The sequence below is a fragment of the Passer domesticus genome, chromosome 2 (assembly GCF_036417665.1).
Source record: "Passer domesticus isolate bPasDom1 chromosome 2, bPasDom1.hap1, whole genome shotgun sequence".
In the NCBI taxonomy this organism is placed as follows: domain Eukaryota; kingdom Metazoa; phylum Chordata; class Aves; order Passeriformes; family Passeridae; genus Passer; species Passer domesticus.
Genome location: NC_087475.1, coordinates 723,065 through 792,242, shown reverse-complemented (window position 1 = coordinate 792,242; position 69,178 = coordinate 723,065). Strand labels below are relative to the sequence as shown.

At 51.6% G+C, this 69,178-nt stretch overlaps 3 protein-coding genes across 6 annotated transcripts in view; all 3 read right to left on the bottom strand.

Moving 5' to 3' along the window:
* Nucleotides 1-6,823, bottom strand: part of LOC135290685 (interferon alpha/beta receptor 1-like) — an 8,687-nt gene extending 1,864 nt beyond the window's left edge. The window contains exons 1-2 of the mRNA XM_064404610.1: nt 6,602-6,823; nt 2,454-2,574 (exon numbers count right to left, since the gene is read on the bottom strand). Of these exons, the coding sequence (XP_064260680.1) occupies nt 2,454-2,574; nt 6,602-6,794 (314 nt within the window). The 5' untranslated portion in view covers nt 6,795-6,823. The remainder of the gene's footprint in view (nt 1-2,453; nt 2,575-6,601) is intronic.
* Nucleotides 6,824-14,566: 7,743 nt separating this feature from the next.
* Nucleotides 14,567-26,155, bottom strand: LOC135291143 (interleukin-10 receptor subunit beta-like). The gene is made up of 7 exons (XM_064405144.1): nt 25,948-26,155; nt 23,781-23,904; nt 22,295-22,464; nt 20,406-20,593; nt 17,825-17,975; nt 17,428-17,585; nt 14,567-15,463 (listed from the first exon to the last, which is right to left on the bottom strand). Exons 1-7 carry the CDS (start codon nt 25,994-25,996, stop codon nt 15,269-15,271), a joined length of 1,035 nt encoding a protein of 344 aa, XP_064261214.1. The 5' UTR covers nt 25,997-26,155; the 3' UTR covers nt 14,567-15,268.
* Nucleotides 26,156-26,721: 566 nt separating this feature from the next.
* On the bottom strand, nt 26,722-38,999 carry IFNAR2 (interferon alpha and beta receptor subunit 2). Of its 4 annotated transcripts, XM_064405126.1 has the most exons (10): nt 38,857-38,999; nt 36,820-37,120; nt 35,605-35,701; nt 33,159-33,200; nt 32,741-32,870; nt 32,155-32,324; nt 30,716-30,888; nt 30,296-30,458; nt 29,524-29,642; nt 26,722-28,167 (listed from the first exon to the last, which is right to left on the bottom strand). In XM_064405126.1, exons 3-10 carry the CDS (start codon nt 35,633-35,635, stop codon nt 27,484-27,486), a joined length of 1,512 nt encoding a protein of 503 aa, XP_064261196.1. In that variant the 5' UTR covers nt 35,636-35,701; nt 36,820-37,120; nt 38,857-38,999; the 3' UTR covers nt 26,722-27,483. The 4 variants fall into 4 exon arrangements, with proteins under 4 accessions (XP_064261196.1, XP_064261200.1, XP_064261198.1 ...); XM_064405130.1 differs by lacking the exon at nt 33,159-33,200; XM_064405128.1 differs by lacking the exon at nt 36,820-37,120.
* Nucleotides 39,000-69,178: the final 30,179 nt, after the last annotated feature.

Below are 69,178 nucleotides of genomic sequence, written 5' to 3'. Positions count from 1 at the left end.
GAGTTTTGTATTTTATTTCACAGATAGGACTTTGAGAGTTTTGTATTTTATTTCCTCACAGATGGGATTTTGAGTTTTGTGTTTTATTTCACAGATGGGATTTTGAGAGTTTTGTGTTTTATTTCCTCACGAGGCCCCCTGGTCTGTGCTTTGATAGCCCAAGGGGCAGTGGTGGATTTTTCTTTGCTCTTTTGGTGTTATTTGCATGGTTCTTTTCAAAATTATCTTGTCATACAGACATTTTAGCCATTTTTACAAGTACTTTCAACCAATATTAGGTATTTCACTCTTGAATAGATATTGGTTAGATATTTTACTCTTGAATAGATATTTCACTATTGTCAGTTAAAAAATAAAGGCATTAGTTATTATTTCACAACTACAATTATTATTTTATTAATTTAATCTTTATTTTAGTTTAGTTTTAATTATTATTAATTATCAATGTTAATAGTTATTATTACAAATTAATAAGTTATTGTTAGTGTTATTAACTACTACAATTACTTCTGCAGAAGTTAATGTTATAATACACAGCATAATCTTTTGCAAAAGCCTAAACTATAATATATATTTATCACACTAAGATATACAATCCACACAGAGATTAGAGTATTCACTATAAAAGGCTGACAAATTATACTATATCAAAAGCAGTTAAAAAGAGATTACAAACTGTAGTCTATCAAAATAATTTACAAAAGCCAATAATAGCAACATACAATAACTACCTAGTTATTTATAATGCATCCCAGGATAAATACCCTGGATAAATCCAACCCACAACCACTGAAATTATTCTTATTTTCTTCTTAACTTTAATAAACATCACCCATTTTCATGCTGCTTTATCACCAGTGTAATCAGTGTTATCTCCTTATAAATTATCCTACAACTGCCAGAACACAGAATTGCATCCTCAGGATTATTATCTTTCCTAGCCTGGCAAAGGTTTTATAATTCATGGGAAGAAATTTTTAAAGTCTTGACAAAAGTGGTTAAAGGAGCACAAAACCAGCAGAACTCCACTAATCATAACATGAGCCAGGAATGGAAATTAAGGGAAAATAAAAACCACACAGGTGAAAAGTGGAGTTCAGCAATAATCAGGTTTTCAGCAGCTCTTTTTTAATCAACACACGTTCCACACCTCAGTAAATAAAGAGATTTATAGAGACATTTAAAATGTCCTGGCCAAAAAAAGGAGGCACAGACTTGAAGCAGTAATTGTTTATCCTCAACTCCTACCTTGTGTTTCAGAGCAGTCTGATATTTTTTTAAATAAATCTATTTTCAAAGCAGCTGTTCTTATCTACATATTGGAAAATAAGAGCTATTTTTTAAAAATCCAAAATCCCAGAATGGTTTGGGGTGGGAGGGACCTTAAAGCCCATCCTGTTCCACCCTGCCATGGGCAGGGAACCTTCCATAATCCCAGGCTGCTCTGAATTTCAGTAATTTTATCTAGAAATGTTTTCCAAGATTTACTTGTCAAGAAAGTGCCACAAAATGCCTGTGCTAATGTGCACAAAAGAACTGGGATATGGAACAACTGAAGGAAACCAAGGAAATATTTAAGAACAAACCTTAAATTGTTTTGTCTGGGCATTAAACTGGCAGCTGAGAAATGTGGGTTAATGAACTCTGAGAAATTAGCTGAAAGTTATACTGACAATTCCCTCAAATCCTCTGTGTGGGGCCACAGCTGCAGAAACCAAACAAACCAGAGACTGAATTTAGGAAGGACCTGGGGACACTGAGCACGGCCAGAGGGACAGCGAGGCTGGAGAGGGGCTGGGAACACAAACCCTGAGAGGAGCCCTGAGGGAGCTGGGGGGGCTCCCCTGCAGAAAAGGAGACTCAGGGGTGCCCTCCTCACCCTGCCCAGCTCCTGGAAGGTGCCTGTGCTCAGCTGGGGCTGGGCTCTGTCTGCAGCAGCACTGGCACAGCCAGAGCTCACAGCCTGCACTGCACCCAGGGAATCCAGGCTGGGAGCAGCAAAGAGTTTTTCCAGCAAGGGGATAAAGCTCTGGAATGGCTGCCCGGGGAGGGGGTGCAGTCCCCATCCCTGGGGGTGTTTAACAAAGCCTGGATGTGGCACTGGGGGCCAGGGCTCAGCTGAGCTGCTGGGGCTGGGCTGGGCTCCATGGGCTGGAAGGGCTCTCCCAACCTGGGCATTCTGGGATTCTGGGAATAATCCTAAATTCCACTTCTAAGTGTGCCAGCAAATCTCCTGCAAGAGCCCTGCTGGTGGCTCAGCATTAGCAGCAAGCTCTGTGTGACAAAAAACCTGATTGTCCCCAGCAATGAGACAAAGCTGGGCCAGCAGCAGGAGCAGCCAGGGCTGGCACCAGGGCTGGCACCACTGGAACTGTGTGACAATGTCACCCCAGGCTCAGTGCCCTGTAACCCCAGTGCCAGCAGCCAGGGCTGGCTCCAGGGCTGGCACTCACCACTGGAACTGTGCTGAGAACGTCACCCCGGGCTCAGTGCCCTGGAAATGCCAGCTCAGGGTGAAGTTGGTGTTCACCACGTGCACCCGAACGTCCTCTGGGCTCGGCAGGCTGCTCTGGCCTAGGGGAAACCAGCAGGCACAGAAAGCAAATGTTACAATCAGAAGAAAAGAAAATATAAAGATAAAATGAAAATAAAATGTTAAAACCAGCAGGCACAGAAATCAAATGTTACAATCAGAAGAAAAGAAAATATAAAGAAAAAATTAAAATAAAATGTTAGAATAAAGTATTATGCCAAAAATCAAATAAAATATTAGGATAAAATTAAAATAAATAAAGTATTACAAAAAAGGCAAAATGAAGATAAAGTATTACAATAAAACAAAAAATAAAGTATTAAGATAAAATGAAAATAAAATGTTAAAATAAAATAAAGTATTACAAGAAAAAGCAAATAAAATATTAGGATGAAATTAAGATAAAATATTACAAGAAAAAGCAAAGAAAATATTAAAATAAAATGAAAATAAAATGTTAAAATAAAACAAAGTATGATAAAAAGCAAATAAAACATTAGGATAAAATTAAAATAAAATATTAAAATAAAGTTTTATGCTAAAAAGTAAATAAAATATTACGATAAAATTAAAATGAAATACTAAACTATAAAGCAAATAAAATATTAAGATAAAATTAAAGGAAGATATTACAATAAAATATAAAATAAATAAAATATCATAATAATTGTAGTAAATACAATAAAAATAAAGTAGAATAAAAAATAAAATGAACAAAATAAAAAGTAAAAAGTAAAAAATAAAATAGATATAAAATGAGAATAGAAAACAAAACAAATTGAATAAAAATTGTAAAATATATAAAATAAGTATAACACAATAAAAACCAATAAAATATTAAAATAAAAATTTTATACAGAATAAAAATTAAATCAAAATACAATCAAATTTAAATAACATAAAATAAAAATAAATAAAAATTTAAACAAAATAAAAGAAAATAAATAAAATACACCTCTTGGCCTAGACATTCCATTTTATCTGTTTCTATTTTATCTGAAGTAATCTAGCAATGCCTTCCCAAGGGTTACAATTTCTGCTGTTTGGGATCAGTCTGAGATTTGATTGTACGAGGAACCCAGAACAAGAAATCCCATTTCTGTTGGGACTCTCTGGACAGGGATGGCTCATCCTGACCCTGGCTTTGGGACAGGCTCCTCATTACAAATGCAATTTATTTGTCCACACAATTTATTTTTCCCTGTCTGTGAAGGCAATGTTTGGAAAAACAAAATGACTGAATTCTACAAAATCCTTTTGGAGAATTAAGTGGGACCCAGAGGCTGCAGGTTTTGGGAAATAACTCCTGCAAGCACAAACACATGAAAGCCAAATCATCCAATCAACCCTCGTGGCTCCCACTGCAGAATTTATTCCCACAAGGAGGAATTTGCTGCTCTTCTGACAGAGTAAGACAAACCCAGGGAATGCCAAAGGAGGCTTGCTCAGAAAATAAGAAAACAAAGGAAAAACCAGATTTTTTTTCCATATATTTATCCAACAGATGGCTACAATTCAACCAAAATCCTTGTGACAACAAGGGCCCCACAGACTCCAAGTGATAAACCCACTACTACATTCCAATTATTAGAGTATTTTTGTTTGCCTTGGGCAGAAATTCAACCATTTCGTGTGTTTTTCCCATTTTTTCATGTCCTTATTTTACAGAGCACGAGGCTTTCCAGGAGTCCCTGTTAGAGCTCAGAGGGCACAAAGGAGCAGTGGGAGCAGCAGGGAGATGCTGCTGTGTTCTGAGCAGAGATTTTCTGGGGTTTAACCCAGCCTGTGTTTTGGACAGCTGGGAAATATCCTGTGCTGGCATTTCCAACACAGCTCCCAAGCAAGAGAAAGCTGAATGGCAGCAGCAGTTCCTTAAGTTTTCATTTTAATCCAAATTTCTGCTTCCTGAAGGAATTTTATTGTTCTCTTTTGTACTCATTCCAAATGGTTCAACTTGCTTGAAGCAGTGTAAAAAAAAATCACACTAAATGGCTGAGATTAATGAAAGGAGGTCTAAGTTATGAGACATGACCTAATCTTTTCCTTCTAAGTGGCACTGCTGTGCCCTGATACTTTTGGGGTTTCTGAAAACACCCAACAAAACAACGCTGTAATTTATGGGTGGAAGTTTGGGGTTTTGCTGCAGGTCTGATATTTGAACCCTCCTCTCTTTGCCCTGCACCTTTTCCTGTTCAACACCACTGGAGTACTGATCCAGCTTCTCGGGATACCTCTGGATCCTCCACCTAGAGACAGGAATATGTGATCCAGCCATCCACCCTCTCACATATTTCACCTTTTCCAATGAGTTTCGTGCTTGCTTCCCTAAATTAATTCCACAAATCATTAATTTCACAATGAATAGCTAAGCAGCAAGGAAGGAGCAAACTCAGTGATGTTCAATCAGCAGGGAAATTTTGTGATTTAGGTAGGAGCTTGATATGCAAAGAAAAGCCTAAAAATCAACACCTCTTCCTGGCTGATTTTATCAATGACTAAAAGGCAGACATTTAAAACTAATTCCTGTTTGTCCACCTGAGCATGATGACACTTTGGTTCTGAGAAACCATTACAAGGGATTAGACTTTTGTGGAAAGAAGAGATTAAAAAGCAGAAATGCCTTTAGCACATCAGCCTGTCTCCCTCCCCTGTCAAACTCCAATAAATTAAACCAGCCCAAACTGTTCTAATACAGAAAAATCACTGTATTAGTAACACAGTAATTCGTTCATGAGATGCTCAGCAATGTTGACAGCTGAAAACAATAATGATTACATAACAAAATCTACTCAGAAACAGAAGAAAGCAAGAAATGGCAACCCAGCAAAGCCCTGGCCAGGGGAAATCCCAGGAGGAGCACATGATGCTCGGTGCTTACGACACCCGGGGTGCAGGAGCCAGCGGAAAATTTCACTCAACATTTCAGCAGAAGAAGGAAGAGGAGGCCCCTTACATGTGACACCAGGAAAGGCTCTGAAGGACCTTGATATGCAAAGAAACTCAGAGCCAGAGTTTGAGCAGCAGCACAGGGAGCAGCTGGGCTCGGCTCAGGGGAAGGGAGAGCTGAAGCAGAGCTGTTGGAATTCCCAGAGTTAGAATCAGCCACTGGTTGGGATCTCAGAGCCCACCCACACCCAGGCTGCTCCAGCCCCAGTGCCCAGCCTGGCCTTGGGCACTGCCAGGGATCCACGGGCAGCCCCAGCTGCTCTGGGAATTCCATCCCAGCCCTGCCCACCCTGCCAGGGAACAATTCCTCACTGCCAAGATCCCATCCAGCCCTGCCCTCTGGCAGTCTAAAACCATTGTCCCTGCTCCTGTCACCCTCTGTACAAACAGTCTCTCTGCCCTCCTTTGTAATGCTTCGCAATCCTTCCTCTTCCAGCAACTGGTTTTGGGCAATAGTTGTTTTTTGCTGTGTAAGGACAAAAGACAAGGCACAACCTCCTGCCCTGCGAGCCAAGAGCCCCATCCTGCCATCTACCTCTCATTTCCTCATTCATCCTTTAGGCTCTGCCAGACTGTGACTTCCAAGCCAAACAACGGGAATCCGAAGCGGTGGGAATCCACCCACACCGCGGCTGCAGCCGCTGCAATCCCCAGGGATCGGGTGGGACTGGCGTGGAGGAGAGGGACAGTCCCCAGGGGCATGGGACAGCACCCAGGGAATGGCTGCCAGTGCCAGAGGGCAGCAATGGATGGGATCTTGGCCATGAGGAATTGTTCCCTGGCAGGGTGGGCAGGGCTGGCACAGGGTGCCCAGAGCAGCTGGGGCTGCCCCTGGATCCCTGGCAGTGCCCAAGGCCAGGCTGGGCACTGGGGCTGGAGCAGCCTGGCACAGGGGAAGGTGTCCCTGCCATGGCAGGGTGGCACTGGGTGGGATTTGGGGTCCCTCCCAACCCAAACCATTCCATGATTCCATCACAACCCTGCGAACACGACACATCCCCACCGACACCGTTATCCCGCCCGCATCCCCGCAGAGCTCCGGGACCGCGCGGGACCCGCTCGCCCTCGGCCCCGGGGAGAGGCCCCGCACGGGCCCCGCTCCCTGAGGGCCCCGGGACCCACCTGCGCCCGGCAGCGGGGCCAGCAGCAGCGGCAGCACGGCCGCCAGCCAGCGCCCGCCCGGCGCCCACAGCCGCCGCCGCTCCGCCGTCCATCCGCCCCACGGCTCCTCCGTCCGTCCATGCCCGGGCTCCTCCGGCTCCTCCGTCCGTCCCTCCCCGCGCCCCGCCGCCGCTCCAGCCCCGGGCTCCGCCATCCAGCGCAGCGCTGCCGGAAGCGCCGGCGGCCGCGCCTGCGCGGAGCGGCCCGGGCGCTGTGAGGGATGGAGGGCTGTGAGGGGCGGTGTTGGAGCTAGGAGGGCGGTCACGGCTGTGTGAGGGCGGTCAGGAGCGGTCAGGGCTATGAGGGCGGTGTCGGGGCTGTGAGGGGCGGTCAGGGCTGTGAGGGGGATGGAGGGCTGTGTGAGGGCGGTCAGGGCTGTGAGGGGCGGTCAGGGCTGTGAGGGGGATGGAGGGCTGTGTGAGGGCGGTCAGGGCTGTGTGAGGGCGGTCAGGAGCGGTCAGGGCTATGAGGGCGGTGTCGGGGCTGTGAGGGGCGGTCAGGGCTGTGAGGGGGATGGAGGGCTGTGTGAGGGCGGTCAGGAGCGGTCAGGGCTATGAGGGCGGTGTCGGGGCTGTGAGGGGCGGTCAGGGCTGTGTGAGGGCTGGAGGGCTGTGTGAGGGCGGTGTCGGGGCTGTGAGGGCAGTGTTGGAGCTGTGTCGGTGCGGTGTCGGGGCTCTGTGAGGGCTGCGTGAGGGCTGTGTCAGGGCTGTGAGGGCGGTGTCGGGGCTGTGAGGGACGGTCAGGGCTGTGTGAGGACGGTGTTGGAGCTGTATCGGAGCTGTGTCAGTGCAGTGTCGGGGCTGTGTCAGTGCAGTGTCGGGGCTGTGTCGGGCTGGTGTCGGGGCTGTGTGAAGGCTCTCTGAGGCCGGTCAGGGCGCTCTGAGCGCGGTGTCGGGACCCGCCGCCCCTCCCGGAGCTCGCCGTGCCGCCCCAGGCCCGGCCGGTGTCACCGAGGCTCAGCCCGGGCTGGAGGCACGCGCGGCCATCGCCGGCCCCGCACAGCCCTGGCACAAACCCAGGGTCACGGAGCTGCGCCAGGGCTGGAGCCAGGCTGGGAGAGCTGGGGGGGCTCACCTGGAGAGGAGCAGCTCCAGGAGAGCTCAGAGCCCCTGGCAGGGCCTGAAGGGGCTCCAGGAGAGCTGCAGAGGGACTGGGGACAAGGGCTGCAGGGACAGCACCCAGGGAATGGCTGCCAGTGCCAGAGGGCAGCAATGGATGGGATCTTGGCAGTGAGGAATTGTTCCTGGCAGGGTGGGCAGGGCTGGCACAGGGTGCCCAGAGCAGCTGGGGCTGCCCCTGGATCCCTGGCAGTGCCCAAGGCCAGGCTGGGCACTGGGGCTGGAGCAGCCTGGCACAGGGGAAGGTGTCCCTGCCATGGCAGGGTGGCACTGGGTGGGCTCTGAGGCTCCTCCAACCCAAACCATTCCATGGTCCTGTGATTGTCTGGGAAGGGAGGAATCTCTCTTTACCTGCAGTTTGTCCATTTCTCAAAGGTCCAATTGAATGCTGCAGTGAACATTAAATGTGAGTGTTACAGCTCCTGAGCTGGGGCTTGGGCTCAGCTCCCTTTTGCCAGCCACAAGTTCTGACCACAAGATCAGAGAGCTCCTCTTCTCTTTTTTGTGTCCTGTTTACCCTGGGCCAGCTGCAGGCTTGGGGAGGCACAGTCAGGTGTTCACCTTTCACTTCCCACCCCCCAAACAAACACAGACCCCTCAGCGGGCAGAGCAGTGTTCTCAGAGAGGATTTGAAACTCTGGGGGGCAAAGGTCTGTGCCCTCAGCATCCTGGCTGTTATAATCAGGACAGGCTTTGCTTCTTGGGGGGAACACAGACTGACTTTTGGATTTAAATGTTCCTTAAATGTTCCATAAAAATGCCTGTTGTGCCACGGGGTGCTGCATGTCTGCTGATCTCAGATCCCGGAATCCCAGGATGGGTGAGGTTCCTCCCTGCTCCAGCAGGGCCATCCCAGAGCCAGGGCACAGGGCTGGCTCCAGGAGGCTCTGGGATGTCCCAGGGAGGAGCCTGCAGCCCCTGGGTGGGCTCTGCTCCAGCTCGGCCCCTGCCCAGGGCAGAAGTTGTGCCTCCTGGGAGGGGAATTGCTGGGCTCAGGCCCTGCCCGTGGCTCTGGGGCCATTGCTGGGCCTGGGGCAGAGCCTGGGCCTGCTCTGACCTCTGCACAGGGACAGACACGGGGACAGACACAGGGACACCAGGGACAGACACAGGGACAGACAGGGACAGACACAGGGACAGACACAGGGACACCAGGGACAGACACAGGGACAGACACGGGGACAGACACAGGGACAGACACAGGGACAGACACAGGGACACCAGGGACAGACACAGGGCCAGCCAGGGACAGACACAGGGACAGACACAGGGACAGACACAGGGACAGCCACAGGGACAGACACAGGGCCAGCCAGGGACAGACACAGGGACAGACACAGGGACACCAGGGACAGACACAGGGACAGACACAGGGACACCAGGGCCAGACACAGAGACAGACACAGGGCCAGACACAGGGACAGACACAGGGACAGACACAGGGACAGACACAGGGACAGACAGGGACAGACACAGGGACAGACAAGGGGACACCAGGGACAGACACAGGGACAGACACAGGGACAGACACAGGGACAGCCAGGGACAGACACAGGGACAGACACAGGGACAGCCACAGGGACAGCCACAGGGACAGACACAGGGACAGACAGGGACACACACAGGGACAGACACAGGGACAGACACAGGGACAGCCAGGGACAGACACAGGGACAGACACAGGGACAGCCACAGGGACACACACAGGGACAGACACAGGGACAGACACAGGGACACCAGGGACACACACAGGGACAGACACAGGGACAGACACAGGGACAGCCAGGGACAGACACAGGGACACCAGGGACAGACACAGGGACAGCCAGGGACAGACACAGGGACAGCCACAGTGACAGACAGAGACAGCCACAGGGACAGACACAGAGACAGACACAGGGACAGACACAGGGACACCAGGGACAGACACAGGGACAGCCAGGGGGGTGTCACCTCCTGCCCCGCAGTGTGAGGGGCATTGCTGGGGTGTCACCTCCTGCCCAGGAGCGTGAGGGGCATTGCTGGGGTGTCACCTCCTGCCCAGCAGTGTGAGGGGCATTGCTGGGGTGTCACCTCCTGCCCCAGGGGCTGTGAGGGGCATTGCTGGGGTGTCACCTCCTGCCCAGCAGTGTGAGGGGCATTGCTGGGGTGTCACCTCCTGCCCAGGAGCGTGAGGGGCATTGCTGGGGTGTCACCTCCTGCCCAGCAGTGTGAGGGGCATTGCTGGGGTGTCACCTCCTGCCCCGCAGTGTGAGGGGCATTGCTGGGGTGTCACCTCCTGCCCAGCAGTGTGAGGGGCATTGCTGGGGTGTCACCTCCTGCCCAGCAGTGTGAGGGGCATTGCTGGGGTGTCACCTCCTGCCCAGCAGTGTGAGGGGCATTGCTGGGGTGTCACCTCCTGCCCAGCAGTGTGAGGGGCATTGCTGGGGTGTCACCTCCTGCCCAGCAGTGTGAGGGGCATTGCTGGGGTGTCACCTCCTGCCCAGCAGTGTGAGGGGCATTGCTGGGGCACTGCTGAGCCCGAGGCACGCTCAGCCTCGGCGGTGTCACCTCCTGTCCCCAGCAGCTGCTCAGCAAACGTGATTATGGCATTTCTTTATGCAGCCACACCTCGGGGCCACCGTTTTGAACCGAAACTGCCGAACCAGTCTGGCACTGCTGGAAACACTTTATAATCCCGTAAATATTTACCGTTTGTCTTCTGCTGAGTTTGAATGCAACTTCCTGAGCGGTGTCGCAGGAGAAAGGAGCAGAAGCTGGCGCTGCCCGGCCCCTGAGGAGAGCAGAGCTATCTGCAGAGCACAGGCAGCCGGGGGGGACACTGGCTGTCCCTGTGGCCATTGATGTCTGTCCCAAACGCTCCTGTGACAGGGGAAGCCAGGCCTGCTGCAGCTTGGGCTCCGCTGGGTTTGTTTCTGTTGGCTGGCAGACAATGCAGACATGATTTGGTGGTTTCTGCTCATGTCAGCCCTGGAGCAGGATGAAAGGGGCAAAGGCAGCACTTCACTGTGTGAGAAGTGTAGGAACAGTGGTCCTGGAAGGAAGGACCCAGGGAGCCCAAGGAGGGATCGGATCTGTCCACCCTTCCCAACGGATTTGTGTCATATCCCCCTTCCCAGGCAGCATCACCTGCGGGGTTTTTGTTTGTTTCATCCTTAGAAAACTTTCCTTGTGTTTTATTGCAGTCCTGGAACTGCCCTCAGCTCCCTCAGGGACACAGAGCAGGGGTGATTCATCCCCTCCCTCAGAAGCCTTTCCCATTTTTAACACTCTGCCATCAGACTTCTTTCCCCAGACCACAAAACAACATCTCCTGTCTGCTCCTTGTCTCCTCCTGGCTCCCCAGCCCTGCTCACAGCCCTGCACAAGTGCTGAGCAGAAGGAGGGATCATCTTTTAGGTCAGGCATTGGAACGATTTCCCCAGGGAGGTTTGGAGTCACTCCCCTGGAAGTGTCCCAGAGGTGTCTGGATGTGGCCTTGGGGACAGGGTTTGGGGTGCTGCTGGTGCTGAGGTGGGACTGGATGATCCCAAATGGCTCTTCCAGCCTTGGTGCTGCTGGGATTAGGTTTGGAGGGACAGAAGAGTGCTGGGTGGCATCGACCAGGCTGAAAGAATGAGGAAAGCCTGGCATAAACCTCTTTTTACAGCCTGTGGTGCTTTCCAAATGTGTAATTCTGAACACACCTGCAAGTTCCATCTTCATGGAGAACATTTAGAACCCCAGACTGGGTTGGGCTGGAGGGACCCCAAATCCCACCCAGTGCCACCCTGCCATGGCAGGGACACCTTCCCCTGTGCCAGGCTGCTCCAGCCCCAGTGCCCAGCCTGGCCTTGGGCACTGCCAGGGATCCAGGGGCAGCCCCAGCTGCTCTGGGCACCCTGTGCCAGCCCTGCCCACCCTGCCAGGAACAATTCCTCATTGCCAAGATCCCATCCATTGCTGCCCTCTGGCACTGGCAGCCATTCCCTGGGTGCTGTCCCTGCAGGCCTTGTCCCCAGTCCCTCTGCAGCTCTCCTGGAGCCCCTTCAGGCCCTGCCAGGGGCTCTGAGCTCTCCTGCAGCTTCTCCTCTCCAGGCTGGAATTTCACAGAGATGAGTGAGCTCTGCTCTGCTCAGGGGAGCTCCAGAGCCCGGGTTCACCCTGGGCCAGCAGGGCTGAAAACCCAACCCGGTGCAAATCCTCTTGTCAGGGTGGGAGAACCTCTGTGAGGAACTGTACCATGGCCTCAAAAACTGGCACGGAGCCAGAGGGGCAGAGAGGAGGGCTGGAAATTAGAGAGGAGGGGGTGGAAATTAGACAGGAGGGGATGGAAATTAGACAGGAGAGTTGAGTGACTGCAGAGCTGATGGGAAATGGAAGCAGTTGCTCACCAGGTTCTTTGGTGCTCTCTCAGCCCTGGGGCTGGTGGTGCTCATCGGTGATGCTGGAGTGAGGATTTCCTCTCTCAGCCTCCCCAGGGGCTTCTCTTCTGTCTCTGGGATGCCACCACCACTCCGTGCCCTCAGTGTCTGCAGTAATGGCCCGAGGGAATGCACAATGGACTTGGAACTCCAGTGCCAAGGAAGGAATATTTCCAGTGCATTGCTCACAGGTGGCCAAAGCCTGTGGGTTATTCACAGCTCTTCCTCTGTGAATAAAGCTGTAAAGCTGCTTTTTGCAGCCCTGCTTTTCACAGCAGCACAGTCTCGAGGGAAGAGCCTTGCTCTGCACCCCACTTATTCAATAATAATTTTCTAGGATGAGGAATCCTAGAAAATGACATTTTGCCAGGTGATAATGGATCTTTCCCAGTCTGGCTCAGAAGAAAAAGGCATGAAGTTACAAGGACAAGTGTTTCTGGTTAAGAATCAATGTAAAAGCTTCTCTAGAGCTTGGTATGGATTTTTCTGAAAGCCTCTCTGGCTCTGCTGTTCAGCTGGATTCCTTCAGGACTGGGGGGGACCTGCTGGGCAGGGAAGACCCCAAAGTCCCCAACAGGGAGAGATGAAAATGTGGAGCTGGGGGGTGGCTGTGTCCCTGACCTCCTGGTGCCCCTGGGCTCTGGTTCCTCTTTCTCCCTCCACTCCCTGACTGGTGTTCTCTGAACTGCTCCTTCCTGCCTCCCCTCATTGCCCTCTCCTGGAATCTGCTTTGCTGACCACAAACTCAGACTCTCCTCCTTCAGTTTCCCCACTTCCCTATTCCTTCATCATTCTTTTCTTTGCATTTCAGGTCTGAAATCTTTCCCCAAGCACTCCCAGCCTTCAAGGGCTGTGTTTTGTCTCTGCCTTTGCCAGAACACGCCGTACCAGTGAGCAGCCTCCAGCAACCCTCTGCACTTCCAGTTTACATCAGCACGTGGTCAAAGTTCACCCCATTTATTGATTCGTTGTCATTGCAATGTCCACAAGCTCAGCTCAAGATGAACTCTCCAGTGAGTTGCTGCTTCCCTCTAAATTAATTCTGCTCCTCTAAATGATTTCTCCCCTGTGGGGCACACAGCCCATGTGGGGCAGGCAGAGGCTGCCCTTGTCCCCAGGCCTGGCTCGTGCTGTGGCTCTGCACAGGAAGAGCCTCTCACCTACAGAAGCTTTGCAGGAAGATTTCTGCAGCAAGCCAAAGTGCACGGCAGTGTTTGTGAAAAAACACACCTGGGTTGGTTTTAGCAGCCTGGAAGTGTCCAAGGCTGTGGGGCAGGGACACCTCCCACTGTGCCAGGCTGCTCCAGCCCCAGTGCCCAGCCTGGCCTTGGGCACTGCCAGGGATCCAGGGCAGCCCCACTGCTCTGGGCACCTGTGCCGTGCTCTCCTTGGAGAAATCCTGCTCCCATCTGAACACCCCTGAGCAGCCCGAGCTGCCCTTTCTGCTCTGCCCTGCCCTGCCTCAGCTGGAGTGGCACAGCCTTATCTCTGCCTTATCAGCCCCAGCAGGGCCTGGAGCTGCATTCCAGCCACTGCCAGGAGCTGTCCTGGGCAAAGCAGCTCAGCAGCACGGAGGGAGAGCAGGGATCCCCAGCCCCTCCTCAGATCCGTGTGCAGTGGGCATTTGCCACTCTGAAAGCCAAAATAAAAGGGGAGAAGAGGGGGGGAAAAGAAAATATAGAAAGAAGCTGTGGGAGGAGGGGCAGGGAACACACAGGGAGCTGGAGTGGTGCCCTGGAGTGGTGATCCAGGCACAGGATCAGCATTCCCAGAGCAGCCTCGGGGAGAGGGGCAGAAAAGCTCCAGTGAAACAAAATACCTTGAAAAAAAATCAATTCAATGAATTCCATATTCCCCATGAAAGCAGAATGGGACCAAAATTAAAAAGTGCAGAAAAAGCAGGTACAGATTCCATAGAATCCCAAAATCCCAAATCCCTGGGGCTGGCACAGCCCTGCCAGCCCAGGCAGTGCCAGCTGTGCCCCATGGCCACCTTGTCCCCAGCCCAGAGCACTCAGTGCCACCTGCAGGGGACACCTGCAGGGATGGGCACTGCCAAGCTCCCTGGGCAGCCCCTGCCAAGGCCTGAGCACCCTTTCCATGGGCAAATTCCTGCTGCTGGCCCAGCTGAGCCTGCCCTGGCCCAGCCTGAGGCCGTTCCCTCTGCTCCTGTCCCTGTTCCCTGGAGCAGAGCTGCTGTCCCCCTGGCTGTCCCCTCCTGCCAGGGACTTGGGGACACTGGGAGGGTCCCCCCGAGCCTCCTCTGAGGGGAGCTGGGAGATGCAAATGGATGGAATCAATTCCTGATTTCTTCCTGCAAGCACTCCCACAAAGGAGATATTTACCCATGGAGTAACCAACATCACCCCCCAAAACCAAATTCCCACATCAAGCTGAGACACAACTTCACTTTTGGTGGCAGAATTTAATTTAATTTCTCACTGTGATGCAGTGACACAAACCCAGTCCCTGCCCCTTGCCCCCTGTGCAGGCGAGGCTGCATTGGGAGCAGGGAGTCACAGCTCCCTGGGTTGGGAAAATTAAGAACACACATCAGCAGATAATTAAAATGAACCTGATTTAACTCCCACTTCAGCTGCCAAGTTTCCCACAGACATCAGTTCATCCCACCCTAAAAACTTCACAACTTTGCATCAGGGAAGAATAAATTCCATAGAAAGATGATGCCACTTGGATATCCTTAAAAATACAAAATTTCTCATTAGAAAAAAATAAACCAGATCAGGTCATTCCTTACAAAATACTATTTTCTTTTCTAAACGTTTTGATTGCTTTTTGCAATAAATAGTTCATCAAAGTTAAATTAATTAGTATTATATATAAATATGACATTTCCTTTTTAGTGTCATAATCAGTGCCAGAATTGCTACAACTCCTCAGGGAGCCACAACCAACAGTGGCAAAAGTTATGGATCTTTTAATTCCTCATTTAGAGCCAAGTTTCTTGTATTTATAAAAATAAAATGGTTCTGTCAAAAGTCTGTGACCCCGTGTTTGGCTGTGGGTTTTTCCTGCTGGAGAGCAGCAGTGAGATAAACCCAAAGTCCATTTGCTTCTCCTTTTCCCAGGAAGAACGAGGAGGATGTTCAGGCTTCTCCTGAGGCTGCTCCTGAGGTGGAGTGTCCTTGTGCAGGGTCCTGAGGGAGCCCTGGTGTCCCCTCAGCCCCTGTCCCTTCAGGGAGGGGGTGGCATGGCTCTGAAATCACTGTCAGCTTGTCACAAACCAGGAGCTCTTCTCGAGGAGGGAAGGGCTGCGGAGCACCGGGGGGCGTGCTCAGGAACTGGGAAACAAAGAGGAGAGAGGATTAGGGCTCTGCAGCTGTCCCATGCTGTCTGCCCAGGAACACTGGGATTATTGACAGCACTGGGGTTGTTCTGCACCCATCAAGTGGCTTTCCCAGGCCTTACAAGTCCCACAGGGCCAGCAGTGTCACACCCTCCCTAAAATCCTGTTCCAGGCTTGGGAGCAACATGGAAGTGCCTCTCAAGAATAACCCCAGGGCTCAGAGTCTTCTTTGGGACAGAAAAATTTAAAAAAATCAAAGTTTTGATTGGGAACAAACACCAAATGGTAGCTGGAATGTAGGGGAAGAGAGATTTGTCAAGAACCCTCCCCTCTGGCACTGGCAGCCATTCCCTGGGTGCTGTCCCTGCAGGCCTTGTCCCCAGTCCCTCTGCAGCTCTCCTGGAGCCCCTTCAGGCCCTGCCAGGGGCTCTGAGCTCTCCTGGAGCTTCTCCTCTCCAGGGGAGCCCCCCCAGCTCCCCCAGCCTTTCCTCACAGAGCTGCTCCATCCCTCTGCTCAGCCCAGTGCCCTCAGACGAAACAATTCTGAGCTGAGTTTGGAATGAGAAACCAGCTGCTGTCAGGAGTGCTGTGCAAGGGAGATACAAAAACCAGCACAAATATCTTCAGGGAGATACAAAAACCAGCACAAATATCTTCACTGTCAGACCCTTTCCCACCACACTGGGATTGGGAATGTTGTGGCCCAAACCTCCACGTGAAACATCCCCCAGTGAAAGCAGTGCCTTGGCCAAAGCACATTTTGGGGAGGCACAGCTGCCCTTTGGTTCCTGGACAGCACCAGCCCAAAGCTCTCCCTGTCTTTAGAGGCACCTGGAGCAAAGGAACCTTGAGCACGTCCTGAGTGGATCTGGGGCTGCTGAGCTCCAGCATCTGCAAACCAAGGTCTGCAGGGACAGCACCCAGAGAATGGCTGCCAGTGCCAGGGGGCAGCAATGGATGGGATCTTGGCAGTGAGGAATTGTTCCTGGCAGGGTGGGCAGGGCTGGCACAGGTGCCCAGAGCAGCTGGGGCTGCCCCTGGATCCCTGGCAGTGCCCAGGGCCAGGCTGGGCACTGGGGCTGGAGCAGCCTGGCACAGTGGGAGGTGTCCCTGCCATGGCAGGGTGGCACTGGGTGGGATTTGGGGTCCCTCCAAGCCAACCCAGCTGGGATTCTGTGATTCCAGGCCACTCCTGGTGCTGAGCACACGTTCAGCCTAAAGCAGGAGCCCAAGTCAGCTGCAAACCTGGGGGTGCTGAGCTGACAGTGAAGTGAAAGCCCCAGAGGAACTGCAGGACTCAGGAGAGCACAGGCTGGTACAGGAGTGGTTTGGACATCCTTGTTTCTGGGAAGGGACCCTGCTGCAGCCTCTTTGTCCTCTGGCTGTGTGACAGGAGCAGTGGGTCCCCATCAGCATTGGCTGCTGTCACTGCTCTCCTTTTAGCTGGAATTTTCAGACTCCACAGAATCACAGATTTCCAGAATGGTTTGGGTTGGATGGAATCCCAAAGCTCTTCCCATCCTGCCATGGCCAGGGACCCCTTCCACAGCCCAGGTGCTCTGGTACAGCTGATCCAGCCCAGTTCCTTCCTCAGACACTTCCCTGAAGTTACAACTCGTGATTACACTCGTGGCAGGACTTTGCTGCAGGAGAAAAAAGGAGCTGGTTTAAGTCTGAAAGGAGGCAGGAGAGACAGAGATTTCTGTTGCTCACTGGCTAAATGGGGAACTGAAGTTGACACCTGGTACTCTCTCACTTCAAAAACAACAAACCCATCCTGTTTCTGAGCCATAAAAAGCTGGTGATTACAAATTACAGATCACTGACCATCAGGCGCCAGTGAAAGGAGGCAAAATAAAAGAAGCTCTAAATGTTTTGGCACTGAGAGAAAAGAACAAGTGAAAAAACAACTGGCTCTGCTGGAAAAGCTGATTTTCACGTGTTAGGCAGGAGACAAACCTCTTTCAAGTGTTGTGGGAAAACGTAGGAAGGGAAGAAAACATGTTTGGTGAGTCTGTACAGATAAAAACTGGAGAAGAAACAACCAGTGACAGCTGTGCCCACGACCAGCATGGACCCCACCAGAACAGTCACAATTATCCACACAGGGGTTACACCTGCCAGAGACAAGGAAAAAAAACCAATTAAAACTGTCACTATTAATTTCTGAGTAATTATTTTCAATTCTCACTTTCTCTGGGGCTGCCCCTGGATCCCTGGCAGTGCCCAAGGTTGGACACTGGGCTGGAGCAGCCTGGCACAGTGCGAGGTGTCCCTGCCAGGGCAGGGTGGCACTGGGTGGGATTTGGGGTCCCTGCCAGCCACCCCAGTGTGATTGCACGAGCTGCCAGGTTACCATTGTGGGTTGTCTGCTCGCAGAGCTCCCTGCTCAGCTGGCCTGTCTTGTTCCACTCGGGGAGCAGCGCCTGCACGCGCACGCAGTAAACCGTCCATGGCTGCAGGGGGGCCAGCACCTCCGAGCCGTGCCTGCTGTGCACCTCGGCCACCTGCACACACAGACACAGCGGAGGGCCGGGTGAGCAGCTGCCTGCTGGCAAAGCTCACACTGACAGAACACCCTTGGCTAAGGAAGAAGGAGATGGGTACAGGAGCCAGCAGTCAGTGCCTACATCAGGCACGGGCACTGTGCCCTTGGTGCAACAGCAGGACGGGGGAGAGGATTGTTAGCTAGAAACATGAAGAAAAGATGAGAACAGCTGCAACATAGTAGTCACAAGAATGCTAAGGTAGGCGTAGTTAGCTGCTAAGTAACTAACCAATAATGAGCTCGCCTTTTGCAATATGTATTAGCGTCATTAACATCAATATAAATGTATGTGCCTGTCAATAAAGTTCTGAGATTTGCTGATCACTCATACTGAGTGCCGCATTTCTTCCGCCGATTACCACAAACAGCAAAGGGGAGAGGGGGATCAGAGGCTGGCTGTGGAATCGGCTAGGGAGCAACCAAGCGCTTGCAGTTACAACTACAGTTACAATTACAGTTACAGTTACAATTACAATTACAATTACAGTTACAATTACAACCCTACTGAATTACAATTACTCACCGTACAGCACTGACCTTCGGGCTGTTTCCAGCAGCACTAACGAAGTTTTAGGCTAATGAGGGATGATAAGTGAGATCTGGTGGCAGGCAGAAACTGTCACCCAACCAAATGAGATCAGCTAGGAGCACAGCTACACACAAACACCATCTAAGTGCAGAGGGAGCAGGCGGCATGGAGGAACAGCACAGGAGGAAAAAACTTGTGCCAGGGGAGTTTGAGATTAGGAAACATTTTTTAACACTTTTTAAACTGCAGGGGAGTTTTAGATTAGGGACATTATGAAAAATTCCTTCACTGAAAAAGCTGTCGAGCCCTGGAATAGGCTGCCCAGAGACATGGTGCAGCCCCCACCCCTGGAAGTGATAAAAAATGTGCAGATGTGGCACTTGGGGACACGGGCCAGTGGTGAACACAGGCTGCTGGGCTAATGCAGGAACTGATGACCACTGAGGGCTCCTCCAGCCTGCCCAACTCTGTGATTCTGTGATCTGTCATCTAGGCAAAACCAAAAAAAGGAAAGAAATAAAATATTTCTGGGAGCTGTGAGGTGGCTGAGCAGATGAATCTGCTGCTCAGGATCAGTTATGTCCCTGTAACTGCAGAGCATCCCTCAGGAGCTACAGGAAACTCCCCAGGCAGGTTTCAATGCTGGAGAAGCACCCACCTCACACAGAACCTGTGGAGCTCCCCAGGCTCTGCCTCTGGGATGCCCAGGGACTGTCCCAGACTTGCACTGGGAAGACTCCAAGTGCAGTGTGCTCCTCTGGTGAATGCACTGGGAGCACCCCAGGTGCAGGGACACCTGCAGCCCTCAGGAGCCCGGGAGGGCAAAGCTGCTGGGTGGGAAATGGTGGCCCCTGATTTCTGGAACTGAATGGCAAAGCACTGAGCAGGTAACAGACACAAATCAGAATTACACCTGGGGGAGTCCATTACATAAAACTGCACTGATGGACAAAGCACTCATTAACTGGGACTGGGGCCTGCTGCTCACAGGCTTCCTGTTTGCCTGAAACAGAGGCCAAAATGCCCTAATTAATACATTAATAATGATCTTTCTCCACGCACTGTGCATGGAGGAGCACAACTGCCTGTGGAAGAGGCTGTGCCTGACAGGGAGAGAAGGAACTGCAGTGGATACAAACTGCAGGGCTGCATGTGGCCACAGTGCATTTTTAGTATTTTAGGGGGTAAAAAGCCCAAAGGCCCACTGCGAGGGAAAAAACAGAGTTATTGACAATTATGGAAAGATAAAATTCTGTCCGTGCTGCTGTGTAACCACAGAGCTCCTGCATTTACTGAGTCCCAGCTGTAGTGAACAGACTTGATTAACTGTAATTAGTAGGGATCTATTTTTACTCTTAGAATCACAGAATCCCAGACTGAGTTGGGATGGAGAGACCTCAGAGCCCACCCAGTGCCACCCTGCCATGGGCAGGGACACCTTCCCCTGTGCCAGGCTGCTCCAGCCCCAGTGTCCAGCCTGGCCTTGGGCACTGCCAGGGATCCAGGGGCAGCCCCAGCTGCTCTGGGCACCCTGTGCCAGCCCTGCCCACCCTGCCAGGAACAATTCCTCACTGCCAAGATCCCATCCATTGCTGCCCTCTGGCACTGGCAGCCATTCCCTGGGTGCTGTCCCTGCAGGCCTTGTCCCCAGTCCCTCTGCAGCTCTCCTGGAGCCCCTTCAGGCCCTGCCAGGGGCTCTGAGCTCTCCTGGAGCTTCTCCTCTCCAGGGGAGCCCCCCCAGCTCCCCCAGCCTGGCTCCAGAGCTCTGCAACCCGTGCCAGACCCTGCAGGAGCTCCCAGCACATCCCCAGGATGGCATTTCCAGGAAAAGCACAGATGAAGGGCAGGGAAGCAGCATACCCGGGAAGCAGAGGGCGGGTCTGTGTCTGTGCTGCCCCTCTTCCAGTAGAGGATCCTGTACCTCCAGGAGCCGTAGTAGAGCCGCAGGGGCCAGCGCTCCTGCTCGTGCTCTGCAAAGGGCCCCGACACATCCACGTGCAGCGCCCCCGCGTCCGAGCGCAGCCGCACCTCGGGGGCTCCGATGGAGGCTGGGAGGGGAGAGGGGAGGGGAGGGAGGGGAGAGGGAAGAGAAGAGAAGAGAAGAGAAGAGAAGAGAAGAGAAGAGAAGAGAAGAGAAGAGAAGAGAAGAGAAGAGAAGAGAAGAGAAGAGAAGAGAAGAGAAGAGAAGAGAAGAGAAGAGAAGAGAAGAGAAGAGAAGAGAAGAGAAGAGAAGAGAAGAGAAGAGAAGAGAAGAGAAGAGAAGAGAAGAATTCAGCTTCAGCCGTCTCAGCTGGACATTCTCACACAGCCCATAAGTCACCTTTTAAATCATGCATTAGAAAGAAGTAACTTCTTTTCCTGTGTCAGTCATAAATTAATGCGTTCCTCACAAAACTGCTCTGCAAAGGGATTTTATTTTTGCAGCTAAACACCAGGTACCAAAGCAAGCCCCATTCCCACACCCTCTAAAGGAACTCAGTTCCCTTGGCCAGCTGTGGTGACTCCAGGAGAGGAAGGACCATTTCCATGGCTGTCACTCACTTCCCCTTCTGGGCCAAACTGCCACAACATCTGTCTGTCCTGAGCACACCCTCTAGAAAAGTGGTTTTTTTCCTTTCTATGTGAGAGTGGTTTTTTTTTTTTTTTGTGTTTTTTTTGTTTGTTTGTTTTGTTTAAGTAAGAAAAAATAGAAATTAAATTTTTTTTGTCTGGCAAAGCAATGAATAAGGAAGTAACTGAATTTATATACAGGAAGTCTGGCTCCTTGAAGACAACTTCTCCCTGTCTGGAAAATAGAAATGTTCCTCATTTTAAGAGAAAATGATGCTTTGTTTGAAAATCTCCTCCAAAGAGGTGATCAATACTATGACAGTGAACCAACTCTGCTTTCTGTCAGTGCTACAACTAAGATTTTATAATTCAATGTAATTACATGTATTTAGCTGTGTAATTAATGATAAAATGCAATTAAATTATAAAATATAACATAAAAATGTGCCTTATTTTAAAAGAAAATGATGCTTTGTTTGAAAATCTCCTCCAAAGAGGTGATCAATACTATGACAGTGAACCAACTCTGCTTTCTGTCAGTGCTACAACTAAGATTTTATAGTTCAATGTTGTTGGAACCCTGGAACTGAGAATTCCAGACTCTCTGTGCTGCCAGGCTCTGACCCCAGGAGAACACTGCACTGACCTGAGGCCCTGGAGGAGCTTCCAAAATGGAATGGCAGAGCTGGGATTGTGGGTGTGCAGTTTGGATAAAGTGTGTGATATCACAGGGTGGGGAACTCGGAGTGTGAGGGTTTAGAATACAGGAATATGGAGGCTGCTCCTTCTTCTTCACCTTCTTCTCCATGGGTTTGGGTGGTTTTGTGTAATTGGATAAAGAACCCATTGTGGGCACGGGTGGTTGGGTATTGGGTTAAAAGTGGAAATAATTTAGGTGTCACTTCTTAATTGGACAGTTTAGCCTTAAAAGACCTTGTAGAGAAAGACAGTGAGCCATTTTGTACCTTGTTAGTGAAATACAGCAGATTATTCTCACTGCTGTGAGTCTAACACAGATAAGAAAAAATAAACATCTAAGCCTGAAACAGCATCTCAAGTGCCCTCAATGCTGACCTCGACAGAGGTAGAAAAAAGAAGCCAAGCACCGGCACAGCGTAATTAAATGATAAAACACTCTCTATCCTCCAGCTCCCCTCCCAGAGCAGGCAGTATGTTGGGAAGAACAGGGAAAGGCTCACTGTCATCCATGGGCTTGAAGGCGAGGGTGACCCAGGGGGAGCGCAGCCGGCCCGCCTCGGCCCGCAGCCGCAGCGCGTAGCTGCCGTAGGGCGACAGCGAGGACACGTCACACTGGGGCAGCCTCAGCTCTGTCCTCAGCGTCTCAAAGGTGTCCCCGGGGTAGTAGATGCTGCAGGGAACAGAAACAGAGGGTGATTCCAACTGGATAAACGGATTTAAGGCAGCAGAGCTGTTCATGCAAGCAGTTAGCACTGGTGGGTGTAAAAATGTTTCCTGTGTAAGACTCGCACTGGGGATTTTACACCCATTCATAATTCCATTATAAACTTCATGATAAATGAAAGGATTAAATTATAAAGTTAGGGATTCTAACTCTGTAAAAAACGCCCATTTCCTGGCAGGGTCCCCAGAGTGCTCTCAGCAGGCAGGAGTTCAGAGAACCAGCACTCAGCCAGTGCCACGCAGGGCACTGCTGTCCCAGGGGACTCTGCTCAGAGCTGTGTCCAGGATCTGACACGAGGAAAAGCCAGAGAAAGCAGGGCTGGGAGTGACCAGGAGCTGCTCATGGAACAGAACCACAGAGGGACCCAAATCCCAGCCAGTGCCACCCTGCCATGGCAGGGACACCTTCCCCTGTGCCAGGCTGCTCCAGCCCCAGTGTCCAGCCTGGCCTTGATCAATACATGATTTAATAGATGATATTAAATATATTTTGTTCTTTCTGCTCTGCATCAAAAGCCTGCCCAGAAATGTACTGAGCAAGGGACCATGGCTACAGAACCCAGAAAAATCTTCTCTTGACTAAGCATGAAGAGAAGGCTCTGGGCAAGGCTTAGAGCTGCTGCCAGTGCCTGGAGGGGCTTCTCAAGAAGAGGGATAATTTTTATATGGGCAGAGAGTGCCAGGACACAGGGAATGGCTGCCAGTGCCAGAGGGCAGCAATGGATGGGATCTTGGCAATGAGGAATTGTTCCCTGGCAGGGTGGGCAGGGCTGGCACAGGGTGCCCAGAGCAGCTGGGGCTGCCCCTGGATCCCTGGCAGTGCCCAAGGCCAGGCTGGGCACTGGGGCTGGAGCAGCCTGGCACAGGGGAAGGTGTCCCTGCCATGGCAGGGTGGCACTGGGTGGGATGGGATGGGGTGGGATGGGATGGGATGGGAGCATCTGAGATGTCAGGGAAGGACAAACACTCAGCACAGCCAGGTCTCTTCAATCACAGAAGAGAAAAACCACACACAGAGCCATAACAGCCAGTGTTAGAATGTGTTTGTGGTTCCAAAACAAACAGGACAAAGCTGCCTTGGGTGTGAATGCCCAGGAAATGCCTCTGCCCTGTCCCTCAGCTCAGCAGAAAGCTGAAATAAAGGGACAGCTCCTGGGACAGCAAAGTCCCCGAAATAAAGGGACAGGCTGTGCTCTGCAGAGGACACCAGTCCCAAGCACACAGAGCTGTGGGGGAGTGAAAGCCAGCCCAGCCCAGCCCCACCTCTTGGACTGCACGGTGTAGGTGAGGTTCCCTCTGGGGAAGCTTGGTGCATCCCACTGCAAGATGCTGTGAAGGTTGACTGAAGTAATCCTCACGTTCCGGGGAGCTGGGACCATTCCAGAAACTGTGGGAGGAATCAGAACCAACATTTCAGGGTTTGCTCCAGCACCTGTCACTCACCCAAAAGTTCAACGCAGCCTCTGCCTTGCCTTAGGTGTGTATTCAAAATATTCAAACCAGAGCCTGATTAAATGAAATTTAAATCCTGATGCCTCTCCTGCCTCCTTATGCAACCAAACAAATTACTGGCACCAGTGACTTCCAGTAAGTGCCTGTGACACCAGCATGTCTTGTGCATGACTGAGCTGGTGCTGCCCATGAACTCTCCCCAAGACTGTCAAACCCCAGTTTTGGTAAGCAGCACTGTGGGAATAACAAGGGCGTGGGGATTGATAAACTTCAGCACCTCGGAAGGTAAGAGTTATTACATATAATTAAATGTAATTAAGTATCATTAATCAGCATTATTCAGAAGTGACAAAACCCCAGTTGTGTTCCTTTCTTGGAAGTGAATAAAAGAAACCCTAAACCTGGGTAAAGCATCAAGGAAAAGCCTATTACTGTCATGATTTAATTATTCTTACATAACTGTAGGTATTGAGACCAAAATAGCAAAGATTCCAGCTCATTACTGCACCACAAATGAGCAATGCAAACAAACCCCACCACAACAGAGTGCTTAAATGTCACAGGAGGCACACCTGATGAGAGACTCTAAGATAAATAACACATTTTCCACGTCTGTGGTTCACAGAATCATCAGGGCTGCAAGACACCTCCAAGGTCACCCTGTGTCACCCCAGCAGCCCACAACCACCCCTGAGCTGTGTCCCCAGCTGATATAGAAATGAATGAAATTCCTGTGTCAGTTACCCCCCTCTGGCAGAGAAGAGTGTAAAATCTGAACCTGGCTTAAACAAAACCGGTTTCAGACTCTAGTCCTACAGCGTGACCCTTGCACCCAACAAATAAACCAAACACAGTGCACATTACAAATACAGAAGTTCAAACCACAGCTGGCTTTGGGCTGGGAGGGACCTCAGAGCCCACCCAGTGCCACCCTGCCATGGCAGGGACACCTTCCCCTGTGCCAGGCTGCTCCAGCCCCAGTGCCCAGCCTGGCCTTGGGCACTGCCAGGGATCCAGGGGCAGCCCCAGCTGCTCTGGGCACCCTGTGCCAGCCCTGCCCACCCTGCCAGGGAACAATTCCTCATTGCCAAGATCCCATCCATTGCTGCCCTCTGCCACTGGCAGCCATTCCCTTGATCCTGGCATTCCACTCCTTGTCCAAAGTCCCTCTGATTTCTCTCAGAGCACTGCCCCTGCTCTGAGGATGAGGTCTGAGGCAGGCATGCAAATTCCCAGGAAAAATCACATTTCCTTGCCAGCCTCCCTTTCCTCACAGTGCTGCCTACCTGAGGAGCCTCCAGGTAAATTGCTTCACTGGGCACTGTGGATCCAAAGAGATGAGGAAATATTTCTGGGGTTTCGGGTTTGTGCACAGCCCTGCCAGCCCAGGCAGTGCCAGCTGTGCCCATGGCCACCTTGTCCCCAGCCCAGAGCACTCAGTGCCACCTGCAGGGGACACCTGCAGGGATGGGCACTGCCAAGCTCCCTGGGCAGCCCCTGCCAAGGCCTGAGCACCCTTTCCATGGGCAAATTCCTGCTGCTGGCCCAGCTGAGCCTGCCCTGGCCCAGCCTGAGGCCGTTCCCTCTGCTCCTGTCCCTGTCCCCTACAGACAGTGACACGGAGCTCTCCGGCCGCGGTTTCTCCCCCACGCCCGCCTTTCCTCGCCGGGACCTGCAGTGTCCCCCTCCCGGCAGGACCGGCCCCGTTCCCCATCACAGACTGAGCCCCGGGCCAATAACACCCGCAGAGCCGGGCGGGCTGGCCCCGCTGTCCCTTCTGTCCCCACAGGGCACTCCCGGGCTCTCGGTTCCTCACAGCCCCCGAGGAGCCGCGCCGGGCTCGGGGCAGCGCGGAGGCGCCGCCGCCTCAGGCGCCCCTCGCTGCCGCTCCCCCCGAGGGCACCGCCGCTCGCCGTGCCCGCGGCCCGGCGGCACCGGGAGCTCGCTCGGTCCCTCCCCGGCAGCCCGGGGCACTCACCGAGGAGCAGCAGCCCGCTGCAGAGCGCGGCCCGCAGCGCGGCGGCCATGGCGGCTCCCTCAGCCGCGGCGGGGCGGCCGCGCCATGGCAGCGGGAGCGGGGCCGCCCCGGCACCCCGAACCTTCCGCTTCCTCACGGGGCGGAGCGGGCACCGGGAACCCCGGCACCCCGAACCTTCCGCTTCCTCACGGGGAGGAGCGGGCTGCGGGCACGGCGACGGCCCCGGGCCTGGGGGTTCCCCCTCCTACGCCGGCTCTCTTTCCCCTCACGCACCGGTTCTGTTCCCCCCTCACACACCGGCTCTCTTTGCCCCTCACAAGCCGGCTCTGCTCCCCCTCACACGCCGGCTCTCTTTGCCCCTCACAGCCGGCTCTGCTCCCTCTCACAGCCGGCTCTGCTCCCCCTCACAGCCGGCTCTCTTTCCCCTCACACGCCGGCTCTGCTCCCCCTCACAGCCGGCTCTCTTTCCCCCTCAAACACCGGCTCTTTGCCCCTCACAAGCCGGCTCTGCTCCCCCTCACAGCCGGCTCTCTTTCCCCCTCAAACACCGGCTCTTTGCCCCTCACAGCCGGCTCTCTTTCCCCTCACACGCCGGCTCTGTTCACCCCTCACAGCCGGCTCCCTTTCCCCCTCACAGCCGGTTCTCTTTGCCCCTCACACACCGGCTCTGCTCCCCCTCACAGCCGGCTCTCCTTCCCCTCACACGCCGGCTCTCCTTCCCCTCACACGTCGGCTCTGTTCACCCTCACACATTGTGGCTACTCACGGCGGGGATTTTAAATGTCATAAAAAAATTTTAATATGAATCAGTAATTGTACAAAATTATATAAAAATAAATTCAATAAGTGCATTAATGCCTCGATCTGTTCTTTTGTCAGCTGAGTATTCCTGTCTCTGAGCCCATTATTCCACTTGATCAGCGTTCTCTGTACAAATACAGCATCCAGCCAGCAGAACAGGTTTCACAAAAATCCAGTAAGAGAGATAAAGAATAAAAAAACTGTAAAAGTGGCCTGGATCGGAGACCAGCCTTCCCCTGTGCCAGGCTGCTCCAGCCCCAGTGTCCAGCCTGGCCTTGGGCACTGCCAGGGATCCAGGGGCAGCCCCAGCTGCTCTGGCAATTCCATCCCAGCCCCTGCCCACCCTGCCAGGGAACAATTCCTCTTTGCCAGCCCTGCCCTCTGGCACTGGGAGCCATTCCCTGGCTCCTGGCCCTCCAGCCCTTGGAAACTGTCTCTTCCCAACCTCACAGGGAAAAATTTCTAATTCAAAAGTGCCCTCTGTCAGTTTGAAGCCATTCCCTCTTGTCCTGTCCCTCCATCCCTTGGCCAAAGCCCCGCATTTGGAGGCCCTTTAGGCACAGAAGGGGCTCTAAGGTCTCTCTGGATCCTTCTCCAGACAGAGACCCCCAGCTCTTTCTGCAGGAGCCCACACTCACAGGATGTTAACGAAAGGACAAGAGCTGTGTGTTCAGTCCAGAAATAAGAGTTGAACAGCACTAGTTCCTAGGTTATAAAGTAAAAGCAGTTCTCCCTTCATCTCCTCATGTACCCCGTTACTTGCTCTGTGTCCGAGTCCAAAGAGTCGCTCTCCTCAGAGCAACAGGAGGAGTTCTGCCACTCATGGAAGCCATTAGAGCAAGGCGCTCCCTGCCCGCTTCCCGTGTCCTCCAGCAGCTTTTCCCCCTCAGCATGAACACAGTGCCAGTCACCCGCATCCTCCTGGGCTGGGGGAGCAGCTGCAGGGCCGTGCCCGTCCTGCTCCAGGGCTCCCAGCAGCACCGTGTCCAGGCTGATGGTGAAGCACTCGCTGTCCCCCTGGGGCTCACAGCTGTCCCCAGACAGAGGGCTCGGGAACTCGCTCCTCGTGTCTCTGTCCCCTTCAGGGTGTCCCTGGGGCTCCTGTGGCTCGGCAGCTGGCGTGTCCCCAGCCTGGCTGCTGCTGGGCTCACAGGTGCTGCCCACCGAGTACTGCCCCAGGCTGCTGGGGGTGTCACAGCCCTGGGGGACACTGGCCCTGCCCAGCCTGTCCCGCCACGTGTAGTTGTGGTCATACAGGCCACTGCTGTCACTGTCACTGCTGTCGCTGTCACTGTCATCACTGGCACTGCCTCTGCAGCCCCTGGCCTTGCTTTTCACCTCCCTGGGGATGATCTCCACAGAGGCCACTGTTTCTGACTCAGACACCCAAGGGGAGTAGGCCAACTTCCTGATGTATGCCTGGAAGAGTAAAAGGAATTAAATCAATCAGCCACTTTGCACATCTGCACACAACACCATGAAAAAAACCCCAAATAACCTCCAGCCACGAGGCTGTCAAACACATGACTCCTTCTGTGCCACAGTTTGGGCTTTTTCTGCAGAGTTCAGGGTATCTAGGATGTTCCTTCTTTTCCACTCCTGAACATCACAGAACTCCTGAAAGGTCTGAGTCGGAAGGGATCTTAAAAAAACATCCCACATTCCAATCCCCTGCCATGGCAGGGACACCTTCCCCTGTGCCAGGCTGCTCCAGCCCCAGTGTCCAGCCTGGCCTTGGGCACTGCCAGGGATCCAGGGGCAGCCCCAGCTGCTCTGGGCACCCTGTGCCAGCCCTGCCCACCCTGCCAGGGTGAGCCGGGTCTTGTCACTCTCACAACTCTTGCAGTCACCTCTATCAAGGCTGAGCCATTTTCACGTCCTTTAGAAATGATCTTTTGAAGCAATTTTCACCATTTTAACATCCCAAGCCCTGTCTTCCCTCTGCACTTCACAGGATTACTCAATATTTGAAGCATTCATCATGTTGACAATAAAAAATAAATAAACCTCAGACACTCCTTAGTAACTGTCAGCAATTGTTGGGATGTGAAAGCGACACAGCAAAGGACAGAAACATGAGGAAAAAGTCTTAGAAAAAAGTGATACCCATCTGCTCTGGCTATGTTTGTAGAAAATAAAAAATATTTATGCTGAAAAACCCTAAAGAATTAAATGTAAAATAAGTCAGAGACTGTAAAAAATAAAACAAGCAAAACAAGATAAAATAGGGAAACAAGAAATCTTGTTATTTGTGACTGAATTTAAATGGATAATTTCATTCATAAATAATTGTGCCACTAAATTTCAATCTATGGAAATAAAAAACTGGCTCTGGACTGGCTCCCTCTGTGCTTGATCACAGAGAAAGTCCAAGAGAGATTATTTTGTTATTATTAAACAGTGGAACAACTCCTCCTCCAGTCTCTCCTCACAGGGCAGCTTCTCCACCCTCTGCTCCCACCCTGGCTCTGCTCTGGGCCACACCTTTTGTGCCCTGTGGGGACCAGAACTGGGTGGGATGTTCCCCCTGAGCAGGGTGGGATGATCCCCTCATTAGTAACTTGCCACAGAAACAGCAAGAAATGGTTTTGAATATTTGTTCTGAAGATCAGACAAAACTCAGCAGCCTAGAGAGCATGTTTGCCTGAGGTAAACTGCAAATGCAAACATCCTGTGCTCCTAGAGAGCTTGTAGCTGAAGCACAGGATTGGAAGTTGCAGCTGTTGAACTTGCCCCTGCCAGCCAGAAAGGGCAGATCTGAGAGCTGTTACATACCAGGGTCTGAGGAAGGGAAAACTTGGGGAGGATAAAACCTGCTGCATGCACACACTTCAGGACTGCAGCAATTATCAGTGAGACACAGACAGCACCTGCCACTGCAGCTTCGTGATACCCTGGAGAGAGAAAATCAAATAAACACACATGGAGGAAGAGTCCCACCACCACATTTCAGATCTCACAGTCACAACAGCTATTAGGAATCACCAACAATTTTGGTTAGAAGGGATCTGTGCAAGTCAAATTCAAAACAAGACCAAATCCCAAATCAGCTTCAGGAATTACAGAAGAAGTGACTCCATCTTTCTGCAGATCTGTATGGCTCAGGGGATTGCCAAGAGATTTGTTGCCCCAAAGTGCTGGGGTTTTATATTTCACTCCTAAATACCCACAATGGTTCTCTCTTGGAATGTTTTTCTCTGCCAGGGAGGCCCTGAGGGACAGCACCCAGGGAGCAGCTGGAGCTGTGCCAGAGGGATTTAGGGTGGATTTTAGGGAAAGGCTCTTCCCCAGAGGTGCTGGCACTGCCCAGGCAATGGGCACGGCCCCGAGGCTGCCAGAGCTCCAGGAGCCTTTGGCCAGCGCTGCCAGGGGTGCCCAGGCTGGGGTTGGGGGTCTGGGCAGGGCAGGGGTGGCACTGGGGGGTCCCTGGGGTCAATCCCACTCAGGACATTCCATGACTCTGTGATCACTTGTTTTTTAGGACTGAACTCTACATGTCCCTACAGCAAAAGAACACTTTGCACACCCTGCCCCACAGCCCCATTACCTCGCTGAGCCTCTGAGTCTGTAGTGACACATTTCCAGGGGGAGGGGACAGAATTCTTGTTCAGGGATGCAGTGACCCCCACAGACACACAGTAATTCCTGCTGGGATACAATTCCTCAATGACAACACTGAACACCTCTTCAGTGGTTCTCTGCCGTGGCCTCTGCCATGAAAAACAATGGTTTGAAGTCAGTGATTGCCTGGAAAGAGCCCCTGCTCACCCCTCCAGACCTGCACCCTGCACTGAAAGCAAGCTCAGATTCTGCTGCCCATGGTCTCTCTTTTCTCCTAAGAAATCTATTTCTAGGTTTGCTTTTGCTTCCATCCACGTATTTGTTTTTGGGAACCTGTTAACCACAGAGCCATTTTATGCCCTCTGTGTTCCTCCCCTAAAGCACAACTATTCCCAAATTTCCTGACCTTGTGCTCTCCATCCTGTGATTTCAGGGTGACATCAAAATCCATCTCTTCATAGATATCAATTAAAGACAGCAGCTTCCCCTTGTGTCTGAAGTGAGAGGCTGGCAGCTTTATGGTGACATTGAGGCAATTTGGACAGGAAGTGATATTCACTTCTGGTGGTCCCAGAAATGCTGTTGGAAAACAAGAAAGAGGAAGAAATTATGGAAAAAATACACATTTTATGCAGCACCAATTCCACTTGTGTGATGCACACAGAGCTGGCTCAGCACACTCCAGAGAGGTCAGTGCTGTAAATCCACAAGGCCTTGCAACATTTAACTTCCACAGCCAAACCATCATTTCCCACATGGCCAGACTTTAAATGAAGAGGTGTGGAAGGAAGAAACAGAAAGGGAACAGAGGCTTTGCTCCAGCTTCAGAGATGGGATCTTTGTAGCTACACGAGATTAAAGCTGAGGTTAAAGTACAGAATAGAATCCTGGAAGGGTTGGGTTGGAAAGGACCTCAGAGCCCACCCAGTGCCACCCTGCCATGGCAGGGACACCTTCCCCTGTGCCAGGCTGCTCCAGCCCCAGTGCCCAGCCTGGCCCTGGGCACTGCCAGGGATCCAGGGGCAGCCCCAGCTGCTCTGGGCACCCTGTGCCAGCCCTGCCCACCCTGCCAGGGAACAATTCCTCACTCCCAAGATCCATTTAAGCCTGCCCTCCTTCAGCTGAAAGCCACTGCCCCTTTTCCTGTCCTTTTTGCCAAACCAACTGCTGAGGGACTGCAGGGCTCCTCCTCAGGATGTTCTCCTTCAGTTTTCCTTGTCCCACTCTCCTCATTCCCTACAGCATTCCCTCATTTCTGACTCTGGAAGGGGACACAGCAGCTGCCTCTCCTGAGCCCAGAGAAAACATCACCAGCTCATCCTCCACAGCTCTCCAGCTGTTCCTCAATATCTGTTAGCTCCAAACCCTATTTTAACAGAGCCAAGGGTGAAGCCACCTCTGGCAATAAAGACAAATATCTTCAGCAGGGAAAAGGGCAGACTGAGGGAGAAACAATCTCTTCCCTACACCTGGTGCAGACCTGGCACTTTTTAACTCCACATTCACTATCTGAACACACAATGTTGTTCTTTAAGCTATGTACCTTACACAGTCAAGAGATTTTTACTTGCTGTTTGTCAATGCACAGCTGTATTTCCTTTATAATTATAATGCATTTATTTCAAAACCAGAGCCTCATTCCTTTATCAGAGCTACTAATCAGGACTACTCATTTTAGAAACTTATGTATGTACTTAGGGCTTTGCAACAGATATATGAAATACTACACACAAATAGCCACCAACACAGTCACTGTGGAGCCCTACAGCAAAGGCAGCAGAACAGAATTCAGGATCAGCTGCTAATGAAAACTACAAAAAGAAGAAAAGCAGAGAGAGAACTTACTCTCAGTGAGTGGCACAAAACGCAGCACAGAAGAATTGAGCACCTGAGCTCCTCCAATTCTCTGAACAAGTGCAGAGTACTCAGTGGATGTGTCCTTGAACTCCTCTGTCAGCTCACAGGAGAGCTGGGCAATGCCCAAACACTGCTGAGCACTCATCCAGTTCTGGCTCCTGCAGAAAAGAGCAAAACTGTCTCAATTCTCTGGTGTGAGAAGGCATGAGAGTGTGAGGACAGCATTTCTCAGGGGAAAACAAAACAAAACAAAACAAACCCACCAAAAAACCCCCCAAAAAAACAAACAAAAAAAAAACCACCCAGAAAATCAGAAAAACTAAGAAAAAAACCCAAGATAACAGAGAAAAATCTCAGCATTACTATTTTCACAGAATCCCCAAATCCCTGGTGCTGGCAGAGCCCTGCCAGCCCAGGCAGTGCCAGCTGTGCCCCATGGCCACCTTGTCCCCAGCCCAGAGCACTCAGTGCCACCTGCAGGGGACACCTGCAGGGATGGGCACTGCCAAGCTCCCTCCTCTTTGGGTCAATAAACAGTAAAAGCAGAATTTGTGCCTTATTTTGCGTGACTTGCCTGCGGTCTGTGTAGAGAACGTTGTAGGATGCTGGCACAGCTGGGTCACGTTCTGCCTGCCAGGACAAAATGTGCTGGAAATTGTGGGAGTCCATCTGGAGGTTGTAAGGAAGCCCCTCCGAAATTCTTTCTAGAAAGGAAAAAAATAACAAACCACCCCCCCAACAAACAACTCTGAGTTTTGCAACCATTGTAATAAATAAACCCCTTTAGAGCAGCTCAGGATTTGCCCCAAAAAGCAGCCACAGGGGAGAGCTCAGCACAACAGACACAGCAATGCAAAGCACTGTGCACATGGACTACATTTCTCTAAATTCTTTCTCCAAAAAAGCATGAAGTTCCAAAATGATGCTTGGTGAGGATGTGCAAGCTATGAAATGGGTTAGGAAAAGCATTTCAAAGATGGTAACACTCTTACCAGGCAGGCTGCAAACAGCTGTAGACAGAAAGGTGAGGCACACTGGAAAGTGAAACTCTGTATTAATGCACTGCTGGAGCCACAGGACCTGACTTGTACTGCAAGTATTCATTTGCAACAATTGGGTTCATACCCAGTAAGCCCTGGTGGAACTGTTCATTTCTTTCACAACTTTCCGACACTTCCCTTCTCCCGTGTGTGTCCATGAACCTGGGGCTCTGAGGAGAAGCTGGTTCTGGATCCCCATGCTGCTCCCTCCATGGGAGACTCAAGACTCAGTGTCAGCAGAAACACCCAAGATGTTCCCATCAAATGATGTCTCAGAGGACTCTGACTATTTCAAACACCTTTTCAAGCCATCCCAAGAATTTTAGAACTGATCTGGGGAAATATTCCATTATTGCTTGACTCACCCTCATAGATCCCAGACTGGTTTGGGTTGGAAGGGACCTTAAAGAACACCCAGTGCCACCCCTGCCATGGCAGGGACATTTTCCACTGTCCCAGGCTGCTCCAAGCTGGCCTTGGGCGCTGCCAGGGATCCAGGGGCAGCCCCAGCTTCCCTGGGCAATCCTGCCATTCCAGAGGTTCCTACATCCTCCTGTAAAACCTCCCAGGAGGCTGTGATCCACCCTGGCTCTCACTGCACCCAGGATTCTTTTCCTTGACCCACCCAGCTTCTCATTGCTCCCATCTTTTCAACACAGTGCTTCAAAACACTTGGAGTTTGTGTTCTGACTATTTTATTTTCTCAAGACCCTTCAGCCTCCCTTCTGCTTTGAGTGCAACAAGGAGAAACTTCCTGTTCTTGTTTTAAGGCACTTTGTGGTCATGCCTCTGACTCAGGAGATGCTGACTCCCACACTCAGTTGGCCAAAGCAGTCATTACTTTAATTCCAAACACATTTCTTCTCTGTTTGACATGAATTCCATGGGAAAATCTGGAGAGTTCCTTCCTTGTCTTCCCTAAAACTCTCTTTTGTCTCGACCTGCTGTGTTAAAAAGATGTGCCACAGTCAGCAGGACTGTGAAAATAGAAATCTGGGCCTTGAATTAGAAAATTTAAACAATCTTTATGGAAATCCACAAATAATGGATTTAACTGCAGCTAAATGTAGAACAATGGATTTCTAACGAGGCAGGAAATCACCCATTTGAAAAAAACATCCAGTGGGGATAAATAAAGCAATATTTTAACTATTATTATCTGAACACAAGCTCAGATTTGTAATAAATTGTGTCTGCTCAATTGCTGCTGCATTCCAGTTAGCATTATTTGATTTTTCAATGCCCCTTCTCTACCCAAACCAAATTCCTTTCAGTTCAGAGCTCAAACTGCCTCTGAACTTTGTTTCAACAAACAAGTTTAGCAAAGGAAGTTGAACAGTTGCAAAACTGTTTGTGTTGCACTCTTCAAAAGGAGACACAGCCAAGACAAATAACTGAGAACAAGTCACTGGGAAGACTCAGCCTGGGGAAATACACATGGTCTGGGAACTGCATGGGGAATATTCTTCAGCATCTTGGACCATTTGGAGTTTCCACTGCCCCTGGCAGTGCCCCAGGGCAGGCTGGACAGGGGCTGGAGCAGCCTGGCACAGGGGAAGGTGTCCCTGCCCTGGCAGGAGGGATGGGATTTCAGCTCCCTCCCAGCCCAAACCAGCCTGGGGTTCTGGGATGATGATCTGACCCTTTTTACAGAATTAAAGGATCCCAACCTAACAAACCCCTTCTCACAAGTACAGCTCAGCCAAACTGAGCTTGGTTCACCTGCTAACCCAGAAACTGGGGAGTGCTGGAAAAACTCTGAATAAAATAAAAACCCTCACATCTAACTGAGAGTTTCTGAATGGGCAGGGAGGCAGAACCATGGAATGGCCTGGACTGTAAGGGACCCCAAATGCCACCCAGTGCCACCCTGCCATGGCAGGGACACCTTCCCCTGTGCCAGGCTGCTCCAGCCCCAGTGCCCAGCCTGGCCTTGGGCACTGCCAGGGATCCAGGGCAGCCCCAGCTGCTCTGGGCACCCTGTGCCAGCCCTGCCCACCCTGCCAGGAACAATTCCTTACTGCCAAGATCCCATCCATTGCTGCCCTCTGGCACTGGCAGCCATTCCCTGGGTGCTGTCCCTGCAGGCCTTGTCCCCAGTCCCTCTGCAGCTCTCCTGGAGCCCCTTCAGGCCCTGCCAGGGGCTCTGAGCTCTCCTGGAGCTTCTCCTCTCCAGGGGAGCCCCCCCAGCTCTCCCAGCCTGCTCCAGCCCCTGCTCATGGTCTAAGCACAGAATGGAGCATGCAGGGGTAACACAAGAGACCCTCATTTGGGAATTACTCTGGGGAGAGGTCCACAACACCATGATGGCCTCTTACTTCGTTAACTCAGCAGGATTATTAATGAATTAATGAGCCCCCTGCAGTGCTGCTCTCTACCCAAAGGCTGAGGTACTTACCAAGCTGACAGAGAGGCACTGGCACATCCATTGGGGTTCTCCTGGAGGTTAACAATCAAACCTCTCTGCTTGCAAAAGGAACATTGTGCTTCTGTTCCTACAAATACATGAGAAACAAAAGCATTTTACTAAATGACCACAGTAAATTACTTTTAATTAACCCAAAGTTTCTGTACAGAATTGTTTTACTCTCTCCAGTGTCTGAGGGAGGGCAGTGGTACTGAAAGAGTTACTGGGGGGCACAGATCTTTATCATTTCATGGCATTTTTAAGGCAACAGCACTTTCCTTTTTCCACATGGAATGGGCTCCTACCGCTTCAAATAAAGCAGAAACCACTGGATAATTATTTCTATTAACTTTGCATTTAGATAGTACCTGAAAATTCAATGCCACTAACTCCAACTTCATTAATACAATGAATGTTTGGCTTTGTTTGAAATAAATTCATCACCATTGTAGGAATTGTTTCCAAAAAGGGAAAAGATCAATAGAGCACTTCGAAAAAATTAATTACAAAGAAGTTATGAAGTTTGTTACAATTTTTCAATGCATAAGATCTATTAAAATAATCCTTCTCTTCACTGTTATTTTTTACTCTATTAAACATCCCCATGATATTAATATCCACAGGGCCTGGTTTTGAGTTAGCTGGGCAGAAGTGTATCTATTTCTAAATAATCTTCCCCTCAGGTTTAACAAAAATTAACTGCTATTTAGTTTAACATTATTTGCAAACACAACTGGATTTTCTGTGCAAAACAACTGGTTTAAAACCATGCCAGAGCACACTCTGCATGTGAATATATGAATTATAACCCTGTATATTCCTGTATTAACACAGGATAGAAGTCATCTGTTAAATCCAGGTGAACTAAACCCCTTTACTGAGAAGTCAGTCTGCCTGTGCTCAGAGTTCTGGCAGGAGTGCAGCAAGGCACTGGGTAAATGTGAGGATCTGTGCAGGTGGCAGCCCCACAGCCCCAGGGAATGCCCTCTTCCCCTCACTGTGTCCATTCATCCAGAAGTCATTCCCAAGAGCAGCTGCACCTGCAGGCTGGGATTTCCCAAGCTGTTCAAAGTGCTCCCTTCAGGAGAAAGCCCATCCCCAAGGATCATTTCACTTGGGTAAAGGATTTCCTTTCCCTGCCCACCCTCCAGCTCAGCCCAGGCCCTGCCCAAGCACTCCCTGCCCCGGGGGAAGTGCTGTGTGTACCTTGGATCCCTGCTGGCCATGCTGCAGGACAACAACAATCCCAGTGCAATCACAGCAGGCTCCCGGGCTGCTGCACAAAGCAATCTCCTGCAGGGGCACAGTCAAACCAGGTCACTGCTCAGCACCTCGCACTGGCTGAGGACATGTGATAAAATGTGTTCATCTCCAGGATTCCACGGCTGCCTAAAGCTGCGTGTCCTCTGCAGATCTAACAGTGCCAGGGAAACTCCAGGGGAAAACCATTTCTGTCAGAACTCTGGGGAGCTTTTGTTACTCCTCCTCTTCAGAGCTGCAGCAATGCCTGTGGAGAAGCCATGGAAACAGCACTGAGGGCAGCCCTGAGGCCAGGCTGTGCCCACAGGAGCTGCCTGGAGCCCCAGTGCCCCCAGGGGACACTGGCACAGCACCCACAGCTGGGGCCCATGGGATCCCACACTGGTTTGGGTTGGGAGAGACCCCAAATCCCACCCAGTGCCACCCTGCCATGGCAGGGACACCTTCCCCTGTGCCAGGCTGCTCCAGCCCCAGTGCCCAGCCTGGCCTTGGGCACTGCCAGGGATCCAGGGGCAGCCCCAGCTGCTCTGGGCACCCTGTGCCAGCCCTGCCCACCCTGCCAGGGAACAATTCCTCACTGCCAAGATCCCATCCATTGCTGCCCTCTGGCACTGGCAGCCATTCCCTGGGTGCTGTCCCTGCAGGCCTTGTCCCCAGTCCCTCTGCAGCTCTCCTGGAGCCCCTTCAGGCCCTGCCAGGGGCTCTGAGCTCTCCTGGAGCTTCTCCTCTCCAGGTGAGCACCCGCAGCTCCAGCCCTGGGATCAGTGCAGTGGCTCTCAGGTTCAGGCTGGATTGAGTTATATTTGCTTCCAATCAGAAAAGAAAAAAAAAGCAGCTTTGAGGTTTTGAAAGTCAGTGGCTCATACTTCAGAAAAGCTCTCCCCCACTTTTCTGAAACAAGCAGATGGTCTATCTACTTAAATAAATCAGCTTATGGGAATACTGGGAGAGGCTGATAGCAGGCAAGTCTGCAGAGGAACATTCTGAGCCTTCACAGGGACCTCTGAGCCCACCCAGGCCAGCCCCCTGGCCAGCAGGGCCACCTGCAGCAGTGACTGGAACGTGCCCAGGCTTTGGGATGTCCCCAGACAGGGAGACTCCAGCCCCTGCCTGGGCAGCTGCTCCAGGGCTCTGCCCCTGCAGGGAAGGAAGTTCTTCCTCAGGCTGGGCTGGAATTGTTGTGTTTTAGTTCCTGGCCATTGCTCCTTGTCCTGCCACTGGCACCACTGAGCAGAGTCTGCACCATCCTGACACCCCTGGAGCGCCACAAAATCCTGAATCCACCCGAGCCAGGGAGCCACACTGTGCCTGTAGCATTATTGCCACCCTCAGACTTTAGATAAACCACTTCTAAGGATATGGCAATCACTTAACCTCAAAAACCCAAGGCCACTACCAACAGCCCTTTTCCCATGGGCTGCCACAGTGCTGGGGAGGAGACAGCCCCAGGCTGGGCCAGGGCAGGCTCAGCTGGGCCAGCAGCAGGAATTTGCCCATGGAAAGGGTGCTCAGGCCTTGGCAGGGGCTGCCCAGGGAGCTTGGCAGTGCCCATCCCTGCAGGTGTCCCCTGCAGGTGGCACTGAGTGCTCTGGGCTGGGGACAAGGTGGCCATGGGGCACAGCTGGCACTGCCTGGGCTGGGAGGTGTGCCAGCCCCAGGGATTTGGGATCTGCCCGAGGGACACACGGGGACACATCGCTTCCCCCATCCCCAGGCACTCCCAGGCCATCGCCGGGGTCAATGCAGCGAGCGGGACGCGGCCAAGGGCGAACCCGGCGGGGTTTTGGGGCTCCGCCCGGGCCCAGCAGAGCGCTCCCGGGAGCCGCGGAGCCCCGCAGCAGTGCCCGGGCAGCGGCCCAGCCCGCTCCCCTCAGCGGGGCAGGGAGCGCGGCCCCGCTCCCCTCAGGGAACCGCCGCACTGTCACCGCAGGGCCGCGCCCGGGGGGACACGACAGCGCGGACACCGCCACCTCGCAGCCGTACCTCGCGGCGGGGAATGCCCAGGGGCTCCGCTGCGGCTCCTCATCGCTGCTGACCGCTCCTATCGATGCCATCGAGCCCCATTGAGCCCAGCGCTGCCGCCCGCTCCTCAGCCGAGCGCAAAATGGCGGCGGCAGCGGCGCGGCATTGGCCACGCCCTCTCCACAGGGACCACGCCCACATATCACTAAACCACGCCTATATACAGTCAAACCACGCCCCGATCAGGCTCAGGTCACGCCTCCTTTCAGGAAGCCCCGCCCCTTTCCCCGCAGGCCCCGCCCAGCGGCGCCGTGGCGGTGTCGTGAGGGCTGGCGCCGTGCCCAGGCTCTCCGAGAGGCCTTGGCTGCCTTTAGTTCGGTTTCTGCCTTTATTTCGGTTTCTATCACTCGTCCGGGCCCGCTCCACCCCCGGCTCTGCGGTGTTCGCTGCGAGAGCGGTGGCTGATGGCCTGCCTGGTTTATGGAATCAGGGTTGGAAGGGACCTCAAATGCCACCCAGTGCCACCCCTGCCATGCAGGGACACCTTCCCCTGTGCCAGGCTGCTCCAGCCCCAGTGCCCAGCCTGGCCCTGGGCACTGCCAGGGATCCAGGGGCAGCCGCGGTTGCTGCAGTGCTCTGTGAGGGGCAGGGACCTGAGGGACATGGTTTGTGGGCAGCAGATCTGAGCCAGCAGTGCCCTGGAGCCAGCAGGGACACCCCTGTGCTGGGGACACCATCAGTGCCCAGAGGGAAGGGATTGTCCCGCTCTGCTCGGGCCTCACCTCAGTGCTGGGGACATTCTGGGTGTCTCAGTGTCAGAGAGATGCAAGAGAGAGCCCCAGGAGGGACACGGGGGTGGGGAAGGGCCTGGAGGGGCCCCGAGGTGCCCTGGCCAGCCCAGCCTGGAGCAGCCTGAGGGCAGAGCTCCCCGGGGCTGCAGCTCCTCCCGAGGGCAGCGCAGGGACAGCTCCAGCTCTGCTCTGGGACAGGGACAGCACCAGGGAGCGCCTGGGGCTGGGCCAGGCCAGGCTGCAGGGCAGGGAAAGGCTCTTCCCCAGAGGTGCTGGCACTGCCCAGGCTGCCCAGGGAATGGGCACGGCCCCGAGGCTGCCAGAGCTCCAGGAGCCTTTGGCCAGCGCTGCCAGGGGTGCCCAGGCTGGGCTTGGGGGGTCTGGGGTGGCACTGGGGGGTCCCTGGGGGTCCCTACAGCACGCCCTGGCACAGGGTGGGCAGTGAGTCAGAGAATCCAGAAATATCCTGAGCTGAAGAGACCCACGGGGATCATCCAGTCCCACCCCAGCCCTGCCCACCCTCCCGGGGTGCAGCAGAACTAATCACAATTCTGCTCTCTCTGAACCTACCTTTTAGAGTTTCCCAAACCCCTCTGATTTTTAAGATTCCCACATTCCTCACTGCCAGTATCCCATCCATTGCTGCCCTCTGGCACTGGCAGCCATTCCCTGGGCGCTGTCCCTGCAGCCCTTGTCCCCAGTGCTGCCCAGCTCTCCTGCAGCCCCTGCAGGGCTCGTTCCCCCCGGTGTATCCCAGCCCGGGCTGTGCTGTCCCTGGGGGCTCAGTCCCTCCCAGGCCCTTCCCTGCCCATCCAGGCTGGGTGAGAGCACCTGGCAGTGCCCTGCAGAGGTGTCTGAGCAAACAGCTGAAATGCTCCATTTCCTCTCCTCTGCACCCTCTGCCCTCTGTTTCTGCAAAACCAAGTTACAGAAAACAACCTGGAGAGCTCACTGCGATTTCCCTGGCGCAGTGAATCCAGATTTACAAGCAGGAATTGTGGAATAGTTTGGCTGGAGGGGCCCTGGAGCTCAGCTCAGCCTCCCAGCAGCCCGGGCTGCTGCCCTGGCTCTCACAGGCAGGGTTTGCTCTCTCTGCAGGCGGTGGCACAGGCGTTTCCTTCTGTGGTTTAGTGTCTGATGTCTGAATTTGGAGCAGGCGTCTCATTTCTGCTGAGAATGTCTTCTTGCACAGCCTGAAACATCCTGTTTTCTGCTGCTCCTGCACCACACGGGCCTTTTGTCTGTGCTGGTGTCACTGGGGATTTCAGCTTGCAGAACAATCGCCACAGTAGTTGGTAAAAGTGGCAAAGAAATGGACAATTAAAATTACATATTTATATTTTTTTGATCTTTTCTGTGTGGGCTCTTCTTAAGCTTCAGTGCATCCAAACCTAGGAGAGACTGTTCCTTCCCACTAGTTTTTATATTTGTGTACAGTGCTATTTTTTTCTTTTGCATGTTCATGTTTTACAATCTTGACTCAGATAGAAGTAAAAAATGTGCAAGATTTGAGAAGTATTTCTCTTAAGTTTTCCCAATTAAAAAAACTGCAATGTGTCCTTTTTTTGGCCAGAAGGTGATGCTGTTTCTCTAGGAAAAAGTACTGGAAAAGCCATTGGGAAGTCTGGTGGGAAATACTTGTGTTAAAATTCAGTATACACCGATTTATGCTCTTTGTCTTGGCAAGTTTTCATCAACCCTTTGGAAGATTATTTAATAAACTCAGTTTATGAAACCTCCCAGCATGTCATGGATCAGCACAGTGAAAATGAAAGGCAGTAATTAAATAATAATAATAGTAGTAGTAGTAGTAGTAATAATAATAATAATAATAATAATGTTTTTATTTATTTTATTTTATTTTATTTTATTTTATTTTATTTTATTTTATTTTATTTTATTTTATTTTATTTTATTTATTTTTTTATTTTTTTATTTTGTTTTATTTTAATTTTTATTATTATTTTATTTTATTTTATTTTATTTTATTTTTTATTGTTTTATTTTTTATTATTTTATTTTATTTTATTTTTTATTATTTTATTTTATTTTATTTTTTATTGTTTTTTATTATTTTATTTTATTATTTTATTATTTTATTTTATTTTATTTTATTTCATTTTTTATTATTTTATTTTATTTTTTATTATTTTATTTTATTTTATTTTATTTTATTTTATTTTATTTTATTTTATTTTATTTTATTTTATTTTATTTTATTTTATTTTTAATGCACACCCTTCCTGTGAGGTGCTGGCCCTGAGCTCTGCCGTGCTGCCAGGTTTGTCCTTTCTGTGCAGCTGTGCTTTCTGTCCCCACTACAGCTGCTTTCACTCGTTTGTTTTGAGACATTTTCTGTGCAAGGCTGGAGCCACAGCAGCTCTCTGCTCCTTCTCCAGTACGTGACCCATCCCTGTCCCCTCCTGCCACTCTGGGGTTTGTCCCCAGCTCTGACACATTCTGGTCTCTTGGTTGGCTCAGAAGCCTGGGGACGCCCTTGTGTGTGCTGAGAGCCCTTTTGTTTTGTTGAAATGCCTTCCCAGGCTCAGGTTCCTCCCGGGCAGGGTGGGCAGGGCCGGCACAGGGTGCCCAGAGCAGCTGGGGCTGCCCCTGGATCCCTGGCAGTGCCCAAGGCCAGGCTGGGCACTGGGGTGAAGGTAGATCCAGAACTGGACAGAGTTAAAGAATAAAGTAGGGATTTATTAAAGGGTCTCCGTGTGTGGAAGAGTTTACAGTGACTCCTGTGAGGAGAGAGAAGTTTGATCCACATTCACCCCTGAAAGGATTTCCCACCAAGGTCACTGACACAGAAACCAGGAAAGGAAGAAGGAGAAATGAGAGAAACCTGCAACTGCCCATCCCAGTGAGCACTTTGTCTCTCATGACCAGCGAGTAAAGTGTAAACTTGTGAGTTTTGTCAGAATGTATAAAAAGCATGCATGCTAGAATAAAAACAGCTTGAAGCCTTCTGGAAATGGAGTGTGTGCCTTTGTATTGTCTTTGTCTCCACTACAACATCCATGGACACACCTGGGGCAGCACCAGAGCCCAGCCAGGGCTGCACCCAGGATGAACCCAAATGGTCCCAAAATGAACCCAAGATGAACCCAAATGGTCCCAAAATGAACCCAAATGGTCCCAAAATGCACCCAGGATGAACCCAAATGGTCCCAAAATGAACCCAAGATGAACCCAAATGGTCCCAAAATGCACCCAGGATGAACCCAAATGGTCCCAAAATGAACCCAGGATGAACCCAAATGGTCCCAAAATGAACCCAGGATGAACTCAAATGGTCCCAAAATGCACCCAGGATGAACCCAAATGGTCCCAAAATGCACCCAGGATGAACCCAAATGGTCCCAAAATGCACCCAGGATGAACCCAAATGGCCCCAAAATGCACCCAGGATGAACCCAAATGGTCCCAAAATGCACCCAAGATGAACCCAAATGGCCCCAAAATGCCCCCAGGATGAACCCAAATGGCCCCAAAATGCACCCAGGATGAACCCAAATGGCCCCAAAATGCACCCAGGATGAACCCAAATGGCCCCAAAATGCACGAGCGCTGCCGGGGTCTCTCCCTGGGCTCAGCTCTGCTCCATGTGCACATTGCAGTTCAGTGTCCAACCCCAGCTGCAGCCCCTGCAGTCCCATCCTTGTTTTTCTCTCTGCAGCCCACGGGGTTTGTGCTCCTGGGCTGAGATTTGGATCATGGTATGTGTGGTTGGTTATTGGGTTAAAAGTGAAAATAATTGAGGTGTCATTTCTTAATTGGACAGTTTATCCTCCAAAGGCCTTGCAGAGACAGAGACAGGGCTCCATTTTTAGTTTGTTGGAGTGAAGTGCTGCAGAGCTCAGGGTTTGTGAGACTGTGACAGAGACAAGAACTGACAAACATCTCAGTCCTAATAAGAAATGCCCTCTCACACATTGAATCCCCACCCTGGCAAAAAGAAGTTAAGGCTCCAGTGGTTTCCAGGGCTCTCAGACAAATATAAACCCAGGAAGATGCAACCAGTGTTACCCGAAGCAGATCCTGCCCAGCTGGGATTTCACAGCCTGTGGGCTGAAACCCCCACGGGTTAATCAATATGGATGGCAATTGTTCTCAGTGCACACAGCAGATGAAATAATCATTTCTATTGCTCCTGCTCTGCTCTGCCTCCTCCCTAAGGTGGAGCACAGAGACAGCAAAATGGTACAGTGGTGCTGGTGGATTTATTTTGTTCCATAAGAGAATGTGGGAAATGAATTTGTAGAAAAATTGAAAAAAAAAATTGTAGAAAGTAAAAAAATAATTTATTTTTATAGGATTGGGCAGAGGATGCTGGAAAATCCCAAACACCCTGGCTTGGGGGACATGTGAAGATGGACATCAGGGGGTTTTATTTATGTTTTCCCTTCTGTGAGCTTCTGGGAAGCTGGTGGATTTCCTGTCCTGGGAAGGTTTTCCTCAGGATTCGACAGACTGACATGGAATGCACATGAACCAGCCCGTGGAGGCTGAATAAAGGGGATGGAATTTCAGAATTTCAGAGTTCCTGTAGCCCCACAAGCATTTCCTTGATCTTACTCAAAGGAATAGTCCCAGTAAAATAAATGAGATTATTAAATGAGTGTGAGAAAAGGGGCTTGGAATGGTAGAGAAAGAGTAGAGAAAGGTGCAGAAGGGGTGGAGAACTTTAATTTCCAGTGGGAATTTCAGCCTCCAGAAGCTGCTGGGCCCTGGGCATGGTGTGGCAGAGGATTTCTGCCTCTCCTGGTCTCTGGCTGCTCCTGCTCACTTTGGGGCTGGGTGAGGCTTTGTGCCCCACAGGAGTTTGAGCAGATGGGAAATGAGCTGTGAGCAGGGCCCTGTCAGGGTCCCAGAATTCCAGAATCAAGGTGGGAAGAGCCCGTCAGGACCATCCAGTGCCACCAGCATCACCCCAAACCCTGTCCCCAAGGCCACATCCAGACTCCTCTGGGACAATCCCAGTGACTCCAAACCTCCCTGGGCAGCTCAGCCCAAGGCCTGACCACTCTGCCAGGGAAATTTTCTGTCCCAGTCTCCAACCTGAGCCTCCCCTGGTGCCATTTGAGGCCATTTCCTCTCCTCCTTTCCCTGCCCCTCCTGGCAGGAGCTGTGCAGAGCAGTGAGGTCCCCCCTGAGCCTCCTTTGCTCCAGGCTGAGCATCACAAGCTTTGACTTATCCAACCTGCCCTAAAGGTGGAGTTTAAAAAGTGCTGGATCTTCTCAGAATCCCAGAATCAAGGCTGGGAAAACCCTTCAGGATCACCCAGTGCCACCCCAAACCCTGTCCCCAAGGCCACATCCAGACTCCTCTGGGACAATCCCAGTGACTCCAAACCTCCCTGGGCAGCTCAGCCCAAGGCCTCACCACTCTGAAAGGGAAAAATAGTTTTTAATCTCCAATCTGCCCCTCCCTGGTGCCACTTCAGGCTTCTCCTTTGTGCTGTGGTGGCCTGGCAGGAGCTGCAGAGGTGTGGGCACGGGTTTCATTTCTGTGGCCATCTCCTTCCTGGGAGTGGAACAGGAACCTTGAGCCCCCCTGTTTGAGCTGTGCCCTCCCTCGATGCTTTCCTGGCTGTAAATAACCAATAATGACCCGGCAGAGCCTTTTTTCTTGAGGAAATAATTGTTAATATTCTAATAATGTCATTAACAATGCCATTTGCAGCTCAGCTGGCAGCACACAACTGCTGCCCTCGTCTCTCCGTGGGATGGGAACATCCAACGTGCCATGGAGATGAATTTCTGTCAGCTCTGCAGTGGGAATTCCAGGAAAGAACAGGTGGGAGTGTGGAAAGAGCCCCAGGGATGGCAGGAGAGGGGTTGGTGTTTGCCAGGGCAGCCTCAGCCTGCTGAGCACACACACCCTGAGCAGGGGGTTTCATTTCTGGATGTGTCTGACCTCGTCCACACCCTGGAAAACATCCCTGAGGGGCAGGGCTGCCATGGGGGGATCTCCCCTCCAGCCCTCTTTTCTCTGCAGTGGCTCTGGGCTTTGGATTTTTGGTTGTTTGTTGGGTTTTGTTGGTTTTTGGGGGTTTTTTTGGTCTGTTTTGGGGTTTTTTTTGTTTGGTTTTTTTAGGTTTTTTGGGTTTTTTTGTGGTTTTGGTTGTTTGGTTGTTGTTGTTGGGGGTGTTTTGTTTGTTTTTTTGGTTTATTGGGTTTTTTTTTGTTTTTTTTTTTTTCCTTGCAGGTCATTATCCTTTATTCCCCCCAAATCTGAGGTCTTTGCCACCCTTTTAAACCTTGTAGCCCCCCATGCTTGTGGGGAGCAGCAAACTCCCCACTATGGCAAGATCTGCTGGTTTCCCCTTCCCCTTGTTGGGGTTTTTGGCTGGAGCCAAAAAACCTTGGAGCATTTTGGCCACAGCAGGACCCAGACTGCCCTGGCCTTGGCTCTCAGTGGCTGCAGTGACCCAGAGAGTGACCTGGGAATTTCACCTTTCCCTTTTTTTAACAAAACAGGACAAACACTTACAGGCCTTGAGTGGAAAATCATTGTTTAGCCTGATCCCACTCCTTATTTTGAGGAAATACTGCAGACTTTTGCCAGAAGATGGCAATTGGAAACACTCATTGTAAAACCCCTCCTTTAATTTCACAATCTGAAACCCCTCCTCATAAAAGGATTTATTGTAGCGGGGACGTGTTGCTAATTATCATTAGACCCCTGCTTTTGATTAATGCTGCTAATTAGTTTCTGCCCTTGACTTTTTCCAATTAAGGGGTGGATGCCTTGGTGCTGAACACGTGGGCAGATTCTCTAATTAGAGAATTTTCTTTGTAGGTAATGACTGGAACTTTCAGGAGTTGCTCTGGGGCTGCAGGGAGCAGCAGGTGGGGGGCTGGGAGCCTTTTGCTGCTGCAATTTGTGAGAAATACATTTGTAGAGAGGTTTTAGGGTTTAATAGAAGGCTCACACAGTGGGTATTCATATAAAAATTCTGAGATGAGGAATGTTGATTTAGAAAAGCCATGGGATAGGAAAGATACTGTTGAGAGAGAAATAAACTTTAAAAAAAAAGTTTTAAAGAATTGTCTTAGAAATAAGAGTAGATACTTTGGAGAAATAGAACTATGAAAGATATATTGTAGTAGGACCCACGAGGGGTAGTTTTAGATTATTAACTTTTAGGCATTTACAGAATGGTGTGGCTAAAGCTAATAGGCCAAGAAACACTAATAGTGCATTGTAATTAGGAAATAATTGGCTTCTGATTGTGATGGCATGAATTGTAACATCTGTATTGTCTCACCCTGAAAATGAGACTGAAAATGGAATAAAAGTTTGTGAAACTCCTCTCAGTTGCCCCATCTCTGGGGCAGAAAGGGTGTTATCCCAGAAATTGGTGTTTGTGTGAGGATAGAACTCGAGTAATTGTCTTGATTTACATGAGCAGGAAGTGAAATAATCTGTGATTCTGTGAGAGAAGGAATTCTCCTGTTCTGCTCTTCCCTTCTCTTCTGGAGGAGGGGCTGGGGGCACTGCTGGTGCTCTGGGGGTCCTGGGTCTGGAAAAGGGGCTCAGGGGGGGCACAGCTCCTGACAGGAGGGGCAGTGAGGGGGGCAGGCTCTGCTGCCTGTCCCGAGGGAAACACGAGAGGAAACAGCCTCAAATGGCACCAAGGAGGGGCAGATTGGAGACTGGAAAAGAAAAAATGGCACAAAAGAAAGGCCAGGCCTTGGGATGAGCTGCCAGGGAGGTTTGGAGTCACTGGGATTGTCCCAGAGGAGTCTGGATGTGGCCTTGGGGACAGGGTTTGGGGTGGCACTGGGTGATCCTGAAGGGTTTCCCAGCCTTGATTCTGGGGTTCTGAGAAGATCCAGCACTTTTTAAACTCCACCTTTAGGGCAGGTTGGATAAGTCAAAGCTTGTGGTGCTCAGCCTGGAGCAAAGGAGGCTCAGGGGGGACCTCACTGCTCTGCACAGCTCCTGCCAGGAGGGGCAGGGAAAGGAGGAGAGGAAATGGCCTCAAATGGCACCAGCAGAGGTTTGGGTTTTTTAAAACAGTTCCTGTGAACCTGAACAAAAAATCGTCACCCAAATTCCTCTGGTGGATCTTTTCCTGGATCTCTGTGAGATAGGAACATTTGAGAGTCATTGTTCAGGTTTCTGTAGAGCTTTGGGACATTTTTGTCCCTCTCAGAGTGGTCAGGCCTTGGGCTGAGCTGCCCAGGGAGGTTTGGAGTCACTGGGATTGTCCCAGGGGAGTCTGGATGTGGCCTTGGGGACAGGGTTTGGGGTGGCACTGGGTGATCCTGAAGGGTTTTCCCAGCCTTGATTCTGGGGTTCTGAGAAGATCCAGCACTTTTTAAACTCCACCTTTAGGGCAGGTTGGAAAAGTCAAAGCTTGTGATGCTCAGCCTGGAGAAAAGGAGGCTCAGGGGGGACCTCACTGCTCTGCACAGCTCCTGCCAGGAGGGGCAGGGAAAGGAGGAGAGGAAATGGCCTCAAATGGCACCAGGGGAGGCTCAGGTTGGAGACTGGGACAGAAAATTTCCCTGGCAGAGTGGTCAGGCCTTGGGCTGAGCTGCCCAGGGAGGTTTGGAGTCACTGGGATTGTCCCAGAGGAGTCTGGATGTGGCCTTGGGGACAGGGTTTGGGGTGGCACTGGGTGATCCTGAAGGGTTTCCCAGCCTTGATTCTGGGGTTCTGAGAAGATCCAGCACTTTTTAAACTCCACCTTTAGGGCAGGTTGGATAAGTCAAAGCTTGTGGTGCTCAGCCTGGAGCAAAGGAGGCTCAGGGGGGACCTCACTGCTCTGCACAGCTCCTGCCAGGAGGGGCAGGGAAAGGAGGAGAGGAAATGGCCTCAAATGGCACCAGCAGAGGTTTGGGTTTTTTAAAACAGTTCCTGTGAACCTGAACAAAAAATCGTCACCCAAATTCCTCTGGTGGATCTTTTCCTGGATCTCTGTGAGATAGGAACATTTGAGAGTCATTGTTCAGGTTTCTGTAGAGCTTTGGGACATTTTTGTCCCTCTCAGAGTGGTCAGGCCTTGGGCTGAGCTGCCCAGGGAGGTTTGGAGTCACTGGGATTGTCCCAGGGGAGTCTGGATGTGGCCTTGGGGACAGGGTTTGGGGTGGCACTGGGTGATCCTGAAGGGTTTTCCCAGCCTTGATTCTGGGGTTCTGAGAAGATCCAGCACTTTTTAAACTCCACCTTTAGGGCAGGTTGGAAAAGTCAAAGCTTGTGATGCTCAGCCTGGAGAAAAGGAGGCTCAGGGGGGACCTCACTGCTCTGCACAGCTCCTGCCAGGAGGGGCAGGGAAAGGAGGAGAGGAAATGGCCTCAAATGGCACCAGGGGAGGCTCAGGTTGGAGACTGGGACAGAAAATTTCCCTGGCAGAGTGGTCAGGCCTTGGGCTGAGCTGCCCAGGGAGGTTTGGAGTGACTGGGATTGTCCCAGAGGAGTCTGGATGTGGCCTTGGGGACAGGGTTTGGGGAGATGCTGGTGGGACTGGGGTGGCACTGCTGGAACCCTGGAACTGAGAATTCCAGAATTCCAGGTTTCTGTGCTGCCAGGCTCTGACCCCAGGAGAACACTGCACTGACCTGAGGCCCTGGAGAAGCTTCCCAAATGGAATGGCAGAGCTGGGATTGTGGGTGTGCAGTTTGGATAAAGTGTGTGATATCACAGGGTGGGGAACTCGGAGTGTGAGGGTTTAGAATACAGGAATAGATACAAAGCAAGATGGAGGGTTTGGGGTGGAGGCTACGAAAAACAATCCATTACTGGGGTGGCACTGCATGATCCTGGAGGACTCTCCCAGCCCCAGTAATTCTGGGATTTACACCTTTAGCAAGACAGCCCTTAACTGAAATTTCCCTTTCCACAATCCACTGAGCTCTGGGGAGCAGCTGGAAAGTTGTACCCAACTGTCCTGGACTGAAAGCCAGGTGTCTGCTGAGGAAGGCAGGAGACCCCCTTGAGGTGGAAAATGTAAACCCCCTCTGAATTATTATAAATTTGAAATTAAGGGGCTCTCAGGCAAAAATATGGGAGCAGGAATAACAGTTCTTTATCAGAAAAATAAAAATATAAATGGAATAGTACAAAAGAAGAAAACAAACCACTGCCAGAGTCAATTTAGGAGCTGAGCCCTGTGTTTCAGGGTGGTGGCACAGTCCCATCCCATGGGGGCTCAGCCCTCCTGCAGTGCCAGCTGTGCTTCTGCTGCAGCAGGGATCCTGCACAAGGGGGGAGTTTTCCTCTGCAGCTCCAGGGCTGCTGGAGATGGGCCTGGTGCTCCTCTGGGAATGCAGGGCAGGAGAAAGCTGCTCCTGTGGGAATGCAGGGCAGGGGAAAGCTGCTCCTCTGGGAATGCAGGGCAGGGGAAAGCTGCTCCTGTGGGAATGCAGGGCAGGAGAAAGCTGCTCCTGTGGGAATGCAGGGCAGGAGAAAGCTGCTCCTGTGGGAATGCAGGGCAGGGGAAAGCTGCTCCTGTGGGAGTGCAGGGCAGGAGAAAGCTGCTCCTGTGGGAATGCAGGGCAGGAGAAAGCTGCTCCTCTGGGAATGCAGGGCAGGAGAAAGCTGCTCCTCTGGGAATGCAGGGCAGGAGAAAGCTGCTCCTGTGGGAATGCAGGGCAGGGGAAAGCTGCTCCTGTGGGAATGCAGGGCAGGAGAAAGCTGCTCCTGTGGGAATGCAGGGCAGGAGAAAGCTGCTCCTGTGGGAATGCAGGGCAGGGGAAAGCTGCTCCTGTGGGAATGCAGGGCAGGAGAAAGCTGCTCCTGTGGGAATGCAGGGCAGGAGAAAGCTGCTCCTGTGGGAATGCAGGGCAGGAGAAAGCTGCTCCTGTGGGGATGCAGGGCAGGGGAAAGCTGCTCCTCTGGGAATGCAGGGGGCAGAGGCTGTGCTGGTGTCCCAAAGCTCAGATTGTATCCAGGTAGGAATGCTTGGCTCCTGCCCTGGGCGGAGCATCTCCCCATGGGATGCTGGAATTGGATCAGCCCTGCAGGGACACTCCCTGGCCATGGACAGCAGAGATCTGCTGGAGGGAGGGTTGGCTGTGCGAGAGAGAAAGAAAAAATTGCCCCATGGACAGAGAGAACTGCCCCAACTTAAAAAATAGAAATAGAATTCACAGCCCCATTTCCAGCCTAGGACACCAACTTCCCACGTGGCAACAACATGTGGGAGCTGCAGGGAACTCCTGTGGGATTTTTGTTGATTTATGATTAGTATTTATTCAAAAACCAGCAGGTTTGGGGAGAGTTATAATTATAAAGCAGTTATCATTCTAAAGCATTCACATAGTTATATGTTATTTTATAATTATAATTATATATTGTACATTATATATTGTACATTATATATTATATATTATATATTATATATTATATATTATATATTATATATTATATATTATATATTATATATTATCTTATATTGTATATATATTATATATTATATATTATATAGTATATAGTATATAGTATATAGTATATATTATATACTATATATTATTTACTATATAAAATATATTACGTATTATATTGTATATTATATTATATAATATACTATATATTATCTATTATATAATTATGTGTATACATTATTATATTTATGTATATACATATATTATATTATATATTATGTATTCTATAATTATGTATAAAATTATTACATGCAATTATATATAAATTTTATATATTATAATTATGTATTAAAATAATTTTATATATAGATATTTATTTTCATAATTATAAAGCATACACATCATGCTAAATGCACTCTGTTTCATTTAGTGCAGTCAGATGTTGCAGACATGCATTTTCACAGCTGATTTTGGTGATATAAATTTGGGCATTCCTTCAGAGCGTTTGGAATTCTGCGTGTGGAATCCCCACGTGCAGAGTGCTCCTGAGCTGATGCTGCCCTGCAGAGGAATTTCTCATCCTGACATAAAGCCAGGAAGGCTCCTGGTCCTTGTGTGCACAAACACCTCCCTTCACTCTTCTGCATAACGGGGGAAATCCAGAGAGGAATAAAATAAATGAAGGGACTGATGGTTTCCAAAGGCTAGAGCTTTGCAGATCCTGGACTTCCAAAAGCATAAAATAACCCCATTTTTTAATCTTTATTTTAGAGTAACCCTAAGAACATCTCTTTGCTTTGAAAAGAAATTTTCCCCTAATTTCTATTTACTTTTGGTGTTGTGTGCTTGGACTTGGAGACCTTGGGCCTGTCCTTTCTCCCAGTTTCTCCCCAGTTTCTCCCCAATTTCTCCCCAATTTCTCCCTAATTTCTGCCTAATTTCTGCCTAATTTCTCCCTAATTTCTCTCTAATTTCTCTCTAATTTCTCCCTAATTTCTCCCTAATTTCTCCCTAATTTCTTTCAAATTTATCTCTAATTTCTCTCCAATTTCTCTCCTTCCCTGTGCCCCAAATTCTTCTCTGGGATATGACCAGAACAATTCTACTTTTCAAAGAGGACTTTTCACTCTTTAGCACAGTTTGATCCCAGTTCTGCTTTGTAAATAATTTTGTTCAGACCTCAGGAGAGGTCTGCTTAAAAATGTAAAAATTTGGTAGAAATAAATAGGATAAAAAAGGGGATAAAAAAATGGGATAAAGGTATTTCTCAGAGTCTGTGGGAGAGTTACCCTGCACGTGTAATCAAGGCATTATATTTATAATCTGTTTATTTTTAATCCTCTCCACATCTATAAGTGGCTCAAATGACTGTGGCCTCTTGAGTTGCTCAAACCAAAGAAAATTTATCTCAGATTATCAATAATTTTTTCATCACTGAAACTGTCACAACACATTGTGAAAGCGTGGATTCCAAACAAGTCACACCAGGTGTTTGGGATGGCTTTGTACTTGGAATATTTCATAGGGTTCAAGAAAAAAAAGCTCTTTTTGGAGGGAGAATGTATTAATTTCATTAGTTGTATTTAATTTTTGGGTTTATTTCTGGATTCAAGAAATAAATGCTCTTTTTGGAGGGGGAAAATATTAATTTCCTTAGTTGTATTTAATTTTTGGGCTTATTTCTGTTGTGAGATTGGATTTTGTTCTTGGGAAAAAATGTGCTTTAATTAAAAGATAAATAAGAAATAATTTTTATTGCATTATTTCTTGTTGTGCTGTAACTACTAGAACAAATCGTGCTCAGCATTTGTGTTTCCTGAAAAAGTTACCTGGCTTTAACCTGGAGGTCTGTTAAAACCCAGTTACTCCTGAAAAATCACTTTTTTGGTTCCTTTATTCGGTTTTCCATGGATCAGTCTGATAGTTCTGTCTTAGCTTGGATTTATCAGAGGGATTTGATGCAATTGATCTCAAACATTCAATGCCAAATCCCAGATTTGAGCCTTAGCAGAGGGGCCTCAGCACTTCTGCTGTCCCAGAGCTTTCATTCCAAGCTCTTGCCTGGGTGAGTTGATTTGACAATAAAAGGGACAAGGTTCACGTGCCTTAAACCATTTAACCTTGATTTAAATAGATTTTTACACTCAGATTTACCTGTTTCTCCTTGATTTTCCTTTTCAGCACCTCTTCCCAGTGGGATACACCCAACCTGCTGCTGCCAGCCTTGGTTAAAAGCCTTGAGTCCTCTCACAGGAAATCCTAAATTCAACCTTTGCCAAACTCTGCCTTCGCTGTGCCTGTGGTGCAGCCCGGATTTCCAGGGCTAAGGGCAGAAAATGGGAAATAAAGGTGCTAGTTTGATTTTCTCCCAGTGAAATAGCACCTTACTGAGGTGCTGTTGGGTGTTTGGCTTAGAAATGAAATTATTTCCCTTCTCTCAGCCTGGAATCATTTGACTGAATGAGAGCAGGATCGAATCCACTCCACAGCAGGGTTTGGGGTCTGTGTGGGGACATCCATCTGGTCTGGACATTTCATCCCATCCTGGACATTTCATCCCATCCTGGACATTTCATCCCATCCTGGACATTTCACCCCTTCCTGGACATTTCATCCTTTCCTGGACATTTCACCCTTCCTGGACATTTCATCCCATCCTGGACATTTCATTAATTCCTGGACATTTCACCCTTCCTGGACATTTCATCCTTTCCTGGACATTTCACCATTCCTGGACATTTCACCCCATCCTGGACATTTCACCCTTCCTGGACATTTCACCCCATCCTGGACATTTCACCCCTTCTGGACATTTCACCCCATCCTGGACATTTCACCCCTTCCTGGACATTTCACCCTTCCTGGACATTTCATCCCATCCTGGACATTTCACCCCTCCTGGACATTTCACCCCTTCTGGACATTGAACCCCTTCCTGGACATTTCATCCATTCCTGGACATTTCATCCATTCCTGGACATTTCACCCCTCCTGGACATTTCACCCCTTCTGGACATTTCACCCCTTCCTGGACATTTCATCCATTCCTGGACATTTCACCCCTCCTGGACATTTCACCATTCCTGGACATTTCACCCCTTCTGGACATTTCACCCCTTCCTGGACATTTCACCCCATCCTGGACATTTCACCCCTCCTGGACATTTCACCATTCCTGGACATTTCACCCCATCCTGGACATTTCATCCCATCCTGGACATTTCACCCCATTCCTGGACCCCTCCCCCATTCCTGGCTGTGCTTTCCCTGCACAACTCTTGTGTCACTTCCACTCCCGCTGGTAAATGTCCCTGGAAGCCTTGGGAGGGCTCCATCCCCTTTTTATCCCCCTGGGCAGGGCATGGAAAAGAGAGAATTCAGCAACAACTTCTGGGTTCTGTTCTCTCTGTGTCACTCTCTTTGACTCATAAAATCATGGAATCACGGAAAGATTTGGGTTGGAGGGACCCCACAGCCCACCCAGTGCCACCCTGCCATGGCAGGGACACCTTCCCCTGTGCCAGGCTGCTCCAGCCCCAGTGCCCAGCCTGGCCTTGGGCACTGCCAGGGATCCAGGGGCAGCCCCAGCTGCTCTGGGCACCCTGGGCCAGCCCTGCCCACCCTGCCAGGAACAATTCCTCATTCCCAGTACCCCATCCTCCGGCACTGGGAGCATTCCCTGCTCCTGTCTCTGCATCCCTCACTGCTGGGGCTGGGCTGTGCCCTCCTGCTCCTTGGCACTGCTCTGTCCTGGGGTTCATGGCTGGGTTGTGTCCTGCAGCTCCTCTCCTGCTCAGGAATTCTCTTTGTCACCCTGTTCTTCGAAGTTCTGCTAAGCCTTCTGATGTTTGCATTTTCATAATTGAGTTTCTCACGCATTTTTCACCTAAATAATGTTTGTTTTGCCTTCCTTTCTGGAGGAGGAGACATTTGATGGGCTGTTGGTTTCACCAGTGTGGCTGGAGAGGTGGCAACTTCATCCTCCAACCCATGGCCAGTTTTAAAGCTCTGTAAATATTGGAGCCAGAAATAAACTACACTCTTTTTACCTTGGACATCCCAACTTCTGCTTGTCGCTCATTTCGTGTCCTCTTGTGACAGAGCCTCACCTTCCTCCCGTGAGCCTCCCCTAGAGGCTGGCAGTGCCACCAGAAGGTTCCGTGGAGCTGGCTGGGTTTCCAGCCTGGCAGAGTCGCCCCTCACTTCTATCCAGCCCCGTTAAATGCAGATTTTCAGGAGGGCTGAGCGGGAGCTGGAGCACAAATCCCGGAACAATGGGGTGGGATTTGTGCGGCTCGGGAGCTGTCCCCTCGGCGGATGGCAGAGCATTAACTGCTCCTGCCTGAATGTGTTATTGACTCGGGGCAAACAGCTCCTTTGAAAGGCCCTACAAAGTGTTAGTGGCCAATAATCCACGGCAAACACACAGAGAACGACACTGTGGCAGTCGGGACAAAAGGGACAGAGAGGGGTACAGATAATGAATCATTAATGACCTGTGCTGCTCCCAGGAGCTGCCTCAGGGACACCAGGGGAGGGCTGCAGCTCCTGCTCGGGCTGGGGACACCAGGCTGGCTCTGGGGACGCTGAGGGATGGCTCCTGTCCCTGGGGATGGTTCCTTTCCTTTCCCTGGGGATGGCTCCTGTCCCTGGGGATGGTTCCTGTCCCTGGGGATGGTTCCTTTCCTTTCCCTGGGGATGGCTCCTGTCCCTGGGGATGGTTCCTTTCCTTTCCCTGGGGATGGTTCCTTTCCTTTCCCTGGGGATGGTTCCTGTCCCTGGGAATGGTTCCTGTCCCTGGGGATGGTTCCTTTCCTTTCCCTGGGGATGGTTCCTGTCCCTGGGAATGGTTCCTGTCCCTGGGGATGGTTCCTTTCCTTTCCCTGGGGATGGTTCCTGTCCCTGGGAATGGTTCCTGTCCCTGGGGATGGTTCCTTTCCTTTCCCTGGGGATGGTTCCTTTCCTTTCCCTGGGGATGGTTCCTGTCCCTGGGGATGGTTCCTTTCCTTTCCCTGGGGATGGTTCCTTTCCTTTCCCTGGGGAAGGTTCCTGTCCCTGGGGATGGTTCCTGTCCCTGGGAATGGCTCCTGTCCCTGGGGATGGTTCCTTTCCTTTCCCTGGGGATGGTTTCTCTCCCCAGGGATGGTTCCTGTCCCTGGGAATGGCTCCTTTCCTCTCCCTGGGGATGGTTCCTCTCCCTGAGAAGGGTTCCACTCCCTGGGGATGTGGCTCCCTCCTGCACTCCCAGATCCAGAGATCTTCCCAAGGCTCCAGCCATGGCCTGGAAAGGGGAAAGGAAATCCTTCCTTCCTTCCTTCCTTCCTTCCTTCCTTCCTTCCTTCCTTCCTTCCTTCCTTCCTTCCTTCCTTCCTTCCTTCCTTCCTTCCTTCCTTCCTTCCTTCCTTCCTTCCTTCCTTCCTTCCTTCCTTCCTTCCTTCCTTCCTTCCTTCCTTCCTTCCTTCCTTCCTTCCTTCCTTCCTTCCTTCCTTCCTTCCTTCCTTCCTTCCTTCCTTCCTTCCTTCCTTCCTTCCTTCCTTCCTTCCTTCCTTCCTTCCTTCCTTCCTTCCTTCCTTCCTTCCTTCCTTCCTTCCTTCCTTCCTTCCTTCCTTCCTTCCTTCCTTCCTTCCTTCCTTCCTTCCTTCCTTCCTTCCTTCCTTCCTTCCTTCCTTCCTTCCTTCCTTCCTTCCTTCCTTCCTTCCTTCCTTCCTTCCTTCCTTCCTTCCTTCCTTCCTTCCTTCCTTCTTCCCTCTCCACCCTGCTCTCTGCCCATCCCATAAATCTGGGCTCTGCTCACCTGCATTTAACAGAGGAGAGAAGGGAATATTACTCATTTTTAAATAGCATAAAACACCAGCAACTAATTCATTTTTACTCAGCATGACAGAAATGTCCTGATTTACCGTAACAGAAAACCCCAGACCCTCCAAGGGAGTTGGCAATTCCTCAAAAGCAGAGGTCAGCCCCAACCCCAAATGCCTGTTTTGTAGGGAAAACAGAATCCTGAGCCCATTATGACTCTGAGCCATCCCCGAGGGGGACTGGAGCTGCCACATTCCCACATTGTGGAGAGCAATGCAGAATCCCAGAGAGGAGAATCAGGGAATCACTGAAGGTTTGGGTTGGAGGGACCCCAAATCCCACCCAGTGCCACCCAGCCATGGCAGGGACACCTTCCCCTGTGCCAGGCTGCTCCAGCCCCAGTGCCCAGCCTGGCCTTGGGCACTGCCAGGGATCCAGGGGACCCCAAAGCTCCCTGGGCAGCCCCCCAGAGCCTGAGCACCCTTTCCATGGGAAATCCCTCCTGAGAGACCCCCTGTGTAACTCCTGGCTGCTCCCTCACATCCGTGCCATTCCTTCATCATTTCCAGTTTGTAAATTTAGAATTTCCAAGCTGGCCAGTGTGAGGTGAGTGCAGGAAAGGACTGAGGGCCGTTATTTGAAGGCAAACCCACGCTGGTTCCCTTGTTTAGGAATTCAGATGTGCGAGGGATTTTGAGACTCTCCTAAAAACGATTTTATTTAAGCTGAGAAAAAGGTGAAGGACAAAAGCGAGACAGAGCCTGCGAGTCTGAAAGGTGGCAGATGCTCAGTGTGAAACAGGGGCACCGCTGCGGCCAGGGCTGACAACCAACAGCTCTGCAGTTTTGGGATGAATTGCCAACGGTGCTGGAGTGCCCATCCCTGCAGGTGTCCCCTGCAGGTGGCACTGAGTGCTCTGGGCTGGGGACAAGGTGGCCGTGGGGCACAGCTGGCACTGCCTGGGCTGGCAGGGCTGTGCCAGCCCCGGGGATTTGGGGGTGTGTGACAGGGGCACATGGGGACTCTGGTGGCTGTGGGCTGGGAGAGGAGGAGATGTCCTGTGCTGAGGAGAGGAGCCCCTTGCTCCACCCCTGCCCGTCTGCCTTGCAGCTCCTGAGTTCACTTTGCAGCTCCTGGCTCCTGCTGGAGCAGGGACAGTGCACGGCCCGGCCACTGCAGGTGGCACCTCCCGGCAGCCTTTTCCTGGCAGCATTCAGCTGCACAGCCACCCCTGTCCTTGTCCTGAGGGGTGTCCCCAGCGCCGGGGACACTGCGGTGTCAGCAGCGATGGGAGGGGCACGGGGACAGGGCACGGTGACAGCCCGGGCTGGGCAGAGCACGGTGACATCCTGGACTGGGCACAGCACGGGTGACACCCCGGGCTGGACAGAGCACGGTGACATCCTGGACTGGGCACAGCACAGGTGACATCCCGGGCTGGACAGAGCACAGGTGACATCCCGGGCTGGACAGAGCACGGTGACATCCTGGACTGGGCACAGCACGGGTGACACCCCGGGCTGGACAGAGCACAGGTGACATCCCGGGCTGGACAGAGCACGGGTGACATCCTGGACTGGGCACAGCACAGGTGACAGCCCGGGCTGGCCATAGGGACAGAACACAGGTGACATCCCAGTTTGGCCATGGGGACACAGCACAGGGACACAGCTGAGGTGCCACCCCGCCTGGCCATGGGGACAGAACACAGGTGACATCCCGGGCTGGCCATGGGGACACAGCCCCGGGACATAGTTCAGATGACATCCCGGGCTGGCACAGGGACACAGCTGAGGTGCCACCCCGCCTGGCACAGGGACACAGCACAGGTGCCACCCCGCCTGGCCGTGCCCCCCGATCCCGTTTTTCCGGGCTGGCTCCTGGCCAGAGCGGCCCCGGGGCCGTGGGGCGGCTGCTGAAGCTGAGCCCAGCGAGGTCCATCTGTTCTGGGGACATCGGAGCTGTCCCCTCCCCTCGGCAGGCGGGCACAGCTCCCACGGCGGTGCCAGGGGATGGACGGGCAGTGCCCGGTGCCAGGGAACATTCCTGCTCCTTCCCTGCCCCCTGGAGGCACTGCCAGGGCTGCAATAAACCTGGACAACGGGTTTGTAAAGGAAATAGATAATAAACTGGGTAATGCGTTTGTAAAATAAAGAAATAATAAAGAAACATGGATAACGGGTTTGTCAAATAAAGAAATAATAAAGAAACTGGATAACGGGTTTGTCAAATAAAGAAATAATAAATAATAAATAAACTGGATAATGGGTTTGTAAAATAAATAAATAACAAAGAAACATGGATAATGGGTTTGTAAAATAAAGAAATAATAAAGAAACATGGATAATGGGTTTGTAAAGGAAATAAATAATAAACAAACTGGATAATGGGTTTGTAAAATAAATAAATAAATAATAAAGAAGCATGGATAAAAGGTTTGTAAAATAAATAAATAATAAAGAAACATGGATAACGGTTTGTAAAATAAAGAAATAATATACCTGGGTAACAGGTGTATAAAATAAATAAATAATAAATAAACTGGATAACGAGTTTATAAAATAAAGAAATAATAAATAAACCCATAATTGGCTTGTAAAATAAAGAAATAATAAACAAACATGGATAATGGATTTATAAAATAAAAAAACCAATAAATAAACGGGATAACACCCTGCACAGGGGGGACAACGCCCTGCACAGGGATACTGCAAGGAGCTGCTCCTCCTGCCCTGCTCCCAGCCCTACAGATCCCAAATCCCTGGTGCTGGCACAGCCCTCCCAGCCCAGGCAGTGCCAGCTGTGCCCCATGGCCACCTTGTCCCCAGCCCAGAGCACTCAGTGCCACCTGCAGGGGACACCTGCAGGGATGGGCACTGCCAAGCTCCCTGGGCAGCCCCTGCCAAGGCCTGAGCACCCTTTCCATGGGCAAATTCCTGCTGCTGGCCCAGCTGAGCCTGCCCTGGCCCAGCCTGAGGCCGTTCCCTCTGCTCCTGTCCCTGTTCCCTGGAGCAGAGCCCGACCCCCCCGGCTGTCCCCTCCTGCCAGGGACTTGTGCAGAGCCACAAGGGCCCCCGAGCCTGCTTGGCTCCAGGCTCGGTGTAAATTCCCAAATTCAGGTTTTGCCTTTTCCCTGTCCCGTCTCTGCCCCAAAAGGGAACACAAACCTGTCCCGGGTGTGTCAGAGCAGGTTTTGCACCACGGGGCTCATGCAGCAAAGCAGGACCAGTCTCGACAGGAAAAGGTTCGAGTCCAAAATTAATTTGCCTAAAAAGAGAACAATTTGGGTTTTTTTAGGGCAATCCAGTTGCCCATTCTCTGCCACGGGTTTCCCTTTCCCCGTGAATAGGTCGGGAATGAAACCATTCTGTGGGAGGTGCTGGGATCCCACTGGCAACCATCAGCACATGCTTGGAATGAATAAAATCAGGACATTCTTGCCAAGCAGCTTCACAAATGCTCAAATATCGTCGAACAAAGACTTAATCTGGGCTCAAAGACACGTATCTCAGCAGATGTGTGTAAACCAGACCAAATCCCCTGGGAACAGTACTTAGGAGTTATTCTTAGGCGTTGGAAGGACAAGGATGGTCCATCTGTGAATTTATTACACAGGATGAGAAGCATCAGATGAAAGTCACTGCTGGCCTGGAGGACAGGCTGGTTTGATTTTCCAGGAAGTTTAGAGGTCATTCCTAAAATCTCAGTTTAATTAGAACAGAATCCCTCAGAATCCGAGCAGGAGATGCCGTGTGGAGCCTCTCCTCTCCTGGGGTGTGGCTGATTATGGAGCACAGGTAATTCTGCTGCAGGATTCACTGGGGCTGGGATTTTGTGGAGGGACTGGAGCAACACAGAAGGTTTTTCTGGCTGTTCTGATATTTCCTCCCTTGTCAGAAGAAATAACTGGCAGGAACATAAATGTTTGAGGGGATTGATGGTTTTAAAAGGCGTGGAAGGATTCTGGTGCAAAAGTCTCTGTGGTGCAGAATGTCAAATATTATGGGAGATTTTTAAATTTTCTGTACAAGGTGCCAGATAAGAAAATAAAATCTAAAACCACCTAGAACTGTAACATTTAAAAATCCTCTTAGACCTGCAGCTTTTTAGAAACCTCTGGGAAGGAAGAGTTTGAAATAATGCTTCCTTCTGTATCCACGAAAGTCTGGGAGAAGGGTGGGACCGTGGGAAGCTTTCCACACGTCAGAGCCCTGGGAATGGGAATCAAACCAGGATTTTGGTCTGATTGCAAAGGGTGCTGCCTTTGGAGAGCACATCAGTACTAAGGGTTCAGGTGGGGTTTGGTAAAAGAAATGTAAACAGGATCCCCAATCCCTGGGGCTGGCACAGCCCTGCCAGCCCAGGCAGTGCCAGCTGTGCCCATGGCCACCTTGTCCCCAGCCCAGAGCACTCAGTGCCACCTGCAGGGGACACCTGCAGGGATGGGCACTGCCAAGCTCCCTGGGCAGCCCCTGCCAAGGCCTGAGCACCCTTTCCATGGGCAAATTCCTGCTGCTGGCCCAGCTGAGCCTGCCCTGGCCCAGCCTGAGGCCGTTCCCTCTGCTCCTGTCTCAAGGACCAGGATTTGCCCATGTGCCACCAGAACATGGCAGTGGCTTGGGATGGCACCCAGTGGCCACACAAGATGTGTCCTCATCCCTTTCCCTTGCAAAGGGAGTGGGGTGGAAGCTTCCACCTTAAACCTCGTGCTGGTGAATTACCAAGGATCAAGCTGCCTTTTCAGGAAGGACTTTTTTACTCAGGTAGAATTTGCCCATGGAAAGGGTGCTCAGGCCTTGGCAGGGGCTGCCCAGGGAGCTTGGCAGTGCCCATCCCTGCAGGTGTCCCCTGCAGGTGGCACTGAGTGCTCTGGGCTGGGGACAAGGTGGCCATGGGGCACAGCTGGCACTGCCTGGGCTGGCAGGGCTGTGCCAGCCCCAGGGATCCCAAGGTGCCTTTTCTTCTACACTTTGCCTGGATGTGGAGAACAGGAATTTAGCTTGGTGTCCCTTGATGTTTCATACACCCTCATCCTCGGTGATCTGGCAGGAGACAGAAGCAAAGCCCAAGAGCTCACCTGACCCTGCCCCGTCTTAGCTGTGATTCCTCAGCACCAGAACAACTCTGAGACTGAGAAATGGGGAGCAGGAGAAGCTGAGAGTGTGGCTGAAGTAATTTTATGTAAATAAATAAATAAATAAATAAATAAATAAATAAATATATGTGTGTGTGTGTCTTAATATATATATATATGTAAATATATGTGTCTTTATATATATGTATATATATGTGTGTATATATATATGTGTGTATATATGTGTGTGTGTGCATATATATATATATTTAATGTATTTCTATTTTGGAAAAGTGTTTTCAAATCACTGTCTGAGGAAGACTCTTTAAATTCTTCACATTGTTTTACTCAGGTGATTACTTCTGACCAGGGCAGACTTGAAGGAAGCTCAGATGTGTTTTGTGGAGGTTTTTTTTTGCTTCCATTTAGGTAAAAGCACTAATCAAGACTAATTACAGCTGCCTCAAAGGCAGAGGCTCAGGAGCAGCCCTGGCTGCAGCCAGAGCATCCCTGGGTTTTTCCTGTGAGGGCTGCACCAGTTACACACGGATGATGGTTTGGAGGCTGGGAAATTTGGGGATGTGCCCCGGGAGCTCCCCCTGGGCTTTGGCTCTCACACTCTGCTGTTGCAGTGCCCGATTTAGTGCTGATTTGGGACTCTTATTGCTGAGGAAAACGTTCTTTCGTGTCCCGGCATTGCTGCCTGTGCCAGGGCCCTCCCCGAGGGACGGGCAGGGAGTGCCCAGCCACAGCCCGGGGTGACCTCAGCCCGATCCCACAAACCCTCCTCGCTCTGCAGCATCGGGGTCCCCCCTTTCTCTCCAGAGGGCCGGGCAGGAGGTGTTTGTCCTTCTCTCCAGGGATTCCCGTGTCCCTCGGGCACGCCCCAGCCATCGACCGCCGTGCGGGGGACGCGCTGAGCGCCGCGGGTCCCGCCGCCGCCCGCTGCTAGAGGTGATTTATTTTTAATAAAAAGCGCCTTTTCAAGTGGCTGAGGGGCTTTTTAGCCTGGTCTCAGCCGTGCCCTGCCGCGGGGCCGCTCCGGCGGTGTGCGGGATCCCGGAGCCGCGTCCCGCACTGTGTGCGCAATGCGCGGTGCAGCACGGATCTGATCACTCAGCGCTACTACAGACGATTTGTAAAAAACTAAAAAGCCGTTTTCAGGCGGTTTAAGAGGGCTTTTAGCCTGGTCTCAGCCGTGCCCCACCGCAGAGCCGCTCCGGCCGTGTGCGGGATCCCCGGAGCCTCGCCCCGCACTGAACGCTGTGTGCGCAATGCGCTGAGCGGCGCGGATCTGATCACACCGCGCTGCTACGGATGATTTATTTTTAATTTAAAAAAACTGTTTTCAGATGATTTCAGGGGGCTTTTAGCCTGGTCTCAGCCGTGCCCCACTGCAGAGCCGCTCCGGCAGTGTGTGGGATCCGCGGAGCCTCGCCCCGCACTGAGCGCTGTGTGCGCAGTGCGCTGAACGGCGCGGATCTGATCAACCAGCGCTGCTACAGATGATTTACTTTTAATAAAAACTCCGCTTTCGGGTGATTCCAGAGGGATTTGGCCCCGTGTTCCCCCCTGAGCTGCCGCGGGGCTGCTCCAGTGGTGTGCGGGATCCCGGAGGCGCATCCCTCACTGTGTGCGCAATGCGCGGTGCAGCGCGGATCTCATCACTGCGCGCTGCTACAGATTATTTATTTTTAATAAAAACTTCGCTTTCAAGTGATTCCAGAGGGCTTTTGGCCCCGTGTTCCCCCCTGAGCTGCCGCGGAGATGCTCCGACTGTGTGCGGGATCCCGGAGCCGCGCCCCGCACCGAGCGCTGTGTGCGCAATGCGCGGAGCGGCGCGGATCTCATCACTCCGCGCTGCTACAGATGATTTCTTTTTAATAAAAACTCCGCTTTCCGGTGCCTCCAGAGCGCTGCCAGCCCCGTGCCCCCGCGCCGCGGGGCCGCAGCCGGGCCGGGCTGGCAGCTGGCGCTCAGCATGGAGCGGCGCGGAGCCCGGCCCGCGGCAGCTGCGCCTTCAGCTGCTCGTGGCGCGGAGCAGCGCCCCGGGCCCGGGGCAGCCCGCAGCCGGCCCGCCTGCCAGCCCCGTGCCAAGCTGCCACTCGCGTCCCTCTGGCTGCCCGCGGCCGGCCCGCCTGCCAGGGCGGTGGCAAAGTGCCGCTCCGCTCCCGCTGGCTGTCCCCGCCCGGCCCGGGCATCGCGCGTGTCAAGGATGCCGCAGTCGCACCGAGCTCCGCGGCTCCGGGCGCTTCGGCTTTTGGAGTTTAAGGCTTCACTCAAAGCTCTTTCATAGGGAAAAAAAACCAAAAAACCCATATATATATATATATATAATTCCTGCGAGTGATGCAGCAGCAAAGGACCGCGGCGAGCCGAGTCTCCAAATCGAACAGCGCACCACTTTATTAATTGCTTTTAAAAAATTATACTCCGTACGGGGATCAAAATATTTTAGAGAGGGCTTTTGGCGTTGTGGAAAAGCTGCCAGAGTCTCAGGCAGTGATGGTGATGATCCCGGCCCGGCTCTGAGACACTCCGTGGTGTTAAATTCCTTTCTCTCATCGCCAAACGGAGCTGAAACTCCTCGTGGCTCTCGGTGTAACGTGGCAAAAATCAAGGGTTTACAGCATAATATTTGGATAATATCTAGATAACGTTTAGATCATATTTAGATAATATAGATGAAACATTTAGGTAATATTTATATCATATTTATATAATAGTTATATAATATTTATGCAATATAATACAATATTTATACAATATTATGCAATACAATACGATATTATTATACAATACAATATAATGATACACTGTTTATATAATATTTATACACAATTTGTATAATATATATTTATATAATATTTATATAATATTTCTTATTTCAGTATGTAGAAATTACCCATACTGATCTTTTTAGCTGCTCATTGCTGCACCAAAGCACCGGAGTGAAACATTTGGGAAAGCCTTGGAATTACAAACCCAGTTTTTGACTTCAACCTTTGACCATTTTCTCCTGCAGAAGTTAATCAGGAGGCTCAAAGTGAAGCCTTCAAAAAGTGAAGCCTTTTTGACACTGCCCAGAGGGTGGTGAGCACATCCTCAGGCACAAAACGCTTCATCCCTTCCATCCTAAAATATTAAAAATGAGAACAAAATATTAAAATTTAAAATTAATTAATTATTAATTTTAGTATATTAATGAAATATCCTTCTTTCCCTTTGTCAGGATAATCTGTAACCGAGTAAATGAAACAACAACAGGGAATTGAAGAGAAATTCAAGCGGCAACAAGGAAAAGCTTCGTGCTGGGGCAGCTTTGGGTCTGCCCTCCAAGGCAGCTCCCTAAGATGCTCAGCACTGCCGGGGCTCGGGTTTTATTCCCGAGGGGTCAGGGGGATCTGGGGATCAGCGGGATCGAGGCACTGCTCCACTGCTGCTGGGGGCTGCAGAGACAGGAGGGAAGGGAAAAGGCCGGCGTGGAATGTGCCCAGGTCCTGCAGCTCCGGGGTCCTTGCTGGGCCCCTCCTGAGAGCCCGGGCTGGGGGAGCTGTGCTGGGATGGCTCCAGCCCGGCTGCACCGAGGGAAACCCTGGCATTCCTGCTGGTTCCATCCCTCAACAAGAGCTGAGTGCTCCAGGTTTTTAAAACCATGTTCCCTTTTCCCTCAGCACCCCTGGAATTCCGAACACAGCTCACTGTCATTGAACTGCTGTGCCTTAAACCTGCCTTAAACCAGCCTTAAACCAGCCTTAAACCAGCCTTAAACCTGCCTTAAACCAGCCTTAAACCTGCCTTAAACCTGGAGCTGGGGCTGAGCAGCACCACCCTGCCCTGCAGATCACATCCCTGACTCCTGCTCCTGTCCTCCCTGAATATCATCCCAGGAATGCGAGGGGCTTGTTGGGAAAAGGATCCAGAACTGATTTTTAGGATTTGTCTGCATCCAGCCTGGGAGGAGCTGGAGCTGCTGCAGAGAGCCCAGAGGAGGCTCCAGGATGAGCAGAGGGATGGAGCAGCTCTGCTGGCAGCAAAGGCTGGCACAGCTGGCATTGTTCACCTGCACAGGAGAAGCTTTGGGCTGAGCTCAGGGTGGCCTTGCAGGGCCTGCAGGAGCTCCAGGAAAGCTGGAGAGAGACAATTCCCAGGGGATGCAGGGACAGCACCCAGGGAATGGCTTCCAAACTGAAAAATTACAGGTTTGGATCAGATATTAGGAACAATTTCCTCTCTGGGAAGGTGGGCAGGGGCTGGGATGGAATTGCCAGAGCAGCTGGGGCTGCCCTGGATCCCTGGCAGTGCCCAAGGCCAGGCTGGACACTGGGGCTGGAGCAGCCTGGCACAGTGGGAGGTGTCCCTGCCATGGCAGGGCTGGCACTGGATGATCTTGTAGGTCCCTCCCAACCCAAACCATTCCATGATTCCGTGACTTTTCTACTGCAGAAGAAAAGTAAAACCTGTGAGAGCCTTCAAGCACCACCCCCAAATCCCTTCCAGCTTTGCCCTGCTGGGGTGCACGGATGGCCTGGTGAGTTCTTGGGAAAAATCCTCTCTGCCAGGGAGGGATTTTCCTGCCTGAGGCAGAGCCTGAGAAGCGTGGCTGGTTTATACTCCAGTTTGTTTTTTTTTTAATTTTTTGGCACCACCTCGGTCAGTGGAGATGCTGAACTCTCCAGAGGCTGCAGAAAGGTGGAATGTCCCCATCCCACCCTGGGGATGAGCTCACAGGAGCCTTTTCCCTGAATCCCGCCGTGGAATGCCCTGGCTGGTTTCACCAGAGCGTGGAATTCAGGCTGGAAGGGTTCCAGCAGGGCCAGCTCTGGGATCACACCAAGCTTTGCTCAGGAAGGGCTGGAAAACCCAGGATGGATCAGCACAGCTCCCTGGGGAATGGTTTGACCCAGGGAAAGGTGCTCAAGGGCAGGAGCCAGGGGTGAGGAGAGCTCTGGAGCCCCTGGGCAGCTCCCGGAGCCGCAGGGAGCAGGTTTGGGAAAGCAGCCCGAGGGATAAAATTGCACTGTGGCCCACGGGAAGTGAATTCCCGAGGGAACCCCTGTCTCAGCAGGGCTGTAACAGCTCCATCGGGGGAGAATTCCCGTTTTCCGAAACGCAGCGTCTCCGTGGAGAATCCTGGAGCAGGGAATCCCCTGAACTCGGGCACGATGGTGGAAAGAAATTGATCCCGGTGGGTGGAGGAACCTCGTGGGATCGTGATGAGGGACATTTAGCTCAGAAATTTCCCATTTTTTACAATATCTGTGTATTCTTTGAAAAATAAACCCCGGAACTCATTCACAGAACATCAGGGAATTTCTCATCAAGGGATCCAGGAGATCTCTGTTACAATCGCGGCAGGGACGTGCTGGGCACAGAAAAACGCCCGAATTTTGCCCTGCTTTCCTTTATGCCATCATTTATCGCTACAGCTGATCTGCTTTCCTCTGACATTATTAGCTATTTTTAACTATGTATTTATCTGGGTTTTTTTGAGGACCGCTTTAATTAATAACTGAAATTTAATCCCCTTTTAATTCCTCCGCTCCTCAGGACAGGAGGAATTGCATTACGCGAAGAAGCTCTGGATATTTTAAGAGCTCTGGAAATCTGGGAATTTCCCCTTCGGCTCCAGGATTAAGGAGGGCATCGTTTCGGATTTGCTGGGACCGAGCGGTGCCCGGGCCGGGCTCGGTGCGAGCATCCCCGGCGCATCCCCGCTCCTGCCGGGCACCGGGCTCTGCCCTGGGCTCTGCGCCGCGGATTGACGGGACGAGAAACTTCCCAGCCGCTGGAATCCCTGTCCCCGCTCGGGAGCGGCACGGGACGGGCGGCACCGCGCTGGCACCGCGGGCACGCCCGGTCCCGGGGGAACGGAGCCCCGGGATGGGGCTGGAAACTCCCGGTCCCGAGGGTCCGAGCTCCGGGATGGTGCTGGAAATCTCATCCCGAGGGTTCAGAGCTTCAGGACAGCGCTGGGAATTCCCATCCTTCGGTCCCGGAGCCCGGTCCGGCCCTGGGAATTCCCATCCCGGGGGTCCCCAGCCCCATCCCAGCGCTGGGAATTCCCATCCCGGGGGTCCCCAGCCCCATCCCAGCGCTGGGAATTCCCATCCCGGGGGTCCCCAGCCCCATCCCAGCGATGGGAATTCCCATCCCGGGGGTCCCCAGCCCCATCCCAGCGCTGGGAATTCCCATTCCTCGGTCCCCAGCCCCATCCCAGCGCTGGGAATTCCCATCCCTCGGTGCCCGGCCCCATCCCAGCGCTGGGAATTCCCATCCCTCGGTGCCCGGCCCCATCCCAGCGCTGGGAATTCCCATCCCTCGGTCCCCAGCCCCATCCCAGCGCTGGGAATTCCCATCCCTCGGTCCCCAGCCCCATCCCAGCGCTGGGAATTCCCATCCCTCGGTCCCCGGCCCCATCCCAGCGCTGGGAATTCCCATCCCTCGGTGCCCGGCCCCTCAGGGTCCCCACGCAGATGGGGCGGGCAGGGGCAGCTGGCGGAGCCGGGGCTCAATTAAGCAGCAGGCGCTAATGAGGCTGGGCCAGCCCGGCCGCGCGGGGGGCGACGGCGGCGACAGCGACACCGGAGGGGCCGCACACGGCACCGGCACCGACAGCAACAGGTCCGGGCCGAGCCGGGCCGAGCCGGGCCGAGCCGCTGAGCTCGGGTTCAGGGGCGCGGTGGAGGGGAGAGCTGGGAAGGACATGGCAGAAATTGAGGTTTGTGGGACAAATCAATATTCCTGGGAAAGGGAAGAAGGTGGGAAACACCCAAAGGAGATTTTGTTCCCTCCCTGGCCCTGGCACAGGTGCCCAGAGCAGCTGGGGCTGCCCTGGATCCCTGGCAGTGCCCAAGGCCAGGCTGGGCACTGGGGCTGGAGCAGCCTGGCACAGTGGGAGGTGTCGGGGCTGGAATTTGGGGATCTTTCAGGTCCCTCCCAACCCAAACCGCTCCATGGTTCCATGAGTAACTCCGTGGAAAAACTCCAGGAGCTGTCGCGTGGAGGATTCTAAAAATCCCCACATCCAACATCACAGCTGCACTCGGTGACCTCTGAGGTGCTTCCCACCCAAACGATTCCACGAAGAATTTCATTTCCTCCTCCTCTAAAGTGCCCGACACCTTTTCCCTTCCCGTGCCCTCCCTGCCGGGCAGGGGGAGCTGCGGTGACAATCACAGCCCACAGAAAGCCGAATACCTGCTCTCCGAAATCCTGGAACTGCAGCATTCCCTGACAGCGGCCGAGCCCAAAAATAATACAGACAATTCTGGTTTTTCAAACGAGATCGTTTTAAATGAATGCAAAAGACGTGTTGCATTATCCCCTCGTCGTTTTAGAA

Excerpts from the sequence above, each read along its gene's own strand:
- LOC135291143 (XM_064405144.1), bottom strand. The coding sequence starts at position 25,996 with ATGGCCGCCGCGCTGCGGGCCGCGCTCTGCAGCGGGCTGCTGCTCCTC. Across the intron at positions 20,594-22,294 it reads CTTCAAGCCCATGGATGACA|CCTCCATCGGAGCCCCCGAG; the intron begins GTGAGCCTTTCC and ends CTCCCCTCCCAG. Across the intron at positions 15,464-17,427 it reads TCCCACAACACTTGAAAGAG|TTCCTGAGCACGCCCCCCGG; the intron begins GTTTGTCTCCTG and ends TTTGTTTCCCAG.
- IFNAR2 (XM_064405126.1), bottom strand. The coding sequence starts at position 35,635 with ATGGATGTGCCAGTGCCTCTCTGTCAGCTTG. Across the intron at positions 32,325-32,740 it reads GTTCTCTACACAGACCGCAG|GAGCCAGAACTGGATGAGTG; the intron begins GCAAGTCACGCA and ends TCTTTTCTGCAG. Across the intron at positions 30,889-32,154 it reads TTTTGTGCCACTCACTGAGA|CATTTCTGGGACCACCAGAA; the intron begins GTAAGTTCTCTC and ends GTTTTCCAACAG.